The 71,846-nt window shown below is 43.5% G+C and overlaps 2 protein-coding genes and 1 pseudogene across 9 annotated transcripts in view; 2 read left to right on the top strand and 1 right to left on the bottom strand.

Annotated features, from left to right (window-relative positions):
- The window catches only part of G3BP1 (G3BP stress granule assembly factor 1), a 34,355-nt gene extending 7,325 nt beyond the window's left edge, over window positions 1–27,030 (bottom strand). The window contains exons 1-7 of one of the 7 annotated variants that reach the window (XM_058440066.1): window positions 26,772–27,030; window positions 12,204–12,346; window positions 8,219–8,300; window positions 7,570–7,743; window positions 4,346–4,436; window positions 3,029–3,125; window positions 1,193–1,394 (exon numbers count right to left, since the gene is read on the bottom strand). In XM_058440066.1, the coding sequence (XP_058296049.1) occupies window positions 1,193–1,394; window positions 3,029–3,125; window positions 4,346–4,436; window positions 7,570–7,743; window positions 8,219–8,300; window positions 12,204–12,298 (741 nt within the window). In that variant the 5' untranslated portion in view covers window positions 12,299–12,346; window positions 26,772–27,030. Of the gene's footprint in view, window positions 1–1,192; window positions 1,395–3,028; window positions 3,126–4,345; window positions 4,437–7,569; window positions 7,744–8,218; window positions 8,301–12,203; window positions 12,347–20,919; window positions 21,373–26,022; window positions 26,369–26,647; window positions 26,749–26,771 lie in introns of those variants that run through there. The other 6 variants (XM_032158429.2, XM_032158428.2, XM_032158430.2 and 3 more) reach the window with 6 other exon arrangements.
- Window positions 26,744–32,292, top strand: LOC116471742 (large ribosomal subunit protein P1-like; annotated as a pseudogene).
- Window positions 32,293–39,295: 7,003 nt separating this feature from the next.
- On the top strand, window positions 39,296–70,099 carry ATOX1 (antioxidant 1 copper chaperone). Of its 2 annotated transcripts, none has more exons than XM_032158426.2 (4): window positions 39,296–39,377; window positions 46,173–46,248; window positions 51,792–51,962; window positions 68,349–70,099. In XM_032158426.2, exons 1-3 carry the CDS (start codon window positions 39,372–39,374, stop codon window positions 51,914–51,916), a joined length of 207 nt encoding a protein of 68 aa, XP_032014317.1. In that variant the 5' UTR covers window positions 39,296–39,371; the 3' UTR covers window positions 51,917–51,962; window positions 68,349–70,099. The 2 variants fall into 2 exon arrangements, with proteins under 2 accessions (XP_032014317.1, XP_032014316.1); XM_032158425.2 differs by lacking the exon at window positions 68,349–70,099 and adding an exon at window positions 55,277–55,432.
- The last annotated feature ends 1,747 nt before the right edge of the window (window positions 70,100–71,846 follow it).

Below are 71,846 nucleotides of genomic sequence, written 5' to 3'. Positions count from 1 at the left end.
AAAATCAGCTCAGCTCTTCCTACTGTGATTCAATCCAATCCACTGTACAAACATCGACTCAATTACATCAATTGTAGAATCATCATAAACACCTTTCTCACACATTTAAAAATCGCCAGAACCTGTTATTCTACCTAATTATTTCTTTTCCATTTCCACTGCCACAACTCTAATTCAAGCCATCATTCTCTCTCACTAGGGTTACGTAATAACCAACTAAGTGATCAGCTGGTCCAGCCAACCTACTTTTCCACTTGCTTCTTATGGTTTTATTCTTGTGACAAGGTCTTACTCTATTACCCAGGCTGGAATGCAGTGGCATAATCATAGCTCACTGCAGCCTTGACTTCCTAGGCTAAGCGATCCTCCTACCTCAGCCTCCCAAGCAGCTGGGACCACACATAGGCACCACCACGCCCAGCTAATTTTTTCCACTTGCAAGCTAAAGTCATTTCAACATTGCTCTTTCCTACTCACCTATTAGCTGCCAGAGAACAAGAACCCCTATCTGTTTTGCCAATATAATACCTACACTTTGAACAATGCCTAACACACAGCAGGAATTTGAATTGTTGAACAAACAAATGACATAACCCTGAGCCTATAAATACAGCACTAAAAATTATATTCCTTCCCAGAGCACCAAATGCAAAGGTTCCAACGTAGTTCAGTTAACAATCACCCTGATGAGACTCAGGAGGACAAACTGAAAACTTCTGAAATCAGGTATGCCAATTAGAAATGAAGTTTTACTTCAGTAGTTCATTTCTACTTCCACTATAAAGTTATCTTCAATAAAATTTCATAGAAAAAGTATATCCTGCCATGTTATTTTTCTTAAAAAGATGTTTGCACTTGTAGTAACAAGTATGTAATAATTTACAGTGTAAAAGATTAAATATTAAATAGATAAGCAATCACTGATATGGTGCTACAGTGGCACCTAAAATTTCTGGTCTGACAGGCATTCAAGTTACCTAGGGGAAGGGAGTGGTTTCTTTTGATGAAATAAACTAATACACATCTTACCTCTCTCTTATCAAAGGCATGGCTCAATATCTAAGAAATTTCCCTGAAATGAACCACCAATATGAAAATGTATCTACAAGTCAACCAACCAGCAATATAAAAGAACAGAAATTAAAAAAAAAAAAAACTAGAAATAGAATAAAAATGAAGACACGTTTCATACCCTCAAGTCTTCCTGTACTGTCTGACCTATGTCTGCAGGTGATGGAGAAGAACTCTTCTGAGCATCCTCAGGGGCAGTTTCTTCTAATACTGGCTCAGGCTTTTCCTCTTGGATTTCAGATACAGGTTCTTGTTCTGGTTCTGGTTCAGGATCAGGCTCTGGTTCAGCAACAGGCTCCTCTAAATGTTCTTCCATGTCATTACTTTGACAGGAAAATTTGAGAAATATCATTCTGCCACCATTTATTTCGCAAAAAATTCCCTCATCATTTATTAATCAGAAACCAGAACACACAGTTAGCTCCTTCTATCCAAAAAAAAAAAAATCTAAGAATTGTGTATCTGAGTTTTTTAAAAGTAATTTTAAAAATGCCACTCAATAACTTAACTGGAATCCATTTGTTTGGTAAATTCTGATAAGCAAATGAATCAGGACATCAAAATGAACCAAACCACTTTATGGCTGGAATCCCACAACTATTACAATTCATTCAGCATACAACATCAGAAAAACTCTCAAAATAGGCTGGGGGAGGGGGGAAAAGAAAGTTGCCGTTCAATGGGGATAGTGTTTGTAAGGTATATAAAGTTATTTCCAATAAAATTTGTAAAGTGAAAAGTCCTAGAGATCTGTCATACAACCACATCTATACAGTTAACACTACTGTACTTTATACTTAAAAATGGTTAAGATGAAAAAAAGGTTAAGATGGCAAATTTTATGATATGTGGCTTTTAACACAAACACACAAAAACTCTTTCAAGCACATAAGGAATTTGGGGGTGAAAATATATTAGTTATGATTCACAATACAATTCTTAAAATTCCACATAAATCAACCAGGAATGCTGTTAAAACTGCAGAGGGGGCTGGGCACACACCTGTAATCCCAGCACTTTGTGAGGCCAAGGTGGGCAGATCACCTGAGGTTAGGAGTTCCAGACCAGCCTAGCCAATATGATGAAACCCCATCTCTACAAAAACAAAACTTAGCCGGGCATGGTGGCGTGCGCCTGTAGTCCCAGCTACTCAGGAGGCTGAGGCAGGGGGATTGCTTGAACCCAGGAAGCGGAGGTTGCAGTCAGCCAAGATCGCGCCACTGCACTCCAGCCTGGGTAATAGAGCGAGACTCTGTCTCAAAAGAACAAAAACAAAACTGCAGATGTTTTGCCTCCTCAAAGTCTAATTCAGTAGGTGTGCAGTGGGACCATGAATCTTCATTTTCAACCAGCAATCCAAGTAAGTAACCTGATTAGTTCATCACACCTTGAGAAACACTTGAAAACACCCTTCAGGCACTGAGTATTAACATTCAGTGTCACACGGTAACAAGTAAATACGGATTTCTATTGCTATCAAACACATTTCTGTTCCAATCACAAGGGAGAAAAAAACCCAAAGGTATAATGATGCACTTACTAAGGTAATGAAACTCTTTATTGCTACTTAACTCACATATTGATATTTATATCAACTTATGCCCGATCTCTAATAGGTCTCTGTCCACTTCATATTCTCTCAAAGCATTTAATACCTCAATATATTCAACTCTTGATAAACAATATGCAAGTTTTTTCACCAAGAAAAAACTAAACCAAAAAGAAACTGATACTATTTAAACTAAGCAATAGTAGATTGCCTTCATAGTACAATTTACTATTAACAAACAAGTTACATATTTTTGTTTAGTCAAAATTACCAGAAACAAAACCATTCTTCTGAGAAATTATTATTTTGAGGTAATTCTCAGAATATGTAAATGCCCTCCAACAAAGGGAAAGACTAGACAATGCAAGTTCTTATGCAGTCCCGGACATGTGAACAAAATCTTCTTACCTGACAACTGCCTGATCATAGAAAGTTCCAGAATCATCAGGTACCACCTCAGGTGTTTGCTGTCTTTCTTCAGGTTCCTCTACTTCTTCTTCAGACTCTAAGTGAGAAAAAGATATTTAAAGTAATTTGTACTTACTGAATTCACATATACATTCACTTTCGCAATGTTCACAAAACAACAGTGAAGAAAAACATATATAAAGTACGACAACTTGGTAAAATCATGGCATTGACTTTAAGGACAGAACTAAGGCTTTTAATAATAGACTTTTTTGTTTGTTTTTTTGAGACGGAGTCTCGCTCTGTTGCCCAGGCTAGAGAATGCAGTGGTGCGATCTCGGCTCATTGAAAGCCCCGCCTCCCGGGTTCACGCCATTCTCCTGCCTCGGTCTCCCGAATAGCTAGGAATACAGGTGCCTGCCACCACGCCTGGCTAATTTTTTGTATTTTTAGTAGAGATGGGGTTTCACTGTGTTAGCCAGGATGGTCTCAATCTCCTGACCTCGTGATCTGCCCGCCTCGGCCTCCCAAAGTGCTGGGATTACAGGCATGAGCCACCACGCCCGGCTTTAAGGATAGAGTTTAAAGCTACTGTAGTGTCTTGGTTTTTAAGAGCATGGAGCCTAATGCAGGCTCTGTCACCTTAGGCTACGTGACATTAGCCAAATTACATTAGGCAGTTATCTAATGCAGGCTCTACCACTTTACTAGGCAAATGATTGCTTATCTGTAAAACTATATTACAAAATAAATATACTCTCAGCCATATAAACAACACTCAATTCTATTATTCTGGAGAAAATTTTCCATGAGTCTCTGTGCCTACACATCTTCCATGCCTACTCTTTCTTCTAGACTGTCTTTCAAGAACATTTATATAGCAAACAGCTTTGAAAGAGTATCTCCCTCCAGCACAAAGAGTAGGCATGTTTACTGCCAGTTGTAATGGATCTGGGTTCCCTAAACTCAGTGTCCCATGCCTTTAACACAACCCACTGGGGTAGAAGTATCACCTAGCCTTCTTCATGACATCCTGTTGGTAAATGTAGCAAAAATACTACTACCGTTGCTGTGAGTTAGCCTGTCTCCTTCTGACCTAAGAGTCTTATGTCTTCTACTAACATCCATGATACAAGCTAACCTGTTAGCAGCTTCAAGTAGGGTAAAACCTCAGACTCTTCATATACCATGACAATTAGTTATTAATGAAGAACAGAGTGTAATGAAAACAGTAAAGAAACCCATAGTCTCTTAAGGGCAATCTGATGCCATTAAAAAAAAATTTAGACAAGTAATTTAAAGTATTTCACTACTTACCCTCCTGAGGCTCAGTGACAAACCCACCAAAGACCTCATCTTGGTATCTGAAGATATCATTGTGAACATAGAATTTATTTGCAACAGACCCCTGCAACGCCAACAGAAAGTTTTAATTTATTCAACAAACTTTTAGTAAGTCAAATCACTCTACATCATTGGTGATTGGGACAAGTCTGCCTCCATGAGACATCTGGCAATGTCTGGAGACATTTCAGTTTTTGTTGTTGTGGGGTTCTGAGACAGGGTCTTGCTGTCACCCAGGTGGGAATGCAGTGGGCCATCACAGCTCACTGCAGCCTTGACATCCCAGGCTCAAGCAATCCTCCTGCCTCAGCCTCCTAAGTAGCTAGGACTACAGGGGCGCACCACCATGCAAGGCTAATTTCTCTTTTCTCTTTTTTTTTTTTTTTTTGAGTAGAGACGGGATCTTGTTATATTGCCCAGATTGGTCTTAATTCCTGGGCTCAAGTGGTCCTCCTGCCTCAGCATCCCAAAGTTCTGAATTATGGGTATGAGCCAGCACGCCCTGCTGACATTTCAGTATTCGCTACATGGAATGCTAGTGATAACTTAGAAGGTTAGGGATGCTGCTAAATTCCTACAATGCACAGGACAGGCTCCCACAACAAAGAATTAGTTGATCCAAAATGTCAACAGTGCCAAGGCTGAAAATGCCCACTCTACAATAGCTAGTAAAAAGACTACACTCACATATATTTTGTTTGCTCAGAACACTTTACCTCACCACAAGATAAATATCCAAAAACTGACAAAGCTCTAAGTATGTAAGATGCCACAGCCCACACCTCAAATTGTTATAAGGCAATCATATCCCAGATGGGCACAATGGCTCATGCCTGTAATCCCAGCGCTTTGGGAGGCCGAGGCAGGCAGATCACCTAAGGTCAAGAGTTCAAGACCAGCCTGGCCAATATGGTGAAACCCCATCTCTACTAAAAATACAAAAATGAAACAGGCATAATGGCCCACGCCTGTAGTCCCAGCTGCTAGGGAAGCTGAGGCGGGAGGATCGCTTGAACCCGGGAGGTGGAGGGTGCAGTGAGCCCAGACTGCACCTCTACACTCCAGCCTGGGCAACAGAGCGAGACCTTATCTCAAAAAAAAAAAAAAAGGCAATCATATTCCTAACTTTAGCAGATATTTAAAATTCCCCGTCTGTATCCAAAAATATTGATATAAACATTCAAGGGTAGTGTAGCCTGAAAAAGATTGCTCGCACTAGGTGTAAGACATATCTGAGTGCAGATCCAATTATATAATTTCTGAGTTATTCACTTTCTAAGGCTGTTACTCCTCTGTAAAAAGAGAGGTACCAGCTAGGCATAGTGGCTCACTCCTGAAATCTCAACAGTTTGGAGGGCTGAGGTAGGAGAACTGCTTAAGCCCAGGAGTTTGAGACTAGCCTGGGCAACATAGTCAGTTTTTTGTAGAGTGAGTCTCTACAAAAGCAGAAACAAAAATCAGCCAGGAATGGTGGCCTGCACTTGCGGTCCCAGCTACTTGGGAGGCTCAGGTGGGATTATCATTTCAGCCCAGGCAGTCAAGGCTGCAGTAAGTCATGATCCTACCACTGCACTCCAGCCTAGGTAACACAGGGAGACTCTTATCTCAAAGAACAAAAAAGAAAGATACCAAAATATACCTCAATACTCTTTGTATTAAATGAGACAGTTTATATAATAGTGTATTATACTAAGAAGTTAGATACTTCCTTTAAAAGAAAAAAAGTAATTAAACCTATAATTGACAATCATACTCCATGTGATTCTTTGCATATTTAGAAGTCTACCACATCTTTACATTTTAATCTAAGCCTTCCTCTAAAAATTATGACTATAATGGCTTCATGTAATTTTACACAGACAAAAAGTTATCTCATATTCAAAGGTTAAAAGATTTTAGCCATTTTAGATTTGCTATCCTAAAAAGAAAACTTAAGATTAAAACATTAAGATTAATGCTAGAGGAAACAATGATTTAATCAACAAGTTCTTACTGTGCCATTTCTATATGCATGCTTAAGCAGACAGGATTCCTAACCTTGTTCAGTCTAGACCAATCCGGAAGAAAACACAAATGCAATCATTCAACATAAATTTGTCGTCCTTTCGTTAAGTATAACTAAAAAGAACCAGGCCTCCTTGAAGGAACAGCTGATTCAAGAATAGGGACTGGGCCAGGAACAGTGCAAGATGAACCTGGAACATCTTATGCCATAAGTGTTCAAGAAAGATAAAAAGATAGAGAATCTCCCATCCTTTATTTACAAACCAAAAAGAGAAAAAATAAGGCTGGGCATGGTGGCTCACACCTGTTAATCCCAGCACTTTTGGAGGCTGACGCAGGCAGATCACTTGAGGTCAGGAGTTAGAGACCAGCCTGACAAACATGGTGAAACCCCAACACTACTAAAAATACTAAAATCAGCCGTGTGTGGTGGCACACGCCTATAGTCCCAGCTCCTCGGGAGGCTGAGGCAGGAGAATAGCCTGAACCCGGGAGGCAGAGGTTGCAGTGGGCAGAGATGGAGCCATTGCACTCCAACCTGGATGATAGAGCGAGACTCCATCTCAAAAAAAATGAGACATAGAGAAAAGATATTTAACTTTACAGTGGCAAAACCTAACTGTATGAAGTGGAAAATTCATATCACAACTAAATGACATAATGTGCCTCTCTAATGTGAAGCACTGAATGACAGACATAAAGCAACCTACAAAAAGTGTGCTCTTCAAAAATGTCAATGCAATAAAAAAAAAAAAAAAAAAAAAGATTAAGGAACAAATGCAGATTAGAAGAGACTAGAGACATAACTAAATGCAATGTGTAATCATAGATTCCAGGTTAGACAAGGAAAAAAAATTACTGTGGGACATTATTGAGATAATTTCCAAATTTTAAATATGGATTATACATTATATTGAATCAACATTTCCTGAATTTGATAACTGTACTACAGAATGGAAGAGAATTCTTTATTCTTAGGAAATGCCCACTAAAGTATTTTAGAGAAAGAATTATACACAGGTGGGCAAGTGGTGACAGCTGCTCTAGGTAAGGAGTATATAGGAATTATTGTACTATTATTCCAAGTTTTCTGTAAGTCTGAAATTTCAAGTGTTTTTAAAGATATGCACAACCGTTCATTGTTTCTTTTTTCATGTATTGGATCACTACAAAATAATCATTCCTACACATACCTCAGGAGCAAGGACAAACGTTTGCATGAATCTCCTCAAAGCCTGGTTGTTGTTGGAGAGAAGCCCCATCACCTGGACTACCACACCATCATTTAGCGTGGCATGAGCATCAACATGGCGAATCTTGGTGTGGCAGTTGGTGAAGTTTTGTGACATCACTTTCCTGTGGATTTCCTTAAAAAAATAATAATAATAATAAACTGTGAATGCCTTAAAATTTAAATAACCTCCAACTAAAAAAAAACTTCCAACACAACACAGGTAAAGAGAATGTGCATATTTATATTACAGGATATGCAGACTGAATTTTGCTGTTTCTTTGTATACTCTATTCCCAGTGACCACACGAGTTTTTCAAATAACTGTCCTAACACACTTTTCAAAGTTTAGAAAAGATGATCCCCATGCTAAAGCCAATTATCTTCCAACACACAAAAGCTTTAGAATATATCATACAAAATTAACAAATCTGATATCACATAAGTGTTTCAACAAATATATTAATCAAATAGTAATAAAACACATCAACTTCTACTACAAAGTTGAGAAATTTGATCTTTATCAGCAAATCTATTAAGTACGATCCACTTCAATTTTATGAGTTATTTTCTACCTGCTTAACAGCCTAAATAAGGCTTGAAATGCTTACTTTCTGTCCGTAGACTGCATCTGCTGGCTTTCCATTTGAATCCAATCCCCCATGGACATAAGAAGAGTTCTTTCCATAAAATCTGTAAAATGGGAAGATTATTTGTCATCTTCAAGTATCTTAAGTTTATTTTTCACGTCTGATACTGGCAAACTTTTTTTTCTTTGCAATGGGGTCTCATTCTGTTACCCAGGCTGGAGTGCAGTGATGCAATCATAGCTCATTGCAGCTTCGATGTGCCGGGGCTATGATCTTCGATGTGCACATTTTTTTTTTTTTTTTTTTTTTGCTCTTGCTGACCAGGCTGGAGTGCAATGGTGCCTCAGCTTCCCAAAGTAGCTGGAACTACAGTCACATGCCACCATGCCTGGCTGATTATTTTTATTTAAGTAGAGATAAGGTCAACTATGTTGCCCAGGCTGGTCTCAAACTCACGAACTCAAGCAATCCTACCTGCCTTGGCCTCCCAAAGTGCTGGAATTATAGGTGTGAGGCACCGCGCCTGGCCCTGGCAGAAATGTTTTCTTTTTCATCTTTGTATGCAATCATCTATCTCTCTATCCCCTACATGCCACTTGATCAACATTTGCTGAATGGGAATGGATTTGGTTCCAGGTTTCAGTGTAGGATGATACTGTTGGGAAGGATCTTGTAGTTTCATGTCAAGATGGCCACCAATACATAAGTTCCTATTTTCACTCGGGAAGAAAATGTACGGTAGGGCTGGAACAGCTATATTCTCCATAGACTTCAAGTGTCCTTTTATTAACGTATCTGAGAATAAGCGTGAGCAGTTACCCTTAAACACCTAGCTATGCAAGCGGTTTTAGAAGTACTTTTTAACCATTTCTGCTGATGCAATTAAGAATGTCAGTCAGTTCCTCATAGTTTTCACCCATCTATGTCCTCCTTTGATCCATTTTCATTAAAACAATATTCCATCAGGAAAACAACACACCAAAATGCTCTAATCCAGGGATAACCACTATTAAGATTTGACATTTGTCTTCCAGATAAATACCCCTTTTTTTTTTTTTTTTTTTTTAAAGATAGAGTCTCGTGCTGCCACTCAGGCTGGAGTGCCATGGCGTAATCTTAGCTCACTGCGACCTCCGCCTTTTTTTGTATTTTCAGTATAGAGAGGTTATCGCCATATTGGCCAGGCTGGTCTTGAACTCCTGACCTCAAGTGATCCACCCACCTCAGCCTCTCAAAGTGCTGGGATTACAGGCATAAGCCACCATGCCTGGCCTATGCTTTTTTCTTTTTGTCATGTTTTATGTCAGTTTTATTCTATGGGGTAAAAAGAAATTAACCAAATATAAAAATACAAAAAAAGGCTGGGCACGGTGGCTCACGCCTGTAATCCCAACACTTTGGGAGGCCAAGGTGGGCACATCACCTGAAGTTGGAAGTTCGAGACCAGCCTAACCAACATAGGGAAACCGTCCCCACCAAAAACACAAAATTAGCCAGGCATGGTGGTGCATGCCTGTAATCCCAGCTACTTGGGAGGCTAAGGCAGGAAAACCGCTTGAACCTGGGAGACAGAGGTTGTGGTGAGCCGAGATAGCGCCACTGCACTCCAGCCTGGTCAACAAGAGCAAAACTCTGTCTCAAAAAAAAAAAAAAAAAGAGCCAGGCACAGTGGTGGTGTGCACCCATAGTCCCAGCTACTTGGGAGGCTGAGGCAGGAGGATCACTGGAACCCAGGAGGCAGAGGTTGCAGTGAGCTGAGATCTCACCACTGCATTCCAGGCTGGGTGACAGAGCGAGACTCCATCTACTAAAAATAAATAAATAAATAATAAATACATACACACACACACACACACACACACACTTAGCTGGGCATGGTAGTGCATGCCTATAGTCCTAGCTATGTAGGAAGCTGAGGCAGAAGGATCACTTGAGCCCAGGAGGTCAAGGCTGCAGTAAGCTATGATCTCACCACTGCACTCCAGCCTGGTCAACAAAGTAAGACTGTCTCAAAAAAAAAAGAAGAAAGAAACGGTAAAAACAGCTTAGAGACTTTTCTATCACTTAATAGTCATGTGCATTGTACCAGCAAATTTTTAACCCCTCTGAGTGTATCTGCAAAATGAAGTTAACTCTCTTACAATGCCTTACCTTTCACTAAAGATTTTTGTAATGATCAGGAGGAAATGAGAAAAAATGTTCTGGAAATTTTAAAGCCTTAAAAAAAAACCCAATTACACCTGTAATCTCAGTATTTTGGAAGGCTGAAGCAGGCAAATTGCTTGAGCCCAGGAGTTTGAGATCAGCCTGGGCAATATGTAAAACTGTGTCTACAAAAAATTAGCTGTGCATGGTGGACTGCACCTCAGTCCCAGCTACTCAGGAGGCTGAGGTGGGAGGATCGTCTGAGCCCAAGAGTTCAAGGCTGCAGTCAGCTGTGACCTTGCCACTGCACTCCAGCCCGGGAGACAGCTGAGACTGACTCTTTCTCTGTCTGTCTGTCTCTCTCTCTCTACATACACACACACACACACACACACACACACACACACACACGCACACACACACGAGATATATTCCATTGTCAGAGCAATGTCAAAACCAGTATTGAAAACATTCATGGCCGGGTGCGGTGGCTCACGCTTGTAATCCCAGCACTTTGGGAGGCCGAGGCGGGCAGATCACGAGGTCAGGAGATTGAGACCACGGTGAAACCCCGTCTCTACTAAAAATACAAAAAATTAGCCAGGCGTGGTGGCGGGCGCCTGTAGTCCCAGCTACTCGGAGAGGCTGAGGCAGGAGAATGGCGTGAACCCGGGAGGCGGAGCTTGCAGTGAGCCGAGATTGCGCCACTGCACTCCAGCCTGGGCGACAGAGCGAGACTCCGTCTCAAAAAAAAAAAAAAAAAGTAAACATTCATAAATTTTATTTTACACCTGATAATCATGTGGTATCCAATATGTAAGCTGGTCAAGGTATAAGGGAAAAAATAGTTCTGGTCCAGCAAATACACATTTTGAAACTTCTATGAAATTATTCTAACAAGTCCACGTAAATAGTTTTGTATAAAGCGACATTGTAAGAGAAAATAATAGAAGCAATCTATAGATCCATCATTAGGAGATTAAAGTACACTACATCTCTATACAAAACTGTGTAGCCACTAAAATTAATGGGTTACAAGTATTACCCTGAAAGATGACTCCAGATTATCAAGTAAGAAAGTTAAGACAGTATATTAAAACATGTTTCTATATATACAGAAAAATTGTTTTGCAGTTTTACTACTTTCATAATTTATGTGTTTTAATTTTCAATAAGCATGCATCATTTCTACTAAAGACACTCTAATTTTTTAAAGCACATCAACACAGAAGTATGGTATTACAGAAACAGTCATGGATTGTTTTCAATACATTCTTATTTTTTAACATCCACCTCAGCTCCAGCAATCTTTAATACATTCTTAGTAAATAATGCATGACTATACTTTTACATTTCAATTGTTATTTTCCAATAATGTACAAGTTTGGATAACAGTTTAACTTTCAAAAATTATTTTTTGGGGCTAGGCGCAGTGGCTCATGCCTGTAATCCCAGGACTTTGGGAGGCCAAGGCGGCTCAATCACCTGAGGTTAGGAGTTCAAGACCAGCCTGGCCAACATGGTTAAACCCCATCTCTACTAAAAAAAAAAAAAAAAATACAAAAATTAGCCAGGCGTAGTTGTGGGCACCTGTGGTCCCAGCTACTCAGGAGGCTGGGGCCGAAGAATCACTTAAACTGGGGAGGTGAAGGTTGCAGTCAGTCGAGGTCGCACCACTGCTCTCCAGTCTGGACAACAGAGCGAGACTCTGTCTCAAAAAAAAAATTGGGGGATATTTATATGTAAATAAGTATTATGCAACAACCCTACAAAAGCATAAGATGATGAGTGGGAGAATCTCAAAGATAAGTACCACATACTAATAGACAGCATTAGATGATGCAGGAGAAAAATGTCTTACCTATGCAGCATGTCCGGGGCCTGGTTCAGCAGTGTGTAATACTGTCTCACAAATTCCCGCCCGACCAGCAGGGGACTAGGCTTCTCCATCACCATTGCTTTGGTAAATTCAACCTGGGGGAAAAGAGTCAAATATGTCCAAACCTGAAGGATCAAACACAGAGGAAAAGACTGAATCATTTAGCTGAAACCAACTCAGACACAAGATCATTTCAGCAAGTCGTTTAAAACATGAACAAACATCATAAAAACAAACAGAGCCCATACAGACCAGTTGAGATTTTACACAAATGCATTGCAATCATATGAATACAAAAGGGGGAAATCATTATGAAGAATTCATCATTATCCCCAATATTCAAGACATAAGAACCTCAAAGTTATGTATTTCCAACATACCTCCCACCATAATTTTCTTGTTTTGTTTTTGAGACAGAGTCTCACTCTGTTGCCCAGGCTAGAGTGCAGTGGCGCGATCTCGGCTCACCACAACCTCCACCTCCCAGGTTCAAGCGATTCTCCTGACTCAGGCTCCCTAATAGCTGGGAATACAGGCACGCGCCACCATGCCCGGCTAATTTTTGTATTTTTAGTAGAGACAGGATTTCACTATGTTAGCCAGGCTGGTCTCAAACTCCTGACCTCATGATCTGCCCGCCTCAGCCTCCCAAAGTACTGGGATTACAGGCGTGAGCCACAGCATCTGGCAATTTTCTTAAGTTATTAAACCCAATTAAGAGTGTTCCAGTTGTAAAGTTACAAGCACATTCTTATTTGAGGCAATATTAGATTCAAAGGCAATAATCTTAAACAACATAGCTTTGACATCCAGGGACGAACTATCACATTTTCTGGCCCATCTAAATCAGATAAACTTTTAGTATAGCATCTTTTAAAAAGAAACTATAACACTAAAAATTCTAAATATGCTTACTACTTCATTCTATAATGTAATAAAAAAATTTTCAAAATAAAATGGGGAAAGTTAACAAACAAGACGTTTATACTCAAAATAATTCCTACCGTATCAAAATTGTGATAATGTAAAATTAACACCTTTGACTGCCAAGAAAGGCACCTGTCCCATAAGAAGTCCAATTACTGTCAGCTATTACCAAAAAACACTTTCTGAATAAAAAACCTGCAATGAGCTCATCCCAGCATTTCATTCACGGGGGAAGAGATAAAATTATCCCAAACTTAAACATACAGGCAAACAGAGAATATGTACAGATTTAATTACTACAGAAAAGAAAGAAAAATTTTAGCCGTTTTTTTTTAAACAGGGGTAGACAAAATAGATTGATTTTGGTTGATCCATTTCTAAACAAGCAATTTGTGAAGATATATTTAGTCTCATCTAGTTCCATCTTTGCATTATTCTTGAATATCTACCCCAATTAGTATTTATTTCACCAATGCCTGTTATTGTCCCCAAAACTACAGCCACTAAGATCAGTATGAAGAAGCTTCCCAGTCATACTAGGAGTATTTTGCCTTCAGGCATGTGTATTGAGGGTATCAGTAACAATCTAGATCCTAAGTCTGAGACTAATGTACTTTAAAAGTTGGCTGGTCACGGTGGCTCACGCCTGTAATCCCAGCACCTTGGGAGGCTGAGGCAGGTGGATCATTTCGTCATTAGTTTAACATTTTAAGAGTTTACATCATTTTGCAAATTAGGGTCTCAATTAGCATTTAATTTTCCAAACAGATTCTACTTTGAGTAGAGACTGTCAACTTCAGAAACATGCAACAGCTGTTAGTCAAACCACATGACTAAATATGTATTTCCTTTTAGCAAAAAAAATGAAAGTATATTGCTTCACTACTTAATAAAAATCTAAGTCCTAAATTAAAATAATCAAAGGCTTCACAAATTCAACATTAGTCGTGGTCAGATAAAACATATTGAATAAAGAATACAAGCTTTTTCCGAAATATTAAGTTTTTTAAGAGCAGAGACCATTTCTTACCCAACTTTTTGGTCCCAAAACTTAATGTCTGACACATAACAGACACAATTTTATTCAACCTTCTCACACAAAGGGAAGAGGTTACAATTTTATACTAGTAGAGTTGATTTCTGACCATCTAACTATCAAAACTGACTTAGCAGGTTTTCCAGCATTTAGATTAAGATAGCAGGCATAACACTGTTTAATTATTAAAAAATGTTTGAGATTAGTCTGGGCAATAACAAAGCAAGACCCTATTTCTGAAAAAATGAAGAAAAAAAAATTAGCTAAGTGTAGTGGCACATTCCTGAAAGTCTCAGCTACTCAGGTGGCTGGGGCAGGAGGAATGCTAGGGCCCAGAAGTTTGAGGCCGCAGTGAGCTATCATCATGCCACTGCACTTCGGCCTGGGTGCCAGAGCAAGACCCCATCTCAAAAAAAAAAAAAAGTATAAGAATAAATATAAATAAATAAAAGAATGTTGGCTGGCTGCGGTGGCTCACGCCTGTAATTCCGGCACTTTCGGAGGCCGAGGTGAGCGGATCACGGAATCAAGAGATCAAGACCATCCTGGCCAACATGTGAAGCCCCATTTCTACTAAATATACAAAAATTAGCTGGCCGTGGTGGCACGCGCCTGTAATCCCAGCTATTTGGGAGGCTGAGGCAGGAGAACTGCTTGAACCCGAGAGGCGGAGGGTGCAGTGAGCTGAGATCGCACTACTGCACTCCAGCCTGTGCGACAGAGCGTGACTCCATCTCCAAAAAAAAAGAATGCTTAGAAACTGATCAAAGACCACACACTGAAAGTTTAGTGAATAATTTTGTTATTCTCAGTTAAAAAAAAAAAATCTGGGCTGGCGCCTGTAATCCCAGCACTTTGGGAGGCCAACAGGGACAGATCACTTGAGGCCAGGAGTTTGAGATGAGCCTGGCCAACATGGTGAAACCCTGTCTCCCCTAAAAATACAAAAAATTAGCCAGGCATGGTGGCAAACTCAGGAGGCTGAAGCACGAGAATCACTTAACCTGGGAGGCAGAGGTTGCAGTGAGCCAAGATTACACCACTGCACTCCACCCTGGGTGACAGAGCAAGACTCTGCCTTACAAAAAAAAAAAAAAAAACTGTTTATTTGATCATTCACAGCAAAAAAAAAAAAAAAAAGAAAACGTAAATTTTGGCAATTTGAATCTATATAGTGTAATAAAGCCTAAAAAATTGTCATCTCTCTGAAATCTTCGTCTTTTCTGGCCCAAAAATAAAACACAAGCTATGAGAAATGTGAACACAATACCTCTTGAGAAAGAATTCTCTCTCACTCTTGTTCATCAACTCTCAATTCTATCAAATCTAAAAATAATTAAAGTAAGCAAATTTAAACAGATTAGTCACAGAAAGGCTGGGTGCGGTGGCTCACGCTTGTAACCCCAGCACTTTGGGAGGCCAAAGCAGGCAGGCAGATCACGAGGTGTCAGGAGTTTGACACCAGCCTGACTAACATGGCAAAACCCCGCCTCTAATAAAAATACAAAAAATTAGCCAAGCATGGTGGCGTGCGCCTGTAATCCCAGCTACTCAGGAGGCTGAGGCAGAAGAATCACTTGAACCTAGCAGACGGAGGTTGCAGTGAGCCGAGATCATGCCACTGCACTCCAGCCTGGGCAACAGAGAGAGACGCCATCTCAAAAAAAAAAAAAAAAAAAAGATTAGTCACAGAAAAGATAGTGTTTTGCCAGTTACTAATCCACTGTGAGAGATATTTTATGAAATCTGTGAATTACCTCTGGGGGGGGGAATAATTTTTTAAAAAAATGTATGCATTATCAATGAAAACACATGCTAATATCAGAGGGGAAAAAAAAGAAAATATATGCTAAAAATTTCCAAGATTCTCCCTCATTTATAAACACTCTCAGCACACTAAGTCCTTTTCTAAAGAGGTTTTGAAAATTTCTACAACTATGGACTTTGGCTATTCCTAATATAACAGCATACACCAATGGATGTTGAAACATAAATATTCTTAAGAATGATATACACTGATACCAGTAAGATCTAGAAAGATCATATTATTAAACATGACCTTGAGTTTACCAGTTCTAACTGAACCATCCGATTTTAAGACAAAGTTTAAGAGCTGTCAAAGGCTACCTTTAACATGAGTAAAATATGACAAATGAACTTTGAAACTGAGTGTTATCTTTAAATAGTGAATAAACATTTCAAAGACAACAAAAAGAAACCCCCAAAATTTATTTAACCAATTCTCACTAGGGAAAATTCTCCAACACCATTCACTTGCTGTGACCTTGAGCTAGTAACTTAATCTCTCTCACCTCAATTCTTCCATCTGTAAAATTAAAATCAGAATTATAATAATTAAGTGCCTAACAGTAAGCAGGAAATAAATGTTGGCTATTATTACTATCAGTATCAAAATTATTAACTATAATGAAGAAAACCATTTCTACATCCCACTCTCTTCTGTCACCTGGATGGATATTTTCCTTATTTTCCTAGAGATTAAAATGGAGAATTTCCTAAAGGAGTTTAAAAAAAAAATCCCAAGCATTTAACATAAAACTGTATCTACCTTTTGGGTGAACTACAGTTGATCCTTCAACAAGGTGAGAATTAGGGGCATGGATAGCCCAGAGTTGAAAATCTGTGTATAACTTGACTCCTCAAAATTTTAACTACTAATAGCACACTGGTGACCAGAAGCTTTACCAATAATATAACCAATCATTTAACTATTTGTAGGTTATATTATATACTGTATTCTTACAATAAAGCTAAAGAAAATAAGAAAATCATTTGCAAAATACATTTACAGTACTGTATATGTTTATGCTGTCTGTTTAAAAGACAAATCGTCTCTGAAATGACAGGTAACCACAGCTGCAGACCTCAACCTATGGTACAGATCAAGCAATTTAATATTTCCTTGTAATGTCATAACTTTTCTGTTTCTTGGGAGTGCTTTCAGCATCATTAGTGATACTTCGTATGGATCCCATGGTGTTATTCAAGGCTTTCAGTATTGTACTAAACATGATGAAAAATACTCAATGAAGAGAAATCACTTTTTACTGCATTCAGATTTACTGGAGAGAAGAACTGCTCACATAAAGATGATTAGCATCACACAGTGTTGTAAGCAGGTACTTGCAGCACAAGCACACTGCAATATTTACAGGAGGTGGCTAGGAAAAAAATTATAGTACAGTATATACTAAGGTTAATTTTATGCAGTTATAACTTAATACTGTATCTTTACATTTGTTTACATTTCTCTTGACTGTAAATGGTGCCCTGAATGGTCTCCAAGTGTTTGTGTGGGTTCATTTTGATAAATTTTAACTCTGTAATAGATCTGTAATAGACTTGTGTATATTTTACAGTAGTAAATAACAGTATCCACATATATTTTATGCATTCATGACATACCTTTTTCTTAATTTTTTTATTATTTCTAGGCTATTCAGTTTGTGAGCTTTTTCAAATTGTTACAAATCTCCAAAAAATATTTTTCCAATATATTCATCGAAAAAAATCTGCTCAAGTGGACCTGAGCAGTTCATACCCATGTTTGTTCATGGTTCAACTGTACTACATTAACTTTCAAATTTTCCACTTGATCCCAAGCTTCCAGATGGCAAAGCAACTTCAAAGAAACTCCCCATCAATAATTGTGCTGAAGTTAATAGAAAAATGTTAAGGGTCTAAAGAACTATGAGCATTATCAGCCGGGCGCAGTGGCTCACACCTGTAATCCCAGCACTTTAGGAGGCCAAGGCGGGCGATCATGAGGCCATCCTGGCTAACATGGTGAAACCCCGTCTCTACCAAAAATACAAAAAAAACTGGCCAGGCATGGTGGCGGCCATCCTGTAGTCCCAGCAACTCAGGAGGCTGAGGCAGGAGAACAGAGTGAACCCAGGAGGCGGAGCTCTTGCAATGCGCCAAGATCCCACCACTGCACTCCAGCCTAGGCGAATGAGAAAGACTCTATCTGCTGGCGGCGGAGGGGGAAAGAACTATGAGCATTACCTTCCAATTTTTAACAGACAGATGAGCAGGGAAACATGAAGGCAGACCATACTCCACCTGCGTTTTTAATGGCAAAGCTCACTCTAACAAAATAAAAAGTAGCCAAATGCCTTCATAGCCCATTTTCAGTGCCAGTTTTATAATAAGAAAATATAATATCATATAATAAAAGATTAGTATAACTGCATACAAATCACTAAAAGAGTAACCCAAGAGAAAAACAGGCAAATGAAATGGAGCAGCCAACTCTCAGGGAAGTACTAAATGGACAGCAAACAAAACAGAGTAAGTAACCAGGAAAATGCAATTAATAAAATCTCTCACTTCTCACGGGAGATAACCTTACAAGAGATGCACCAAAGTATTAAAACCTCAGTCAACACCAAACATTGGCAACCAAGTAAAAAAAGAGCCTACAGCACTGCTGAAGTTCTGAAGTCTCAACTGGTACAAGTACAGTGGAGAACAATTTTGCAGTTATCTAATAAAATCAAAAACACTCTGATGAAAATCTAGCAGTTCTCTTCTAGGTACATATACAAAAGAAACTCACCCAAGACAAAACAAACTCACACAAGACAAAACAAATAACTGCCACCTTATTTCTAAAGTACAACATTGGTAACAATCTACATGTCCATCAAATAAGGAATGGATATTAAGTTGTGGTTTATTCGCATTAGGGAAACCTCTATACCTAAAACAACCGTATGAGAGCACTTTTAAGATTGAAAACAATTACTATTAATTGTGTCAGGTTAACTGAAGTGAATCAGGACTGTCCCTGGCAAACCAAGACGTATGTCACCCTATTTATGCCTGCAAGAAAGTGAGCACATAACTCAAAAACATTATTAAAAAGAAAAATCAGTTGCCAAATATGTACTGTGTGATAACATTACATATATTTAAAAGTGTTTTTAGTATACACAAATACCAGATATCATACATACACACACAGGCTGGACATAAAGAGACAAATGGATCCACGAAACAGAATGGAGTTCACTAACATATCCACACGGACAACTATATTTCCAAGAAAAGTGCAAAGACAATTCTGTGGAAAAAGTATACTCTTTTCAACAACTGGTACTGAAACAATTAGATATCATACGGAAAAAACAAAAACAAAAACCAGAACCTCAATTCATGTCTCATACCACATACAAAATTTAACTCAAAATGCTTCAGTGTAATCAAAGTGTAAAACCCAAAACTAAACTTCTAAGGAAAACTTGCATGACACTAAGCAAAGATTTTAGACACACCAAAAGCAAATGAAAAAGAAAGCAAATTGATCAATCACTGCCCCAAAATTAAAGCCATCTGCTCTGCAAAGACACCATCAAAAGAATGAAAAGGCAAGCAGGCAAGCCGCAGATTAGGAGTAAATATTTGCAAAGCATTTATCTGATTGATTGATTGATTGATTTTTTTTTTTTTTTTTTAGAGGGAATCTTCCACTGTCGCCCAGGCTGGAGTGCAGTGGCGCTCACAGCAACCTCCACCTCCCAGGTTCAAGCAATTCTCATGCCTCAGTTTCTCAAGCTGCTGGGATTACAAGCACGCACCGCCACGCCCGACTAATTTTTGTATTTTTAGTAGAGATGAGGTTTCACCATGTTGCCCAGGCTGGTCTCGAACCCCTGGCCTCAAGTAATCGACCTGACTCGGCCTCCCAAAGTGCTGGGATTACAGGTGTGAGCCGCCACGCCCAACCCATATCTCTAATTTTTAAAATACCTCTATCCAGAATATATAAAGTACTCTCATGCCTGTAATCCCAGCACTTTGGGAGGCCGAGGAGGGCAGATCACCTGAAGTCAGTAGTTCAAGACTAGCCTGGTGTGTGGTGGTGTATGCCTGTAATCCCAGCTACTCAGGAGGCTGAGACAGGAGAATCCCTTGAACCTAGGAGGCAGAGGTTGCAGTGAGCAGAGATGGCGCCATTGCACTCCAGCCCGGGCAACAAGAGCGAAACTCTGTCTCAAAAAAAAAATTAATAATAATTAACCAATCCCATAAAATATGAGCAAAAGACTTAAAGATATCTCGCCAAAGAAATTATATGAATGCCAAATGAAAAATGCTGATCACTAGCAATTACAGAAATGCAAATTAAAACCTGTGAGGTACCACTAAACACCTGTCACTATGACTAAAATTAAAAGGACTGACCATACACACTGTTAGCCAACATACTGGCAGAACTGGAACCCTCCAAACATCGCTGGTGGCAATGTAAAATGGTACAACCACTTTGGAAAACAGGAAGTTTCTTTAAAAGTTAGGCATACATCTACTACATGATCTGAACATTCCCCTATTAAGCATTTACCCAAGAGAAATAAAGGCATATGCCCATACAAAGACTTGTACACAAAGTTCAGAAGCTTTATTTGTAACAGTCAAAAAGCTGGAAACATACAGCTTTTGTGCTTCAATGCCCACCAACAGGTAAACCAATAAATTGTGATATGCCTACACAACAGACTAGCACTGAGCAATTAAAAAAAGAACATAATGTATTTACAAAAAAATTCTAAAAAATGCAAAGTAATCTACAGTGATAAAAAGATCAAGGATTTCCTGCAGGGAGAAGGGTGGGAGGAACAAGCAAGAGGGAAAAGCGACATGAGAAAACTTTTGGGGGTAATGGATATGTTCACAATCTTGATTGTGGTGATGGTTTCGTGGGTATACCTTTTTTTAAGAGTCTCCTGTGTCACCCAGGCTGGAGTGCAGTAGCATGACCACAGGTCATTGCAGACTCAAACATCTGGGCTCAAGTAATCCTCTCTGCTGCCTCAGTCTTTTGAGAAGCTGGGATTACAAAAGGTGTCTGAAATTATCAGGCAATACATTTTAAAAACATGCAGTTTATTGTCAATTATACCTCAATAAAGCTATTTTTAAAAATTCCCCATCAATAAAACAGCCTGGAAAGATGTGAAAAAGATCCCTGGAAGGAAGGGAATGGAAACCCGTATAGAAAAAAAGGAGTCTTAAAGGGCAATGCAAAATGTCAAATGTTAATTCTGAGTACAATAGTATTTAAGTGGTCTTTTTACTTTAATAAAGTTGTCAAAAACACCAAGGAAAAACAGCAAGTGTTTGTGTGTACTAACTTGAGCATATATTAAATTTTTGTAAATTTTGTTTCAGGATTATGCTATGTATTCAAACATTTGATATCTGGTTCTCTAAATTGTAGGAATCTAGAAACAAAATCTTTTCCCAAAACTGGAGTAACTTGAATACAGAAGCCAATGTCTGTGCTTAGAGCAAGAGAAGTATCAACATCACTGGGCTTACTGTCAATCTATTTTTCCAAACTCTTCGCATTTACCACCTGTCACCTCCCTTCAAAATTCTTCCTGACGGCTCCTTGGAGAAATGGTTGATTCTGGACCTGAGACAGGCAAAATACAATATGAGCCTGAAATACCTGGTAAATCATTAAAGAAAAAACATGCTTTTAAAAAACAGAAAAGACAGGGAAGTGTCAAAAGGACAAAGGAGCCAAAAAAAAAAAAAAAAAAAAAAAAAAAAAGGCTGGAGCAACATGAACAACAAAATAATCTGTGGCCAGCACAGTGGCTCACACCTGTAATCCCAGCACTTTGAGAGGCCAAGACAAGAGGATTGCTTGAGCCCAGGAGTGTGAGACAGCCTGGATGATATTTTAGAAAAACATAAAATAAATAATAAAAATAAGTAAACATCAGCAAGAATAATTGTGGATTACAACCCAAAGAATAAAATTAATATCCATGGTCTATAGTGATATAAATGAAAAAAAAGAAAAAAAATTAAGAATACACAAATCTTCCTCACAGAAAATTTATACTGTAGAAGGAATGAGGGAAATAAAAAAAAAATCACCATTAGAACCCCACAGTAATAACAGCTGCAGACAAGATCCATTAAAATGCTAAAATTAAGGAGGGGAACTTTATTTGCATGGCATGGAAGCAACTCCCCCAAAATAATAACAGTAGCTTTAATATACATCCACAAATTCACATTCTCCTCCCTCTAGAAAGTAGAGCCTTAATTCCCCTCTCTCCTTGAGTGTGAGCTGGACTTGGTGACTAGCATCTAAGGAATAGTATGTAAAGGGGAAAAAATACTAACCTGACAGATACCACCTTAACCAAATCATCAGGTTAAATTCAACCAGTTATATATTATGGATCCCCAATATGATGTGATAAGGGTAATTTCTGTGGTATTCTTCCCCCAAAAATCCGTAACTTCAGTCTAATCATTAACATCAAATCCAAATGAGATCAAGTGTCATGGTCACGAAAGACAAAAGGAAAGACAGAAACTGACACAGACCAGGAGACTACATACAATGTGGCACCTTGGACTGGATCCTAGAACAGAAAAAGGACATTAGTAGAAAAACTAACGAAATCCAAATAAAGTCGTTCATTAACAGTATTTTATCGATATTAATTTCTCAGTTCTGTTAAATGTACTTTGATCACATAAAATGTTAACACCGGATAATGGGTATACAAGACCTCTCTATTGCAACTCTTCCACAAATCTTATTTTATCTCAAAAACACTGCTTTCCTGAAAGAAAAAAAACTTCAGGAATCAGAATACTTAACAACTATCTTTTATCTTAGTGTATCCCTTCCCCACTCCAAAGTTAAAACCTACTCAGGTTCATAATTAAAGAAAAATCTTCGTTCTTTCTCATCAAGTGAAAAGATATGTTACAGTTAATACTAATGCTCATCCGCAAAATTCTTAAACAGATATTAAGACAGGTGGATACACTCCAGGGAAATCTAGGCAACCTCAGTGCAGAAACAAGGGTGTAGTTAAGGCACAGCCTATGGCTTTGCATAAACAGCATATGGGAGAAGCCTGCAAGGGCAGGTAGGTGTCACATTCATACATTCCAGATTCAAAATCCCTCTAAGATTTTTTAATTAAGGAAATAAGCTGGCTATAGTACCCTATTAGGTACCACATGCTTTTCAAAATAGTTTTGACGATTCGGTTTCAGAGCTCCAATTCACTTTTTAGTAAAAGTATGGTAATACCAAACATGTGTGAAAGCACTTTCTAAATATGCAAAGGGTTACACAAATACATAATGATGCTTTATATAGCCAGTGAAGTTAATAGCCACCAAAGATTACATCCCTACAAAGTGGATGTGTATACCATCCAGGAAGCCAAATTTCTGTCAATCATCTTTAATCTTTACTTTTGATTAAATACCTAAGATACAACACACATACCAAAAACTTACTACATGACTGGCCACCTGACAGAAGAGGGACTCTATCACAATGTCGCCTAAAGACCTTATTTACTAAGCTACAGGCTGTGAGGGCAATTTTTTTGAAATTGCTTTCCACCTTGTAAGACAGAATATTAAGACACTATTCGTGTGTGTGAATTATTCCTACTCTTAACCCTATCACCTGGCTTGCAGTGTGGCCTTCCCAACTAAAGACAGACGGGATGTCCAAGAATACTTTAAAAAAAAAAAAAAAGTAAATAGCTGATTTCTGAGATATAAAATTATAAACCTAGTGTGCCACCACATTGTGATAACCAACTACATGTAAGATAACAGTTGCTGAATCTAAATTTAACTCCAGGGCTTGTACTGGAGTACTGGAAGGGCAGTACTGCACTACCAGAGATTTTTCCCACTTGCTTTTGACAAATCACTGGGGGGTGGGCGAGGCTTTCCTTTTTTTTTTTTTTTTTTTTTTTGACCCTACCTACTTCCACAATTATCCATTCTTCTTTGTAAAGTCAGTAATAGTTTCGTCCAAGGTAGCCAAAGCACAATATAATTAACAAACATACAATGCCTATTTAAATTCTGAAAGTAAAAAAAAAAAAAATCAATTTGCAAAATGTTAAAAGATCAAGTGGGCAGTTTTATCAGACGGACAAAAATAAAGAAAAAAATATAAAATTGGCTTTAGTCACAAATGTAAGCTTTATGAAATATAAAATTGGCTTTAGTCACAAATGTAAGCTTTATGTTAAATTTTATCTTTTTTTAACACTAGCCCCATCAGTCCTAAGGACGATATAAAATTCACAAACTTTTACAAAAACTTAAAACTGCCTTCTGCCGTTCACTTTCTATGCAAAATACTAGAACGAGTGGGAAAAATAGAAAAACCATTAAGTTACAAAAGAAAAACTGCTCTAAGTAGGTCACAAACAAACATTACCAAAATCTCCTAATGTTCCCCTGGTGGACTGTCAGCTCAGGAACAGCAAACTGAGTTAAACAAAGAACTGTCTACTTTTCTACCTGTAAGAGGTACAAAAGCTTAGACTTTTCTACCGGTAAGCAGCTCCAACAAAACTGACCTATGACTTGGTAGGGATGTAGGGCGGCCTTGCCAAGCCTTACATTACCACAATTTGCTTCAATTCACTTGTTTCTGATAAAGGAATGCACAAGTAATCAGAGAACCAGTTTGTGAAATAATCACGTAATTTTCATATTCCTGCCCAAGTGATAACCATTTGCCTGAGGCCAAGAACTGTATTTTTTTAATATTTTAAGTAGAAACAAAATTTTCCCTCAATGCGTAAGGTAATTTCATTCTATTTTGCCTCAAGCAGTAACAAAATTAGCTGGACTCAAGCTTAAACAGTTTAAATGTAGGTCATTCTAGTGTTTTTCCATTTGACAACTTAAATTGCTCATCTTTAACTCTTAAGTTAAAATGCTAATTCCAGTTAACCAGTCTGTAACGGCAGGTAACCGGAATTGCCACACCAGTAAAGTTCCAAGTGAATGTTACTTGGAACATTGTTTTATTATAATGCTGTTACAGAAACATGTTTATAGAAAATGCTTCTAGAACATGTTTATAGAAATGTTTATGTTTATAGAAGTGTTTCTATAACATAGGAAGATTTATTTCACTAAGCCAAGGAGTATGTTGGCTTTTAAAAAATCTAAAAGATGGTAACTCTACTAGAAAAATATAAGCTCTAGTCCCTGAAGAAAAGCATCTTGTTACTGCATATACACAGGAACCCAGCAGAGTAAATGCTAAATAAACGGAGTGTACACAAACTTTCATCCACAGATCTCGATTGTCACAGTTGTTTTTTCCAACACATCTCCAACACCAGTAATTCATCCAGCGTGACATGCTCCACAGAGGTCAAATGTATACTGTAACTGGGCGCCATCCTTTCTATTCCAATTCCGTATTTTAACCCACAGATGCTAGTGAGATCTTAAACTCGTCGCTTTGCACCTCATTTCCTTCAACCATAAAGTGAATCTTCTCAAGGTCTTTCTCCAAAAGTCTCCTCCAATTAAAAAAAAGTAGAGAAAAAAAAAATTCAACGTCTAAAACCGGAGCCTAACTTCCCGCTGGCGGGAATTTCCCATCAGCAATCTTGAGTTTCAAATCCGATGAGGAACACAGTCCATGTTCATTTGCACTTACTCATCGTTTTCCCTACTTTTTTCCAGAAGCTACGGTGGCGGCACATCTACCCAGGGCCTGTACAAATACACGTAGAAAGAAAGCCCAAACCCTTTTCCTTTGTCACAGTCCCACTTCCAACCCTTGTCTCTCTGGAAGCCCAGAACCAGCCCAAGTACAAATGCCGCTGCAGCCTTCTCGGCAGGTGGCCTTTTGAGGCTGACGCTGCCCCGAGGGAAGCGGGGGTCTCGGAGTCAGAAGGCCCGGCGTCAGCAAATCCCCGCCCTTCCCGTGCGTGCCTGTGACCCCGCTCTCCAGACCCGTGCCTTGGGCCGCTACGGAAGGAGAATGGCCGTACCCACCTCGCCAGCTCACTGCAAAAATCAAATGAAAGGCAGAAAAGTGGCTCCGCACAGTGCCGGGCACACAGCGAGGGCGTGGAAAGAACATTGCTTGTTACTACCACTCCGTGCACTCGCTGCTCCCTTTACTCCCAGCAAAACCGAAGGGACTTCTGCGACGCGCGGACCGCAAGACTCCAATCAGACTTTAGTGCTGCCCCCACCCCTAAACGAAAGCCTCCCTCTGGTCCGAACCGACTGGATCCCTTGGCCAGGGGAGGAAAAGATGCCGTGGGCGCGTGGCGGAGAGAGTGGCGGGCGGGAAACGCTGGGTGCGGGGCCCCTCGCCCCCGAGACCGCCCTGGGGCCCGGGCGGCGGCCGCGGCTCACTCCCGCCCCGCGAGGCCGTTGGACTCTGCACGCGCACGCGGCGGACACGGCCACGCGCCCCAGCCGGGAGGGGAGGGGGAGCGGGGAGCCGACGCGCGCCCGTCCGTCCGCCGCGCGCGCCTGCGGCCGTTGGGGTGGGGGTGGGGGACGCGCCTGGCGCGGCCTCCGCGAGCGCCACTCAGACTTCTCTCTCTCACAACTGCTGCGGCTCGGCTTAGTCCTCTGGCCTCCCTGCCCCGCCCACACCCCGGCGTACCTACGCGACTGAGCTGGAGAGGAACTAGCTCTGCTCCACAGTACCGAGGATGGCAGAAACCCCTCACGCAACTGCGTCCGCACACACGCGTGCTCCGCCGCCGGTCTATATAACTGCCACTCACCCTAACTTGTTGCGGCCAGGTCGGGCGACGGGATGGCCAATCCCGACCGCGTCCTCCGGGCTCTTCGAGCAGCAATTGGGCACTGACTCGGGGATGAAGGCGTGGCTCTTGATTGGCTTTGACTCTTGCCTATGAGACTGTGAGAATCTCGCTTCCCTAGTAACAGATCGGCACTAAGAGAGGCCAATAACCGAAAAGTACAATAGAAAGGCGGGCGAGCAGTTCTTTGACTGATACTCAAAGTAGCCAATAAATGTGTGGGGCTGCTCTTATTCGTTAACACGTCTTCCCCTGGGCGGAGATCCGTTTTCCATGCAGGAGCGGTTGCGCCACAAGGTGGGGCCCGTGTACTTTGGGGAAGTAAACCCCTAGCAACTAGGAGGCGGGCGCCCGAGAGGCCAAGACAGCCTGTGGCCAATCGCAACGCCGGAAGGAGCTGATAGACACGGAGGTTGCTCTGCTCGGAAGAGAGAGCCCCAGGGCCGCCGTGCCCTCTGGGCGGTTGTGAGGCTGTGCAGGCTGCGACTTCTGCCCTCTTTCTTTCCCTGATTTGTGGGATCCGGCCTCCGAGGCCCGTACCCCGCCTTTTCCGCAGATTGGTACCTGGCGAACCAAGTAGTAAAGTTTCCCGGGTTGTTTTCTTTTTATTACAACTTTTTTCTTACGTGCGGCGGCCAAGGGCCTTGCTGCTCTCACCATTACTCAGCACTGCTGCGGGGCAGGGGAAGGAGAGTCGTTCCTGCGCCGCCCGCGGGTTCCCGCCGGAAGGTCGCCGGTGGAAGCGCCTGAGAGTGCGCCCTTCCGCCAGGCGCTTCTGGGCGGGCGCTGCGAGGCGGCCGCGGGAGTGTGGCGAGGGTCCCTTTGTGGCGGCTGAGGCACGGTGGTCCGCGCGTGCTCCAGTGGAGTGTGGGCCCTCGCACCACGTCCCGAGCCGCGCCACTATTGTTCAGCCTCGAATTGCCGCGGGTGGGGGCTTATAATCGTCGCTACGCGTTTAAAAGGCAACTCGTCCCCTCCTCCTGGCGTTTCAGGCACTGGCGGGGCTACAATTCACGGCTGGCCGGCCCTATTTCTATGGAAATAGCTTTGGTTCCCAGCCGTCAGGCACAGACACGCCCCGGTTTGTTCTCGTTCCAGGCATGTGACCAGGCGGGAGGGTCTCCCGCGGAGTTTTGCTGAGAATTTTGGAAATGAAGCACGTGGAGCGCCTATGTCGGGGGAGAGAGGCTGAGCTGAAAGAGCACGGGCGCCTGCCTCAGCCTCTGGGGAGCCGGGCCTGCTTGCCTCCCTGCGCGGGGCTAGTCCGAGCCTGGAACTCGGGAGGCCCAGGAGCGAAGTGAAAGCCCCTTCTGGTCCCCCAGGACTCCACTCCCGCAGCAGCCCGGCTCCGTCGGCGTCAGTGGAGCCCCAGGCCTGGGTCCTAGATGAGCGAGACGCTGCCCCGGCTCGCGGTTGCCCGAGCGCTCCCAAAACCAGGGAACAGGCCCAGGAGAGAAGCCCCTGGAAGTTTCCTGGAGCAGGGCATCTCCAGGATCCTGTTAGCTCTGCAAAGGAATCTGGACTTTATTCTGAGGGCCTTGGAGAACCCCTGCAAAGTTTTTTAAACGGTGGACTAAGAGATTGGCATTTCACAACATGACTTTCCGAATTGAAACACTTTAATAAGAGAAGATTGACGAAACTTAACATTTACAAATTAGTAATTTCACCCAGGTGACCCGCGATGAGGGATATGGCTACCCTTCACTTTTGTGGGGAGTTTTAAGTGATACAGATCTTTTTGCCAAGCAATTTCTTTTTTTTTTGAGGCGGAGCCTCGCTCTGTTGCCCTGGCTGGAGTGCAATGACCTGATATCGGTGGGTGGATGACCTGAGGTCAGGAGTTTGCGCGACCAGCCTGAGCAACATGCGAAACCCCGTCTCTACAAAAAAAAATTCAAAAACTAGCCGGACGTGGTGGCACACGCCTGTAATCCCAGCACTTTGGGAGGCTGAGGTGGGAAAATCACTTGAACTCAGAAGGCAGAGGTTGCGGCGAGTGGAGATCTGCACTCCAGCTTGGGCACCAAAGTAAGACTCTCTCAAAAAAAAAAAAAAAAAAAAAAAGTCTTAAAAAAAAAAAAACACCTGCAAACAAAGAGTTACTAATAGTGATTGCAGAATTGTTTGTAGTAGAAAGAGGCAGAAAACAACCGAAATATCTGGCTGTATGATACTGGTTAGAGTACTACAAAACAGTATACTTACAGTAGACTATCATGCAGCCATACAGAAAATGGGATAGATCTACTTGTATAGTTATAGAGCAGTCGCCAAGAGGTATCAGTAAATGAAGGAAGCAAAGTGCAGAATAATGGGAAAAGTATTCCTGGGTTTGTGTAATAAAGGAAGAGGGATAGCATGGGGTGATTATGTCCATTAAGACATACGTATTGCTTTAGTTATCTGCACTACACATTTGTTCCCATATGTTTTTGCTGTTATACATGCGCAGGTTATGTCTGGAAGGAGTCACAAGAAAATGTTAATGAATATTAATGATTGCTAAGGGAGACGAACTTTGTCTAGGGCAGCAGAGTCTTAGTTTTCACTGTGTACCCTATAGTACTTTGTGGTTTGTTTTTTTTTTTTTTGAGACAAGGTCTCACTCTGTCACCCAGCAGGAGTTCAGTGGCACAATCATAGCTCACTGTGACCCCGAACTGCTGGGCTCAAGCAATTCTCTTGCTTCAGCCTCCCCAGTAGCTACAGGCATGCATCATTGTACATAGCTAAATTTTTTTTGTAGAGACAGGGTCTCAGTTTGTTGCCCAAGTTGATGTCAAACTCCTGGCCTCAAGTAGTGCTCCTTCCTCAGTCTCCCAAAGTGCTGGGATTACAGGTGTGAGCCACCATGCCTGGCTGTGTGATTTAAAAAAAAAAAAAAAAAGCCTGTATTATTATTTTAATTAGTGTTAGGTATAGATTTTAATAGTGATATGAGGGACTATAATATAGAAACTTTGATCTTTAAAACAAAAGGGATGTAATACATTAGCCCTTGTAGATAGGTATATGAGATGGGTGTTTTGCGGGGGGTTTTCTTGTTTTTGAGACAAGGTCTCACTCTGTCACCCAGGCTGAAGTGCACTAGCAAGATCACAGCTTACTTCAGTCTCAACCTCCTGGGTTCAAGTGATCCTCCTACCTCAGCTTCTCAAGTACCTGGGACCATAGGTATGTATCACCAAGCCCAGCTAATTTTTTTTTAATTTTTGTAGCTATAAGGTATCACTGTGTTGACCAGACTGGTCTTGAACTCCTGGGCTCAAGCAGTCCTCCCACCCCAGCCTCCCAAAGTGCTGGGATTACAGGCATGAGCCACTTCACCCAGCCTTACAAGAGGTTTTGAAAATGAGGCATCCATGTTTTAATTCACCTCCCCGAAAACTGCTAACCTCTTTGCCTTTTGCTTCTTACCATGCAAAGATCATACAAAGATCCAGGCCAAGTGTGGTGGCTCACGCCTGTAATCCCAACACTTTGCGAGGCTGACGCGGATGGATCACTTGAGGCCAGGAGTTCGAGACCAGCCTGCCCAACATGGTGAAACCCCACCTCTAGTAAGAATACAAAAATTAGCCAGGTGCCTGTAATCAGTTGCAGCTACTCGGGAGGCTGAGGCAGGAGAATCGCTAGAACCCAGGAGGCAGAGGTTACAGTGAGCCAAGATCACACCACTGCACTCCAGCCTGGGCAACAGAGCAAGACTCCACCTCAAAAAAATAAAATAAATAAAATAAAATAAAATAAAATAAAAATCATGCAAAGATCCAAAGAGGCCCTTTACTGGCTTAGAAAGACATGCCTAATTGCATTCCTCCATTCTTTGGCATTGTCTCTTGGCAAATACGTCACCTCCTCAGACTCTTGTGAAGCACTGACCATGCACCAGGTACCTTGCAAATATTCTTTCCAAGAACAATCTCATTTAATATTCACAACATTCCTATTTCCTATTTCTCAAGTACAAAAACAGGCTCAGAGAGGTAAACAATTTGCCCTTGGTCACATAGCTAGGGCTAGAAGCTAGGACTCTCCGACTTCAAGTCCATGTTCTTTTACCCACTCTCGATACTGCCCACAGAACGAAGATACAGTTATGAATACAGAAAAGGGGCATAGTCTTCTCAGAAACCCCGGAACGGCTGGGGCTTCTTCAATATCTCAGGCTTGACACCAGATAATGCTGCATAGACAAACTTCCAAGTGATTTGAGAGTTCTGAAGTCCATGGCAAATCTGGATCATCTGCAGCCAAAGCTCTTTGCAAAAGGTTCTTTGATGCACACTCTGGTACCACGTACTAGAAGTCCTCACTTCCTGTGGCTTAGAAGAGGAATAAATAACAGCATATATATCAAGCACCTATTATGTGACAGTTACAGTTTTTCAAGTCATCCTTACAAAAACTCTATGAAGTATTAACTCTTTTACAGATCTAGAAACTATGGCTCAGAAAGGCTAAATGACTGGCCCATAGCTGGAAAGGGGCAGAGCTCAGAATCAGACTCAGGTTTATAGCACTTGAAATTCAAAGGCCAATAAGGAAAAAAGAAACAAGAATAAAATATACGTTAGACCTCATCTAAGGCCAGGCCCAGTGGCTCAGGCCTGTAATCCCAGCACTTCGGGAGGCTGAGTTGGACAGATCACTTGAGGCCAGGAGTTCGACACCAGCCTGGCCAACATGGTAAAACCCCATCTGTACTAAAAATACAAAAAATAGCCGGGAGTGGTGATGCATGCCTGTAATCCCAGCTACTCAGGAGGCTGGGGCAGGAGAATCGCTTTAACCCAGGGGGTGAAGGTGGCAGTGAGCTGAGATTGTGCCACTGCGCTCCAGCCCTGGGTGACAGAGTGAATGAGACTCTGTCTAAAAAATAAAAAAAATAAAAAAAAACTACAAACAGCTCATTTCAACAGATAGGGAAACCAAAGCAAAAAGAAGTTAAATAATTGTTCAATCGTGACGTTGTGAAAAATGATACTTTGCCCTTTCCTCAGCTGCCATCAAGGTGCTTGGTCCTTCCGAGGAAGCTAAGCCTGCGTTGGGGTGAGGCTGTCACTTCATCCAGCGACTAGCACCCCCTCTGGCAATGCCAGCCCCACACTCGCCTGCGCCATGGCCTCCATCTCCGAGCTTGCCTGCGTCTACTTGGCCCTCATTCTGCACGATGATGAGGTGACCGTCATGGAGGTTAAGATCAATACCCTCATTAAAGCAGCCAGTGTAAATGTTGAACATTTTGGCCTGGCTTGTTTGCAAAGGCCCTGGCCAACGTCAACATTGGAAGCCTCATCTGCAATGTAGGGGCTGGTGGACCTGCTCTAGCAGCTGGTGCTGCACCAGCAGGAGGTCCTCCCCCTCCACTGCTGCTGCTTCGGCTGAGGAGAAGATAATGGAAGCAAAGAAAGAAGAATCTGAGGAGTCTGATGATGACATGGGCTTTGGTCTTTTTGACTAAACCTCTTTTATAATGTGTTCAATAAAAAGCTGAACTTTACTGCTGTTGATCTTGCCCATAGTTTGGGAATGTGCTCTGCAAAAATGGTCTCAGTTTTGTGATGTTGGCTTTTAACCTATTCTGCCATGTCACAGGCTGGATTTTGCCTGCCACCATTGCTTGATGTGCGATCTTAGACAATCCTGATGCTAACAAGAAGGCACCTCTGGTACAGTGTTGAAAGCTGCACTGGGGTGGCAGGAGGAAGGATCAGAGCAGATGCTTTGTCCAGGTTATAATATTTATATCAAGTTTATGATAAGTGATAAACTACATTCTTTATACTGATAGACTACACTGGGGGGGGGTGGAGGGTAATACAGACTTCAGCTTTAGAAGCCTCCTGGGTAATTAACCTATACAATCCTGCCTAAGAATTTTGACCTATGCTGAATGTTGACTGCTACATCCCAAGGTTGTAAAGCAACAAGACATAGCTGTGTAATGTCTCAACAAATGCTTGGGAGTTTTACAATAACACTGAAGGAGTGCAGAAACTAAACCATTAAGGTCCCCAGTTGCACAAAGTGGATAAAACAAGATTCAAACCTGTGTTCCAAAAACTAAGAGCTTTTATGTTTGCCAATTAATAATAGCATGAATGGAAATTTTGACTTTTCAGGCTTGGATTTATATAATAAACTGTGGGTATTGTGTGTTCAGAGTAGCTATTACGTGCCAGGCACTTGGCATATGAATGAGTCTTATCCTTACCTCCATCAGCATTTAATAGATAGACATTCAGTGATGAAAAAAAAAAAGTTGGCAAGGATGTGAGAAATAATTACTCTCATATACTGCTAGCACAAAATATAAATTAGCATAGGCTTTCTGAGGGCAGTTTGCTATCATCTAGTAAAATTTAAAATCCACACACCCTATGATGCAGAAATTCTACTTTTTGGTATCTACTTTGAAGAAACACTCCCACGTGTATACAGAGAGCACAAATGTTATTATAGCACTGTTTATAATATGGCAAAATAGTCTTTTTTATGGAATAGCTAAATTTAATATATCCATACTAGAAAAATTTTTGTAGCAATTTAAAAGATTGAGCTAGTTCATATATGTGCGTGTTTACATTCAAATATTTTAAAAATATTTATATAAAAAACACAAATTTCCAAAGCAGATTGATAATTTTAAAAAGTGTCTTGCAAATTATGTGGAGTATATCATATATGCTTTAAAAATACCAACAACTAGCCAGGTGCAGTGGCTCATGCCTGTAATCCCAGCACTTTGGGAGGCTGAGGCGGGTGGATCACAAGGTCAGGAGTTCAAGACCAGCCTGGCCAACATGGTGAAGCCCCATTTCTACTAAAAATACAAAAATTAGCTGGCCGTGGTGGTACATGCCTGTAATCCCAGCTACTCAGGAGGCTGAGGCAGGAGAATTGCTTGAACCCGGGAGGCAGAGGTTGCAGTGAGCCAAGATCACACCACTGCACTCCAGCTTGGGCAACAGAGCAAAACTCCATCTCAAAAAAAAAAAAATATATATATATATATATATATACACACCCCAACTATACATTCATGTATGTTTATTAATGTTTGTGAATGCATTAAAAAAGTCAGGATGGATATACAGCAATCTGATAGCAGTTGCTACTTCTGCAGAAGAGAATGATACAAGGGTTTTAAAGAGATTTTCATTTTATGTGTATTGTTTTGAAAGTTTTTTACATTAAGAAATTTCCCCCAGATGTGGTAGCTCACACCTGTAATCCCAGCACTTTGGGAGGCCAAAGTGGGTGGATCATTTGAGGTCAGGAGTTTGAGACCAGCCTGACCACCATGGTGAAACCCCATCTCTACTAAAAATACAAAAAAAAAATTAGCTGGGCCTGGTGATGCATGCCTGTAATCTCAGCTTCTCAGGACGCTGAGGCAGGAGAATAACTTGAACTCAGGAGATGGTGGTTGTAGTGAGCCAAGATCATGCCACTACACTCCAGCCTGGGTAACAGAGCAAAACTCCATCTCAAAAAAAAAAAAAAAAAAAGAAAGAAAGTTTTCATATGTTATTTTAAAAACTAACTTGTCATAACCCTAAGAATAGATTCTGGGTGCTTACTGTGCACTAGCCACCGAGCTGAATATTTTGAGTGTTGTCTTATTGCTCACCACAGCACGATGAGCTACGTCTAATTATTATCTTTATTTTACAAGAGAAGAGACAGGGTCAGAGAGATTAAATGCCTGAAACAGTGAGGAACTAAACGCAGGTTTGTCTGGGTTGTCTCATTAAACACATCTTTAGAAACCTAAAGCCCCAGGGGTACAGAGAACAAAGGAGGAAGAGGACAGCATGGCAAATGTTCCCCGACCATTGACTGCTATGTTGGGAGTCCACTAAAGAGTGCTGTGGACTATGATGGCTTCTAAGATGATCACTGTCCCCTCACATAGCAGAAGGGCAAAAAGGGCTTACGGTACTCCCTTCAACATCTTTTATAAATTCTCTAATCCCATCCATGAGGGTTCTTCCGTCATTACTTAATCACTTCCCAAAGGCCCCACTTCCTAATACTATCACACTGGCAATTAGGTTTCAACATATGAATTTTGGCAGGGCACTTTCAGATCAGTGCCATTCTATATGGTGACTCTCCCTCAAACCAGGTCCTTGAGCAAAAGCGATTTGCGCAGAGCCACTCCTTCAACTTCAACCTATTCAGCCAGTTACGGGCATATCACATGAGAAATAAATCTTTGTTGTTTTAAGCCATTGAGGCTTTGGGATTGTTTGTTACTACAATATTACTTGGCCTATCCTGTTAGTTATAGACATGTTTCCAGATCTTTCAGTTTTTCAGGAGATATTAAAACTCTAGGTTATGTGACTCAGTGTTCTTTTTTTTAAAACATTTACTAATAGTACAAAAACTTTTTGGTCTCATCTAAAAAATACAATGGAAATATTCTGAGGACTTTAGCTGAATAGGTTTCACCCTTTATTATTATTATTATTATTATTATTATTATTATTATTATTGAGACAGAGTCTCGCTCTGTCGCCCAGGCTTGAGTGCAGTGGCGCGATCTCGGCTCACTGCAACTTCCACCTCTGGGGTTCAAGCGATTCTCCTGCCTCAGCCTCCCGAGTAGCTGGGATTACAGGTGCCCACCGCAATGCCCAGCTACCTTTTGTACTTTTAGTAGAGACGGGGTTTTGCCATGTTGGCCAGGCTGGTCTTGAACTCCTGACCTCAAGTGATCCACCTGCCTCTGCCTCCCAAAGTACTGGGATTACAGGCGTGAGCCACCACACCTGGCCATCACCCTTTTTAAAAACGTCTTTAGGCCAGGTGTGATGGCTCACGCCTGTAATCCCAGCATTTTGAGAGGCTGAGGCAGGAGGATTGCTTATGAGAGCAACCTGGTCAACATGCCAAGACGCCATCTCTACAAAAATACAAAAAAAATTAGCTGGGTGTGCTGGCATGCACCTGTGGTCCCAGCTACTCAGGAGGCTGAGGTCGGGGGATCCCTTGAGCCCAGGAGGTCACAGCTGCAGTGTGTCATGTTCACGCTACTACACTCCAGCCTAGGTGACACAGCAAGACCCTGTCTCAAAAAATAAAAGTTAAAAACTATTTAGAATTTTTATATTTAAAAATGCTTTTCCTAGTCTTGTAATAAGAAAGCAACTAATTTTACATATCAGTCTAGAAATAAATAAATTTATTTATTTTTATTTTGAGACAGGTTCTTGCTCTGTCGCACAGACTGGAGTGTGGTGGCATGATCATGGCTCAGTGCAGCCTTGACCTCCTGGGCTCAAGTGATCTTCCCACCTCCGCCTCCCAAGTAGATGGGACTACAGGCGCACAACACCATGTCCAGCTAATTTTTAAATTTTTTGTAGAGACGAAGTCTCGCTGTGTTGCTGGGCTGGACTTGAAGCAATTCTCCTGCCTGGGACTCCCAAAGTGTTGGGATTACAGGCGTGAGCCACCATGCCCTATTTTTAATTGTAAAACATACAGAACGTAAAATTCCTCTTTCTAACCATTTTTAAGTGTATAATTCAGTGGCATTAAGTATATTCACAATGTTGTACAAGCATACTCAGAGTTCTTAACTGTTGTCAACTAATCAAAAAATATTTTGAATACTTTAGGAACTGAATAAAATGTGTCTGTAGACCCAGTTCTGCCAGCATGAGGCTCTGCAGGACACCATGCTGCCTCTCCCAAGCCTGCAGTCCATGGTCCCTCAGCTTCCACTTCATAGCCCTTCTCTTCTCATGCATGCCTTGGCTGCTCTGAGGGCCCTTTCAGCTCAGAATCTTTGGTCCCAGATAAAGGGTCCCTTGGTGGATGAAGCAGTGAGGCAAATAGTGTATACCTGTGTTATGATACAAAAAATAGACACTTGGTTTCCTGCGGTGGGGATAGCGGGGAGCAGGCAGCAGCTACAAAACCTTTCTTCACAAAGAATTAAACTCCCCAGCATCTGTCAAAGAAAGGGTCATCCCAGGAGGCTGGGTCTAGAGGTAGATTATGCCAGGAAGAACCTACCATCTATACATGCCTACAGTGTGTACATTCCTATCCTTGCAACAACACTGTCACCCAGAAAGCAGGGATTCTATATGCCCATTTCCCAAGCTCACTGGCTTAGTGATGGCTCATTGCCGGTGATCCCAGCACTTTGGGAGGCCAAAGTGGGCGGATCACAAGGCCAGGAGTTCGAGACCAGCCTGGCCAACATGGTGAAACCCTGTCTCTACTAAAAATACCAAAAATACAAAAATTAGCCAGGCGTGGTGGTGGGCGCCTATAATCCCGGCTACCCAGGAGGTGGACATTGCAGTGAGCCAAGATTGCGTCACTGCACTCCTGCCTGGGTGACAGAGCAAGACTCCATCTCAGAAAAAAAAAAAAAAAAAAAAAAAAAAGCAAAGAAAGAAAAGGATTGATAGGTACTATTATGGAATAATAATCTTTTTTTTTTTTTTTAAATACAGGGTCACATTCTGTCACCCAGGCTGGAGTGCAGTGGTGTACTTATGGCTCAATGCAGCCTTGACTTCCCGAGCTCAAGTGATGCTCCCACCTCAGTCTCCTGAGTAGCTGGGACCACAGGCATATGCCACCACACCCGGCTAATTTTTGTATTTTTTGTAGAGCCGGGGTTTCACCATGTTACTTAGTCTGGTCTCAAACTCCTGGCTCAAGTGATCTTCCCACTTAGGCCTCTCAAAGTAATGGGATTACAGGTATAAGCCACTGCATCTGGCCCAGGAATAATCTCTAAGATATTTTATAACGTGAGAAAAGCAGGATGCAAAACTATGTATAGTATGCCTTTTGTTTAAGAAGGAGAGGTCAGGGTAGGAGGGAGACCTACTTTTCACTGTATGCTACTTTGTTATTTGAAAATTAAACAGTAGGCACATTGGGATTCCACCAGCAAATCCTACACTTATCCAAGATAACTTCTAGTAACACTGGCTGTGGTTCATTTCATGCTTATTTTAATGTAAATACATGGAATGTATGTATATATTTATGCAGGAACTACAGTCTGGCATATTTTCTTCTCCTCTTTAATAGGTCTTTATTTGTGATCTTTAACAGATCTTTATAAAGCTGTCTTCTCTTTAAATTGCTGTCTCTAGGCTTAGTCATCCCCCCAACCCATACCCCTAATTCTCTAAAACATGCCGTGGGTGGTTCACCCTGTGCACTGTTGCCTTTGGGAAGGATTTCCTTCCCTCATGTCCACTCTCTGCCTTCCCTCATGGCAATCTAGCTATCCCTAGCCCCAGGGCACAGTTGCACCCAGGACTACCAAGATGCTAAGCCTTGCCCATACGGGACCTAATGTGCCAGTACCCTCTTTCCCTCTCCTCCTCGCCCCCTTCCCTTCCATCTTTAGGGAATTCCTGGCAGGTTGGGTAGGGGATGAATGGTTAAGGGGTATTTTGTGAGCAGCGGAAGACCCAGTGCCAGGGAGGCCAACAGAGGGCCTAGCAGTTAGAGAATACTTATATATTTTTGGTGCCTACCATGTGCCAAGCAATGTGCTAAGAAGTTTGCATACATTACATGTATTCCAACAATACTGCAAAGTAGGTTTCTTGGAGGGAACCATGTGTCCTTGTTTGCCTGAAACAGTCATGGCGTTTACCTGTTGTCCTGGCAAAATTATTAATAGCATCTCCTTTCTCTAGCAAAATGTTTAGATAAAAAATTGTATAGTGACCTTAACTGTCCCCATCTTATACGTGAGGATATTGAGGCTTAGAGAGGTAAGTTCATCTGCCCAGGGTCACACGGCTGGTAAATGATAGGGCTGAGATTAAAACTCTAGTCAGTATGGCTCTCTAGGGACTGAACTCTGACATGGACATGAATTGTGTCCCCCCAAATTCCTATGTTGACACCCTAACCCCCAATGCGACTGCATTTGGAGACAGAGCCTGTGATAGGGCGATAAAGGCTAACTGAGGTCCAGATTATTGCCTCCTCCCCAGGCTGCCTCTCTTCCACAACCGCCCCCACCCCACTCCAGTCAGGGCCCTTCCTCCTCTGCCACGACAGCTCTGCTAACCCTGCGCTGTCACTGCCTGCGTCCTTCGCAGGCTCCTGCTACATCTTTTCCACCGCTGCGTCCTCGTTGGCTGGCGCTCAATAAATATTGACTCGGTGAATAAATGAGTGAAACTGTCCTTTTAGGGATGGATGGATCTGTCCTGTTCAAGGCGGTGCCCTTCTCTGGTATTCCCTAACACAAGCTTGACCCGAAGTAGGCGTTCTGAAAAAGGCCGACAGTCGATGGAGGGCAACGCAGCGCCCCTCTCACCTCCTCTCTCCGTCCAGGCCGGGTGACCACGGGCCCTGCCCGCGGAAAGGAGGCGGCGCGGCCGGCAGAGACCAGGCCCGGAGGGGCGGGGCCTCCCTCGCGGCCCGGCCCGGAGTGGGAGGGGCCTCCGGGACGGGGCCTCTAGCGCGCACTCTCGGAAGTGCAGTCGAACCCGCCCTCCGAGCCCAGAGAGGCGCTGCTGCCACCGCCGCCACACCGCCGCTGCCTCAGTCATGCCGGTGAGTGGTTGCGCCGTCCCCGCCACGCAGACTTGCGGTCCCGGGTTGCTTCTCGGCTGCACAGCCGCTTGACCGGATGCCGATCTTGAAGGGCTCAGGCGGCGGCCGGAGCCGCTGTTGTCCCCCAGCTTACCCCACCCAGCCCCCAGCTTTTGCGACCCTTCGGAAAATGGGATCCGAAGGGAGTTTAATCTGGGAGCCAGGCTTCAAAACGTCGGAGCTGGAAGGCCTCCAGGGGCGACAAGCCCACACCTTCCCTGCGTACACGGAGAAACAGAACCAGAGAGGTGGCAGGGGGTGGGGGAGTTGGTGGCCAGCGGAAACTGAGACGCCTAGTCCCTGAGCCTTCCTCCTGGCTGCCCTGCCCGCGGAGGTGGCCTGAAGGAGGGCAGTGGGGAGGCTCTGGACAAGGGGGTGGACCCGGTTATGCCCTCACGGACCGGGCAGGTTTTCAGAGGTTCATGCTTTTCTTCATTTCCCTGCCCACTCTGGCCTGCTGTTCAGGTCAACTCTGGGCGACACTGAATGGAGACACTTTCTCAGCCTGAACCCATAAGCCCCAGAGAGGTTCAGGAACCCCCCGCAAAGTCACCAGTTGCTCAGTGGCAGAGTCTGGGAAGTTAGTCTTAGCCTGCCTTTGCAGATCACTCAGTCTTATCACATATATTGTTGCTCGTGGCCTCGTTTTTTATATAAAGAATTGAGGCCTTTGGCAGATAAAAATATAAAAAGCCCAGTAACTTATTCCAGGTCGTGTTGAAGTTGGCAGAGCCAGGAGTCAGCTCCTTATCCCTAGGCTCCCCGTCTCTCCAGGCCTGACCACATGGGAGGTGCCAGGCAAAAGCAGTCACACCGGCTTGGGAGGATGCTCTGATCTCAGTTGCATCTTGGTTAGGGTAATGTGGTGTTTAGCATTTTTTTCAGGGTGCCTAATTCATGGCTCTGGGCCAGGTGGATACCCAGAGGTATCCCACAGATGCCATGTCTTTGCATCCTGTCTTTAGGGAGCTGGCAGGTGAGCCTGAGGCCCCCTGGACAGAGCCACTAACATCTCAGGTGTCATTTCCCGTGGGTCTTGCCAGGTGCCTTAAGACAAATCCTCCAGCAACGAAGTATGGATAAGGAATCTGATACAATCAGCCCTACCAGTTGAGCAAGTCAGCCTGTGCAATGGTAGAAGACAGTATTAATCGCCCTGGGGCTTGGAGAGTGAAGGCCACCAGGATTTTTTGTGGGGGGTGTCAATGAGGAAAAGGCCAGCTTGATCATCACTGTATTCTGTATCTTCTTTCTGGGGATTTTGACAAAAGACCCTCTGGAGCAGATGATAGGAATGAGGAGGGCACTTGGCACCATGTACCACAAGATGAACAGCTGAAGGAAGGAGGGTGTTAGTCAAAGGACTTCCTCAAAACTGGAAAGGGAAGAAAAAATACATATATATATACACATACTGGAAGGGGAAGAGTGTGTTACCTGAGAGTTTTCTCAGACAAATGCCCGAGAGCACAGGGTTTGGAATCCCAGAAACCTCTGAAAATCTGTGCCCCAGCTTGCCAACTGGGTGACCTCAGGCAAGTTACTTTATCTCACCGCCTTGGTTTCCTCATCCGTAAGATAGGGACAAAAACTTTGATCTCACAGGACGGTTGTTAGTATTAATTGGAAGAATGCCAGTAAAATATGTCCCCTAGCCACTGTTACATCTAGTCCCCAAGAAATGGTAGCTCATGTGTAGACATAGGACAAGTGGGCTAGAGCTATAGGCAGGTGAGGCCGGGCATGGTGGCTCACGCCTGTAATCCCAGCACTTTGGGAGGCCCAGGCGGGCAGATCACTTTAATGCAGGAGCTTGAGACCAACTTTGGCAACATGATGAAACCCTGGCTCTACAAAAAAATTAGCGAGATGTGGTGGCCCATGCCTATAGTCCCAGCTCCTTGGGATGCTGAGGTGGGAGGATTGCTGGAGCCTGGGAGGTTGAGGTTGCAGTGAGCCATGATCGTGCCACTGCATTCCAGCCTGGGTGACAGAGTGAAAGTGAAACCCTGTCTCAAAAGAAAAAAAAAAAAAGGGAAGGAAGGAAGGAGAGAGAAAGAAAAGAAAGAAGAGAAGAGAAAACTATAGGCAGGCAGCTTTCAGTCCCATTTTAACAAGATCTCAGTGGTTAAGCATTGAGGTTTTAGAGACTGACTATGTTCAGTTCAGGCCCTACTCAGCCGAATCACCGTGAGTGTGTGAACCAACCCCTAAATCTCAGTTTCCTCATTTGTCAAGAAGGGATAATAATAGGCCGGGCACGGTGGCTAATGCCTGTAATCCCAGCACTTTGGGAGGCTGAGGCAGGCAGATCACGAAGTCAGGACTTCGAGACCAGCCTGGCCAACATGTTGAAACCCTGTCTCTACTAAAAATACAAAAAAATTAGCCGGGCATGGTGGCGGATGCCTGTAGTCCCAGCTACTCTGGAGGCTGAGGCAGGAGAATCACTTGAACCCAGGAGGCGGAGGTTGCAGTGAGTCGAGATCATGCCACTGCACTCCAGCCTGGGCGACACTGCGAGACTCAGTCTCAAAAAAAAAAGAATCCGGCAAGATTTCCCTGGAGCAAAGAAAGCCTAGGTTCATATTCCATACTCAGTAGTTATTTGCCACATGACTGCAGGCTACCTAGTGAACTCTTGGGAACTTCACTTTCCTCCTGAGTGAAATAAGATAAATAGCTCTCTTTCCAGGCTCAGTGAGGACTAACTAGATACTGTATAAAGATAATTTGACATATAATAGACAGTCAGTAGATTTAGCTCTTATGTTGATCTTGCAAACCCTTCAAATCTTTGGCTCAGTATGTAAGTACAAACCATTAATGAATTGATTTTCTGCTGGTTATCCTAGAGCAAGACTCAGCAAATTTTTACAAGGCCCAGATAGTAAACATTTTAGTCTTCACAAACCATAGGGTCTCTGGTACAACTACTCAACTCTGCCATTATAGTGCAGAAGTAAACAAATGAGTTTGGCTATGGTTTTTTGTTTTTGTTTCTTTTTCTTTTTTTTTTTGAGACGGACTCTCGCTCTCTCACCAGGCTGGAGTGCAATGGCATGGTCTTGGCTCACTGCAACCTCCGCCTACCGGGTCAAGCGATTCTCCTGCCTCAGCCTCCTGAGTAGCTGGGACTACAGGCGCACGCCACCACTACACCACAGCTAATTTTTGTATTTTTAGTAGAGATGGGGTTTCACCATGTTGGCCAGAATGGTCTCGATCTCTTGACCTCGTGATCCTCCCCCCTCGGCCTCCCAAAGTGCTGGGATTACAGGCATGAGCCACCACACCTGGCCCAATTTTGGCTATGTTTTAACAAAACTCTTTGTAAAACAGGTAGCTTGTAGTGTGCCAATCCATGTTCCAGAGCATCATCATTTTTTTTTCCAAAACAATTGTTTTCTTTTAAATTAAATGGAGCCATGATCTCACTGTATTGCCCAGGCTAGTCTCAAACTCCTGGGTTCAAGTGATCCTCCCATTTCGGCTTCCCAAAGTGTTGGGATTACAGGTGCGAGCCACTGCACCCAGCCTTTTAAAATTTTATTTATTTATTTATTTATTTATTTATTTATTTATTTATTTATTTTTGAAACAGTCCTGCTCTGTTGCCCAGGCTGGAGTGCAGTGGCACGATCTCGGCTCACTGCAACCTCCGCCTTCTGGGTTCAAGCGATTTTCCTGCCTCAGCCTCCCAAGTAGCTGGGATTACAGGCACCTGCCACCATGCCTGGCTAATTTTTTTTCTATTTTTAGTAGAGAAACAGGTTTTGCCATGTTGGCCAGACTGATCTCGAACTCCTGACCTCAGGTGATCCGCCTGTCTCAGCCTCCCAAAGTGTTGAGATTATAGGCATGAGCCACATTGCCCAGCCTAAAAAATTTTTTTAATAGAGGAGAGCATCATCTCAGACTGTAATGTGGGCAGGAATGACTTGGGTGTCTTGTTAAAATGAGGATTCTGATTCTGGACTTCTGGGAAGGGACTTGAGATTCTGCATTTCTGACAGGCTCTCAGGTGATGCTCATATTGTTGGGCTGAGGACCACATTTTAAAGACAAGATTTTGTAATACCTACTACAAATCCTTCTTTCCAGAATTTGTTATTGTTGCTGTCTTTGAATAGTTATGAAACAAGATGAAAAAATCAGAGATGTTTAGAAGAAAGGAAAGACTGACTATTTTCTTTAAGGCAGATTTTGCAGATTTGGCCTTAATAAAAGGAGTGGTACTAGGCACAAAGGTCAAGCAGTCTACACTGGAAAATCAAGCTGCTTAACTCTTGGTCTTGGTTTCCTCTGTAGAGCACAGTGACAATCCAGACTCAGTGGTGGTTAGAGATTTGGAAAGCGTTTGAGAAGCCACTTAGCCACTTTATTTTCAGGTTTGTAGTTTTGCCTCCCAGTCTCTCCCCAGTAGGTTAAAAATGGGGAGTGGCAGGGCCCGCTCCACATCCACAGAGTCAGTTGAGGCAGATGTCTGGGAGCTGCACTTTCCACAAGGTCCCCAGATTCTTCCTATGCACACTGAAGTTGAAAAAAATTGAGTTAGCTAATACCCTTTTGGTATAGATTAGGTAACTGGAGCCCTTCTGGAGCAGAGATTTTGCCTGTGGTTTTTTGTTTTGTTTTGTTTTGTTTTGTTTTTTTTTTGAGACAGAGTCTCGCTCTGTCACCCACGCTGGAGTGCAGTGGCGCGATCTCGGCTCACTGCAAGCTCCACCTCCCGGGTTCACGCCATTCTCCTGCCTCGGCCTCCCGAGTAGCTGGGACTACAGGCGCCCGCCACCACGCCCGGCTAATTTTTTGTATTTTTAGTAGAGACGGGGTTTCACCATGTTGGCCAGGATGGTCTCGATCTTCTGACCTCGTGATCCGCCCGCCTCGGCCTCCCAAAGTGCTGGGATTACAGGCGTGAGCCACCGCGCCCGGCCTTGCCTGTGGTTTTCTAGCAAGATATATCACTACGCCCAGGATTCCAATTGAGGTAATAGACTTGAAATATTTTGAAGTGCTCCATGAAAAATGTAGCCATTGATTTTTGAAGGGAAACAGGAGAGACAAATGGAAGAAATTAATAATCCAATAGCTAACCTTTTACCCAATGGAACCTAGTACTAGGCTCTAACTTCCTTAATGTATTAGTTATCTATTGCTCCTTAGTAATTATCCCAAAACTTTGTAGTATAAAACAACAAATATATTTATAGTAACTCACACAGTTTCTGAGTCAGGAATTTGGGAACAGCTTGGCCTAGTGGCTCCAGCTCAGAGGCTCTCATAAAGTTGCAGTGAGATGTTGGCTGGAGCTGCATTCATCTGAAGGCTTTACTGGAGCTGGAGAATCCACTTCCAAGATGGCTCACTCACATGCTTGTTAGCTGGAGGGTTCAGTCTCTCACTTTGTGGACCTCTCTTTATGGTTGCTTGAATATCTTTGTAATTTAGTAGCTGACTTCCTCTAGTGCAAGTGACCCCAGAAATGGAGCAAGACAGAAGTCACAGTGTCTTTTATGACATTGTGATAGCTTCAGAAGCCACATAACCTCACTTCAAGCCATATTCTATAAGACACACAGACCAACCTGAGATATTTGGAATGGGATTACTCAAGGGCATAAATACCAGAGGCAGAGATCATTGAGGCCATCTTGGATGCTGGCTGCCGCACTTAAAATCCTGTGTTCATCCCATTCACAAATCTAGAGAGGGACTCTTACCCTCAATTTTCAGATGTGTAAACTAAGGCATAGAGAAGTAACTTATTGATGATCATGCAACTAGTAGTGCCAGAGCTGGTATCTGAAGCCATATTTATCTGATTTCAGATGGTCTCATTTCCAGAGATTTTAAAATAAAGTATTGGTATAAGTAATCCTTGTGTGAAAGCAAAGCAAAAGACCCAGAAGTTCAAACCAGCCATGCCAATTATCCATTGACTCAAAAATATTTTTATTTTAAGCACCTACTCTGTCCAGGCATTGTTCCAAGTATTAGGAATCCAGTAGTGAACTGAACAAAACTTCTGTCTTCTGGGAGCTTACCTTCAGACCCTTGATCTGTTAGATATCCTAGAGACTGTAGAATGTAGAGCTTACATGAAGACTAGGAGCCGGGGATCCCTTCCTGCCTGGCCTCCAACCCACTGGGGAACCCAGGCAATCCTTTCTCTTCCCTGGACCCAGATGCTGCCTCCGAGAATGCGGCCCTTGGATGAAAGCAGAATCACCTGGGATAATGAGTGGACATAACAGATTCCCCAGCCCAGACCTGCTTACCAGAACCTGTAGTTTTTGCAAGCTGCAGGTGACTCTAATGCAGAAAAGAATTTTCTGGTTCATAAGTGGGCCCACCAGATCAGCATTGCTTACAGTATGGGGGCCCATCCCTGTCAGAGTTATTGGTGGCCCTGAGACAAAGCTCATAGCTCAAGAATCAGTGTGTTGAAGGTAGGACTGAGAAAAAGCATTTTAAACTAGATCTCCAGGTGATTCTATTCACTATATGCCAGACACTGCTAAAGGATTTATAGGGATGATTCCATTGAATACAACCTGTGAGGCAGAAACTCTTAGCTACTCTATAGTTGAAGAGACAGGCTCAGAAACAGGCTCCTGATGAGTCTGATGCCAACCAGGTCCTGCCCAGTCTCTCTGCCTTCTGTCTTAACCCTGAGTGGGCCTGTCTGCTGGCACTGTGTGGGGGTCACTCTACAGGGCTCGGGTCATGGTCCCCCTTTGTTTGTTTCAGAAGCACGAGTTCTCCGTGGACATGACCTGTGGAGGCTGTGCTGAAGCTGTCTCTCGGGTCCTCAATAAGCTTGGAGGTGAGTGAGTGGCCCTGAGTTGGGTGCACTTATGCCATGCTCAGATGCATGCAGATGTTGCAGGAGGGACTTAGGGTTAAGCTGATCATAACAGTAAAACTAAAATATATTGAGTACTTAGCATGTGCCAACTACTCTTGTTATTTTCTTAGTGGCTTATGTGGATCACATCCTTTAATCCTCACCACGGCCATTTCAGATAGTTTTTTTGACTAGCTCCATGTTAAACAGGAGACAGCTGAAGTTCAGAGACATTAAGTAACTTATCTGGGATCACATGGTCAGTAAATGGCAGAGCTGGGATTTAGCCAAATTAACTAGTACTGCCAGGAGTAGCTCTGGAGCCATGGCAGTACTAGTTAATATGTTGGTCATCTCCAGTGTGTACTGCATGACACATCTGAGTGTCATTTTCTGTTGAATTTTTTTTTTTTTTTGAGACAGAGTTTTGCTTTTCTTGCTCAGCTTGGAGTGCAATGGTGCAATCTCGGCTCATCGCAACCTCCGCCTCCCAGGTTCAAGCAATTCTCTTGCCTGAGCCTCCCAAGTAGCTGGGATTACAGGCATGCACCACCACGCCTGGCTTATTTTGTATTTTAGTACAGACGGAGTTTCTCCATGTCGGTCAGGCTGGTCTCGAACCCTTGACCTCAGGTGATCTGCCCACCTTGGCCTCCCAAAGTGCTGGGATTACAGGTGCGAGCCACTCTACCCAGCCTCTATTAAGATTTTTTAAATGGGGCTGGGCAGGGTGGCTCACACCTGTGATCCCAGCATTTTGGAAGGCTGAGGCGGGTGGATTGCCTGAGCTCAGGAGTTCCCGAGACCAGCCTGGGTAACATGGTAAAACCCCATCTCTACAAAAAATACCAAAAAAATTAGCCAGGCATGGTGTTACATGCCTGTACTCCCAGCTAATTTGGGGGGCTGAGGTGGGAAGATCGCTTGAGCCTGGGAGGTTGTGGCTGCAGTGAGCCTAGATCGTGCCACTGCACTGCAGTGGGGCAACAGAGCAAGACCCTGTCTCCAAAAAAAAAAAAAAAAAAAGAAAAAGAAAACAAGGAAAGATTTTAAAAAAAGGTAACAATTTTTAAAATTTTGTCTTTTTCTGTTTCTTTACTTCAAAAACATTTTTTTAAATTAATTTCGAATCACTCACATGCAGGTTTTTTTTTTTTTGAGATGAAGTCTCACTCTGTTTGTTGCCCAGGCTGGAGTGCAGTGGCATGATCTCAGCTTGTTGCAGCCTCTGCCTCCTGGGTTCAGGTGATTTCTGGTGAATTTTTGTACTTTTCATAGAGATGGGGTTTCACCATGTTGGCCAGGCTGGTCTTGAACTCTTGACCTCAAGTAATCCGCCTGCTTTGGCCTCCCAAAGTGCTAGGGTTACAGGCATGAGCCACCGCACCTGGCCACATGCAGATATTCTTAAAGCACCTCTTTTGAACAGTCTCATCCAGCCTTGTCATTTCACAGCTGGGGAAACTGAGGCCCAGAGAGGACTGGGCTCTGGTCCTGGGACTGAGTGAGGTAATAACTGAGTTGTGATCAGAGTTTTGGCAATGCCAGTGCTCAGTCAGCCTTCTAAGATTTTTTCTTTTTCTTCCACGTGAACTATCACACAATCTTCTAAAATTTTCTTTTTTAAAACCAAAATAATAATGACATTAAGTTTTCAAATGGCTTCCACATGGACGTGATCTCATTAGCAGTCCTCTGAGCTGTACTTTCCACCTTTGGAATGGGGATGTTGATGCCAGTGTCCAGGAGGTTAAGTGACTTGCCCAAAGTCCCGCAGAAAGTCAGTGGCTGGCCTCTAGCCCTGTAAGCTGGGATCTTAATCTGAAAGAAACTGAAACAGTGGAAAGAACCTAGCTGCTGACTTGTCATGTGACTGTGGGCCCTTCTTTCTTGGGCCTGGGTTTCCCCAGCTGTGGTATGGGAATGTATATCTTGTATGTCTGTATCAGCTTTTGCTGTTGATACTTTTTTTTTTTTGGAGATGGAGTTTTGCTCTTTCGCCCAGGCTGGAGTGGAGTAAAGTGGCATGATCTCTGCTCACTGCAACCTGCTGCACTCCGCCCCGGGTTCAAGCGATTCTCCTGCCTCAGCCTCCCGAGTAGCTGGGAATATAGGTGCCCGCCACCACGCCTGGCTAGTTTTTTTTTGTTTGTTTTTGTTTTTTTCTGAGACAGAGTTTCGCTCTTGTTGCCCAGGCTAGAGTGCAATGGCGTGATCTCAGTCCACCGCAACCTCCACCTCCCGGGTTCAAGTGATTCTCTTGCCTCGGCCTCCTGAGTAGCTGGGATTACAGGTGCCGGCCACCATGCCCGGCTAATTTTGTATTTTTAGTAGAGACGGGGTTTCTCCATCTTGCCAGGCTGGTCTCAAACTCCTGACCTTAGGTGACCCGCCCACCTTGGTCCCCCAAAGTGCTGGGATTACAGGCATGAGCCACCGCGCCCAGCCTGTTGATGCTTTAAAAATGAAACTGCACAGGAGCTCCTCAAATCAAAGCAGCAGGCTCTGGATGAAGTGGGGACGGGCCTAATTTCGTTTGACAGCTCAAGGACACCTACCCATCCCAGGAACTTCATCCAGGCTGGAGTGCAGTGGCGCGGTCTTGGCTCACTGCAGCCTCAACTTCCCACACTCAAGCCATCTTCCCACCTCAGCCTCCTGAGTAGCTGGGACTACAGGACCACACCCAGCTATTTTGTTTTTGTTTTCATTTTTGTTTTTTGTAGAGACAGGGTCTCGCTTTGTTACGCAGGCTGGGAAACCATATGTTTTGTTTTGTTTTGTTTGTTTGTTTGTTTGTTTTGAGAGGGAGTCTTACTCTGTCTCCCAGGCTGGAGTGCAGTGGTGTGATCTTGGCTCACTGCAACCTCTGCCTCCCAGGTTCAAGTGATTCTCCTGCCCCAGCCTCCCGAGAAGCTGGGATTACAGGCACATGCCACCACACTGAGCTAATTTTTGTATTTTTAGTAGAGATGGGGTTTCGCCATGTTAGCCAGGCTGGTCTTGAACTCCTGACCTCAAGTGATCCACTCACCTCACCCTCCCAAAGTGCTGGGATTACAGGCATGAGCCACCATGCCTGGCCAACCATATGATTTTTAAGGCCCCTTGCTGGAAGAATCTGCCTTTGAGCTTCGGCAGGTTTCTCCCCATCTTTTCCTACTGTCCCTACTTGGGTGGCCTCTTGAGAAGGGTCAGGAGGGTTTTTTGAGTTGCTTATGGCCCTAAAAGAACAGTGGTAGGGCTGAGGCATCACAGACTAATGGCATCCTTGAGCTGGAAAGGCCACAGGAGCTGGCCAGCCCTGACTCCTTCATGTACAGATGAGGTAGCTGAGGCCTGTGAGAAGCAGGACCCTCCTCCCACCGACTCCCCGCCCATGGTCACCCAGCAAGTCAATGGTGAGGCCGGGCCTAGAACCTATCAAGAGTTTTCCTTTCTTTTTGCGCTCTTTTGTCAGAATAAAACTCTGGGTCCTCCCATGTGCTGCTGGGGAGCTGTAAATTGGCATAGCCATTTAGAAGGGCGATTTTGCAATGTCTATTAAACATTCAAAATGTGCCAAATATCTGTTGCCCCACAATTTCCATTCTGTGAATTCATGGTATAACAATATTTTTATGGTGTTTTTAAGACAAGTTCAAATATGTTTATTATAACATTGTGATAGTGGTGAAAAATTAGAAGCATCCTCTGTAACCTTTAACAGTGGATTAATTAAGTGGATGTGTGGTATGTCCACACTGTGGAAGATTGTAGCTTTTAAAAAACGAATAGTTCCGGGCACTGTGGCTCACGCCTGTAGTCCCAACACTTTGGGAGGCCGAGGCAGGTGGATCACCTGAGGTCAGGAATTCGAGACCAACCTGGCCAACATGGCGAAACCCCATCTCTACTAAAAATACAAAAATTAGCTCAGTGCGGTGGCTCATGCCTGTAATCCCAGCTACTCAGGAGGCTGAGGCAGAAGAATCGCTTGAACCCAGGAGGCAGAGGCTACAGTGAGCTGAGATTGTGCCACTGCACTCCAGCCTGGGCGACAGAGCGAGACTGTGTCAAAAAAAAAAAAAAAAAAGAATGGGCCAGGTGCAGTGGCTCACACCTGTAGTCCCAGCACTTTGGGAAGCCAAGGCAGGCGGATCGCTTGAGCCCAGAAGTTCAAGACCAGCCTGGGCAATATGCGAAACCCTGTCTCTACATAAAATACAAAACTTAACCAGGCATAGTGGCATGTGCCTGTAGTCACAACAACATGGGAGGCTGAGACGGGAGGATCACCTGAGCCCGGGTATTCAAGGATATAGTGATTTGTGATTGTGCCACTGCACTCCAGCCTGTATAACACACGTGAGACCCTGTCTCTAAATAAATAAATAAATAGGCCGGGCGCGGTGGCTCACGCTTGTAATCCCAGCACTTTGGGAGGCTGAGGCGGGCGGATCACGAGGTCAGGAGATCGAGACCACGGTGAAACCCCGTCTCTACTAAAAATACAAAAAATTAACCGGGCGTGGTGGCGGACGCCTGTAGTCCCAGCTACTCGGAGAGGCTGAAGCAGGAGAATGGCGTGAACCCGGGAGGCTGAGCTTGCAGTGAGCCGAGATCGCGCCACTGCACTCCAGCCTGGGCGACAGAGCGAGACTCCATCTCAAAAAAAAAAAAAAAAGAAAACAAATGAACAATAAATAAATAAATAAATAAATAAAAATGAATAAATAAAGAGAAAAGTAAAATATTAGCAAGACCTGTTTATATAGTGTGATGCGATTTGGAGGAATTTTTTTTCATTTGTCTATCTGGGACAAAGTCTAGATAGAAGCCAGACTGTTCACAGTGATCTCTAGGGGTAGGACCAGTAGGGGGCCTTACTGCTTCTACTTTTATTTAGAAATGTTTGCTTTTTTGAAAAAAAAGTCTATATTACTTTTGCAATTAAAAAAAAAGGTGGCTAGGCACAGTGGCTCATGCCTATAATCCCAGCACTTTGGGAGGCCAAGGCGGGCAGATCACTTGAGATTAGGAGTTTGAGACCAGCCTGGGCAACATGACAAAACCCTGTCTCTACTAAAAATACAAAAATTAACCAGGTGTGGTGGCGTACACCTGTAATCCCAGCTGCTCCAGAAGCTGAGGCATGAGAATCACTTGAACCCAGGAGGTGGAGGTTGCAGCGAGCTGAGATCATGCCACTGCACTCCAGCCTGGGCAACAGAGTGAGTCTCTGTCTCAGAAAGCCCTAGTATAGAACAGAGATCAGCACATGGGCCAAATCCTGCTCACAGCTTGTTTTTGTATGTTCAGGAATAGAGTTATAAAAAAATACACAGAATATACAACAGAGTCTATATGTGGCCCACAATGCCTAAAACATTTACTTTCTGGCCCGTTACAGAAGAAGTTTGCCAATCCTTGCTCTAGAGGAAAGGGTAAGGGTGGTTGTGAATAGTAATTTAGAGCCTGAAGTCTTTCTTGCTGTAACTGGGAGGGTCTGTGCTTCCTCTCCCCTCTTCCTCTTCCTGCAGGAGTTAAGTATGACATTGACCTGCCCAACAAGAAGGTCTGCATTGAATCTGAGCACAGCGTGGACACTCTGCTTGCAACCCTGAAGAAAACAGGAAAGACCGTTTCCTACCTTGGCCTCGAGTAGCAGGGGCCTGGTCCCCACAGCCCACAGGATGGACCAAAGTGGGCAGGTGAGTAAGGCCCCAGCACTTGCTGAACAAACCTACAGCTCACACCTCTCATCAGAGTGAACACCTTGGCCTTTGAGAGCTTGAGTGGAGCGGGAGAGCCCTCTGGGTTCTTTTCAATCCATTGTCCACCTTCTTTGGAGTGGTTACAAATATTTTATTATTGTCTAATGCAAATCACAAGTTCAGGGAATTCTTACAGCCCCTGTGAGTGGACAGAGCACTGTGTAATGTCTCCCAGAGTCCTCTTTCGGACTTGAGGGTTGCAGTTCATGGTTAGCAGGGTTTAAGTTTACAGTATATGACCCTAAGCAGCGCACCTTTGACTTCTTTATTTGTTCATTTGTTTGAGACAGTGCTTCACTATGTGGCCCAGGCTGGAGGGTAGTAACTCTTCATAGGTGTGATCATAGTGCACTATAGCCTTTAACTCCTGGGCTCAAGTGATCCTCCTGCCTCAGCCTTCTAAGTAACTGGAACTATAGGCACATATCACCACACATGGCTCTGGCTTTGATAAACTGACTGTCTCATCAGAGTTGACACTTATGCCTTGGGCCTTGTTCTCCTGTGCCCAGACCAAGTGAGTTAATTCAGACTGTGCTGCTCTCTCCACTTGAAACTGTTGTCAGCTTCCTGAGCGTGCCCTCTGTCCAGACTGGTACAAAAACAATAGCATGTTTGAGCTAGATGTTCCCTTCACTTGTATGTAATCCAGTGATGCAGTAAGGGGCACTGTGCCAGCACTCGTCGCGCTGGAACCAGGCAGACCTTACTCATTGATCCAGCCACAGTCTCAGCAGGGCACTGCTGGCTGCCACTGCCCATGTAGTACATTTGACTGGTGAATTACAGTGATCGCCATTCCCTTAATGTGGTTTGGTGCCCTGACTGTGACTGAGAAAAATGAGGCCAAGAGAGGGGAAGTGATCCAACCAAAGTCCCACCCTGGTGAGTAGCAGAGGCAGGAAGAAAGTCAGATATCCTGAATCGGAGTTCTGTAACTGTTACTGGTGGCATTGTCCCTGTGAATGGGCCCACAGAGACCCCGCCGACAGAGGCTAGCCACAACTGACTGGTAGGTCCTCTTTGAGGATAGCCTCCTTCCCACAGGCATACATTTGGAACCTGAGCCATAGCGGTGTTCTATGTATGTGGTAACATCACATGCAAGTCACAAGATGTCAGATGCATCTGTTTTCGTCATGCACTTTCCATCCATAGATAGAACCCATATTCAGGAATGAACCCAGGATGAATAATGAGGAATCTAGGATTCTAATTCCAAATCTCATTTCACACTGACTTTGGGGACTTTTTACAATACAGAGATTTGGTCTTCCCATCGGTAAAATGGGGCTAAAACCTCCAACCTCCTTTCCTGCCTTGTGGGGACTGCTGTGCAATCTCTCCACATATGAAGGCTTATCCTCTAGGGAAGTAAAACATCAGCGGTTTCCAGCATGTTGAAGAACAGTGTTTCTTACATCATTCCTCCACCCCTAGGGTTTTGTAGGGAGGGTGAGTGGATGGGGCTTTGGACCCTCCATAGCTCCCAAACAGTCCTGTGTCATATTGGGCTTCCTGTAAGATTGTATTTTATAAAAATGCTCTGTAACAAGAAGGAATGGAGGCAGAGAAGGAAAAAAAAACTAGCTATATACATGGGGGACCCCTAATGTACACATCTTGGATTAGAAACTCCAGGCCTGGGCATATGAATTTTTTTAACTGAAAAAGTAATATCTGTTGGATGTAAACCATGTGTAGCTTAATGTGTTTTTCTCATAGAAAACATGTTTTCTTCATGTTATTTTATTGAGATGAAATTCACAAGACATAATAACTATTTCAACCCATTTATGCTGAATATTGCAAAGTTTTTTATGTGAAAAATCAAACCTTGGTGATGACCTTGAACAGTAGGATATAAATAACTCCTGCAAGCTTAGCGTTCCAATAATGGAACACTAGGCATAAATGGGTTAAAGTCTATCGTTTAGTGGCATTTGGTGCATTCACAATGTTGTATGACCACCATCTCTCTCTAGTTTCAAAATTTTTTTCATCATCTCAGAAACACACCCTACATCCATTAAGAAGTCACTCCCCACTACCCATCTCTCCATCCCCTGGCAGCCACTAATTTGCTTTCTGCTACTCTGCATTTGCCTACCCTGGACATGTCATATAAAAAGAATTACATTATATGTGACCTTTTTGTGTCTGCCTTTTTCCATGCAGCATAATGTTTTCAAGATTCATTCAAGTCATAGCATGTGTTGCAAATCATTCCTTCCTATGGCTTAATACTTTTCATGGTACTTTTAATCTGTTTCAGGTTTTTTATAATAGGAAGTTTCAAACATATGTAAGTAGAATAATAGAATGAATCACCAAGTACCCGTCACTCAGATCCAACAATTAGTATTTATTTCACCAAGGCCTGTTATCTTTTGATAAAAGTGCTCTGTGACAAGAAGGAACGAAGGAAGAGAAGGAAAAAAACTCTTCCGGAGCTATCTGTATCCATGTAGGGGAGCCCTAATGCACACATCTTGGATTAGAAACTCCACTGTCCTCATTGTTTCATCTGGGTGACAAAACACCCAGATTATTTTGAAGCAAATTCTAGACATCATGCCCACTCCCTCCTGCCCAGATTATTTTGAAGCAAATTCTAGGCATCATGCAATCCTATCTGTACATATTTCAGTAACCATGTATTGTTTGGAAAGGCTTCTGGAAATTCAGATGCACAGTACTCAGTAAGAATCACCCAATAAGCCAGCTTTAGTCCACATGCTCAGGCAGCATGTCTTTGAAGTCTGTTTTAAGAGGCTCCTCAGTGACCGATTTGAAGCCAGGCTTGGGAGCCTCAAAGATAGAGTGTTTATTGGTTTTGAAGTCACCTTGATCATCTGACTCTTGGCAGATTTATTTGCCATGATTTTGTTCATTGCCTTTCCAACATAAACTGTAACAGGATAGAGAGTGCTGTTGACTGGGTATCCTGGCAGCCCTGGAAATTCCCAAGAAGAGGGCTTTGGCAGTGATTGGCTTAGCAAGGTTAATGCGTTCCAGCCAACCTGAGTGTAAGAGACTTCATGGGAGCAGTGTGCAGGGCTGGACATTGGGGCTCTAGTCCTGCTCCTGCATCTGCACCCTGCGTTTTCCACCTCACCCTTGCCTTTTAGTGCAAGACTCTTAGTGCACCCGTGCGTCACCCGTCTCTTAGTGCATTTATTGCCTTTGCAATATCTCTATGTCCACACCAGATGGCGCCTTCGTTCCACCTAACTTTCCGTCTTTCCTAGGCTGCTGATCCTCCCCCTGGCTTCCAGACAGACCTGGGACTTGGCAGTCATGCTAGGCGATGGTGTTCCTGCGGAGACCCTCAGTTGTCCTATTCCTTCCTAGCTTCCCTGCAATAAAATCAAGCTGCTTTCGTTGGAGACGTTGTCTTGCCTGGTCTTGGTGTTGCTTGCTCACATGTATGTGGTTATGCTTACTTGGGTTGGAGTTTTGAGAGTTCCCACCTGGGAGTCAGACACTCTGTAGATTCTGATTCTTTGCTGTGTGATCTTTAGCAAATCACTTCCCCTCTCTGGGCCTCATTTTTTCCTCACCTATAAAGTGGAGGCATTGACTCAGAACAGTGATCCCCTTTCTTTTCACCAGTTTCGTAGACTCCATATTTTGAAAAACTTTTGTCTATCAAGTGAATTGCACAAAAGATTATCAAATGTTAAGGCAAGTGGAATAGTGGGAAGAGGCTGTGGAGACAAACTGCCTGGGATAGAGTTCAAGCTCCAGTACCTCCCATCTGGGCCACTTAACCTCTCAGTGTCCACAGACAAAATGTGATGATAGCATCTACTGCAAATGGTGGTTATGGGGATTAAATGAAATGAAACATGTAAATTAATTAGAGCAGTGATTGCTGGTTAAAAATCACTCAGAAAATATTAGTGATTCATTTTTGGCTTTTCGTTTGTTTGTTTTGAGATGGGGTTTCACTCTGTCACCCAGGCTGGAGTGCAGTGGCACAATCAGGGCTCACTGCAGCTTTGACCTCCCGGGCTCAAGCGATACTCCCACCTTAGCCTCCCAAGTAGCTGGCACTACAGGCACATGTCATCATGCCCAGTTAACTTTTTTTTTTTTTTTTTTTTTTTTTTCAGTTTTTTTCTAGAAATGGGGTTTTGCTATGTTGCCCAGGTTGGTCTTGAACTCCTGAGCTCAAGCAATCCTCCTGCCTTAGCCTCCCAAAGTGGCCTTGAACTCCTGCCCTCAGGTGATCCACCCGCCTCAGCCTCCCAAAGTGCTGGGATTACAGGCATGAGCCACTGCACCTGGCTGCCACTCCTTTTTAAAATATTTCATTAGTCAAAAATCTGTCAAAATGGCCATTTGAATTCTAGTCAGGCTGAGTCAGGCTGAGACTAGTCAGGTTGGAGTGCAGTGGCATGATCATAGCTCACTATAACCTCTAACTTCCGGGATCAAGTAATCCTCCTGCTTCAGCCTCCTGAGTAGATCTTATATACTCTTAAAAATTATTGAGGATCTCGGCCGGGTGCAGTGGCTCACTGTAATCCTAGCACTTTGGGAGGCTGAGGCGGGTAGATTACCTGAAGTCAAGAGTTTGGGACCAGCCTGGCCAACATGGTGAACCCCGTCTCTACTAAAAATACAAAAATTAGTCGGGCGTGTGGCACATGCCTGTAATCCCATGTACTCAGGAGGCTGAGGCAGGAGAATCGTTTGAACCCAGGGGGTGGAGGTTGCAGTGAGCCAAGATTGCACCACTTCACCGCAGCCTGGGCGAAAGAGTGAAACTCCGTCTCAAAAAAAAATTAAAAAAATTATTATCAAACAGTTTTGGTTATGTGGGTTATACTACATTAGAAATTAAAACAGGAATTTTTAAAACAAAAATACCCAGGCACACATCCCATTAGTCATTAGGACTAGATGAAGTCACTGCATTCATTTAGACTCTAGAAAACTTTACCGTACAATTGTTAAGGAGGAAAAGGCATCTTACAGAAGGTTTTAAATTTAACCTCGTGTGCCTTCTGAAAGGCTCTTGGGGGTCACATGTTGAGAATCATCACTTTAGCCATTTGTTGGGCACTTACTGGGGACCCAGGGCTGCGGGAGACTGGAATAAGACCTGGCTCTGCACTTGACCAACTCAGACATGGAAGCAGCCGCCTCATCTATCTGATGGGCAATTTCCTCATCTGCGCAATGCATGATGCCTGCACCTCGGGAACTGTGTAGCCAGAAATAACACTTTATTTCAACTCTAAACTGGTTGCAAGCATAATTTCCATCCCTTTCCATCCCTTTCCATCCCATTATGAAAGTACTAAACAAATCTCAGGGCCATTTCTGCCTTCATGGCCCCTCGGGGGTACAGGGACTCCTTCCCAGCCCACCAGGTAAATGTGTTTCTTGACCACCAGATGGCAGTGTCTCCTGGACTTGACCATCCACAGAGACGTTTAAGACAGTTTCTTTTTAAAAAAAGTTTCTCTGGGCTCTGAGAGAACAAACTTGAGGATTTTTTCCATTTTCAATTGCCCTAGGAGGTCTGGCTGGCCCACTGGGAACGCCCAAGAGTTGAGACACTGGTGTCTCTTAGAGTGCTTCTCAGAGGGGTTCATTTCCTTTGAGTTCTCTCTACACCACCACCCCTAGCTGAAATCCAAGTTTCCAGCTGAGGCACTTGCCTCTGTTCTTCCAAGGCCACAGAGGCATTAGGGAAGCTCCCACACCTGCCATCAGCCCAGCTGGCTGTCCACGGAGTGAATGAATCACACAGCGGAGCTCAGGCTTCTGCAGGAGTTGGGGTGGGGAGCAGATGTGACCACACATTTCTCTGGGGCTTCCCCGTGCACTTGGCCCCAGACCACCCTTGCAGGCTTTCTCACTCCTCGCTGCAGCCAGCCAGCCCGCTCCTCAGGTGCCTTGCTTTTGTTCATGCTGCCCCCTGTAAGTGGAATGATCTCCTCCACCAGCCTCCCTTGTCTCCATATACGAATTCCTTCCCCTCCCTTACATGCCACAGCCTCCATGAAACCTCTCCACAGCTGGAAGTAATTTATTTATCCTCTTGGCCCTCAAAGCATTTATCTCGCAAACTTCAGTGTTGTGGCAAAGCTTTCTGTCCACGTATCTTTCCTGGCCTCGAGGATCAGCCCAAGTATCTGTTCCCTCTGCACACAGAGCAAGCACTCAGGGGATATTTGATAGATGAGTAATGGCTACCATTTGGGGGATGCCTATTTAGTGTGACATGCCTTTGCATTTATCTCATTCCATCCTTACCTAGATTCCATAAGATAGTGAGCTAGGACAGACCCTCACACATGGTAGATGCTCAGTAGGTGTTGGCCCAGATAATTTGACAAAGGAAGAGATTGTCTCTTCTAATCTTTCTAGCAGGTTTATATTTTTGTCAAAGATTCCTGGCTGTGAGTACAACCTCCCCTAGGGTGTTCCCAGTAACCAGCCCTTGTTTCTGGGCTTGATGGGGTGAAGCTCCCACCAACTTTGCCTTAGTGACCTAGCCATTTGCCTGGTGGCCAGAGCCTGGGCTTGTCCAGTACCCACATTACCATGACTGGAGAGAAACCACCCTGGCCCTCAGTGCAGGGTGAAGCCTGCGGGCTGTATTTGGGGGAGGCTCCCTTCCTCACAGTGGTGTGAGCCACAGGGGGAGCTCTGGCCTGGCCTGGCTCCCCATCAGCGTGCTGACTGAGCTTAAGCAAATCTTTTGAATGTTGAAGGGGTGTGTGTGTGTGTTGTTGTTGTTGTTGTTTTTCTGAGACAGGATATCTGTTACTCAGGCTGGAGTGCAGTGGCACAATCTCCATTCACTGCAACCTCCACCTCCCGGGCTCAAGCAATCCTCCCACCTTAGCCTCCCAAGTAGCTGGGACCACAGGCACACACCACCATGCCCAACTAATTTATATATATATGTTTTTTAGAGACGAGGTTTCACCATGTTGCCCAGGCTGGTCTCGAACTCCTGGGCTCAAGCGATCTGCCCACCTCAGCCTCCCAGAGTGTTGGGATTACAGGCATGAGCCACCACACCCAGCCGAAGTTTTTTTTTAACTGCTTTTTTGAGGTATAATTTCATTCAATAAACTGCACATATTTAAAGTGTAAACTTTTTTTTTGCTATCTCCTACCTAAAGAATAAAGTGTATAATTAAGATACATATATATCTAACACACACACACACACACACACACACTCATGAAACCATCACCACAATCAAGACAGTGACGGTATTAATTACCTAAAAAGTTTCCTGGCACCTCTTGGTAATCCCTCCCACCCTCTGCTTGCCCCCAAGTAACCACTGATCTGTTTACTGTCACTATTGATTAGTTTGCATTTTCTGGAGTTTTATATAAATGCAATCACACAGTGTGCTCTCATTTTTGTCTAGCTTTTTCATTCAGCACAATTATTTTGAAATGTTATCTTTTCATCACTGAGTAGTAAGTATTCCGTTGAATGAATATACTAGAAGGTGTGATTCATTCCTCTGTTGAAGGACACTTGTTTCCAGTTTTTTAAACTGCTCTGGTGCTATCAAGCTTTCCAAGGGCCCTACAGGGCACAAGGGGAAGTCTCAGTGAGCTGGCCTCTTCCAAACCAACACACCCAAACCCAAACCAAGGCCGCTTAACTCAATTTTATTTGCATCTTTTATTTATTTATTTATTTTTATTTATTTATTTTTTTTGAGACGGAGTCTCGCTCTGTCGCCCAGGCTGGTGTGCAGTGGTGCCATTCTCCTGCCTCAGCCTCCGGAGTAGCTGGAACTACAGGCGCCCGCCACCACGCCCAGCTAATTTTTTGTATTTTTAGTAGACACGGAGATTCTCCGTGTTAGCCAGGATGGTCTCGATCTCCTGACCTCGTGATCCGCCTGCCTCGGCCTCCTGAAGTGCTGGGATTACAGGCATGAGCCACCGCGCCCGGCCCTTATTTGTATCTTTTAATTTATTTTTATTTTTCAGAGATGGGGCCTTGCTCTGTGGCCCAGGCTGGAATGCAGTGGTGCAATTATAGCTCACTGCAGCCTTGAACTCCTGGGTTCAAGTGATCATCCCGCCTTGGCCTCCCAAAGAGCTGGGATTACAGACGTGACCACTGTGCCTGGCCCAACTCACAATTTTATCTACTGGGCTTCCTCCTATAGCCCCAGTGGTACTAAGCCACGTTCTGGACTTCAGCAGATCCAGATTTAAATTCCTTCACCACTTAAAAACTGTGTGACCTTGGGAAAGTTCCTGATTCTTTTGTGCAACCCAGTTTCCTTATCTGGAAAATGGAGGTCATAACAATACTCTAACCATTGTGAGAATTAAAGATCTTCATGTGCCTCATTCTTGATAATGACATTCCACAAATAAAACTTTCTGTTTGGCCAAAAAGTTTCACAATTACACGACTTGAAGTTTGGAAACTGAAGTCTGAAAAATTTCAGATCTAGATTCTTTCAACCCTGGCAGATTAAGAAAAGTAAAATGGAACCTCAAGATTGTGACGTGTGGGAGGTGAATGGTTGTTCAGGTCACCGCCCTCTCCATGACGTTCGCCTTTAATTAGTGCCAGTCTCTAAAAGACCCAAGTCTGTAATTTCTTGGGAGTGCCCATCAGAGCTTCTTTTAGATTTCTATGTCTTTAAGGGCTGTGGCCACTTAGTTTAAGAAGACAAGTTTTCTAATCTGCTTCTTCGGAGAAGGAAAGTCTTCATGTGTCCCTAGGTAAATCTCATGACTACTGACTAGGGCCTTGCAATAAAATCAAAGCCTCTAAAAATAAGGATGTCACCTCCCATTGGTCTGTTTATCGTGGGCTCCAAGGATCTTAATCCTTTTAGAATCATAAATCCCCGGATGCCTAGAAGCAGGCTGTATGTTGGATAAGAATGCTGGCTCTGCAGATAAACAGACTGTTTACCAGATGTGTGAGCTTGAACAAGTAGCTTAACTGTCCAGGACAAATTAGCTGGGCATGGTGGTAGGTGCCTATAGTCTCAGCTGCTAGGGAGGCTGAGGCAGGAGGATCACTTGAGCACAGGAGGTCACGGCTGCAGTGAAGTATGATCACACCACTGCACTCCAGCCTGTGTGACAGAGCAAGACACCATCTCTGAAAAATAAATAAATAGAACTGTCCAGGACCTCGGTTTTCACACCTGTAAGGTGAGAGTAATACCTTCTTAGGGTGAAGTGAGATGACGCATGCACATAGAAGGAGCTCAGTTTCGCTATTGTTATTATCATTATTATCATTGTAGGATCTTAGGAACAGATGTCCCAATGCCCTCCTTCTGATGGGTGGTCTGTGAGCCTTCCTTCACCTGCACAGCAGCCCTGCCCCTGAAAGGGGGCACTGTGAGCTGCTGGCTCTACAGCTCTGCCAGGGGAAGTTCTGATGTTGAACCCACCCTTATTTATCTCCCTGGCAGTTCTCTGGACTGGGGCTGGGTTTGTCTTGATATGTGGGGCATCAGCCTATCCCTTCCCTATGGTGGTTCCTCAGAGGCAGGTCTTTCCCTTTGTCCTCCCTACTACTCCCTTTCTGCTCTACCTCCCAAGGCAGATCCCAAATTCTCTCCCTCAGCCATTCCTTGGAGACAGACTTTTGAATGAGCATGACCACCTGGTCACCAGTCCCTTTGTTGATGCCTTTTTGAGAGTGGAAGCTGAGAAAACATGGAAAAGCCAAACCATTCTGGGCCTCCGCTGATCCTATGCCAGCTCACAGGGTTCCTGACTCAGTGAGGAGAGAGCTTGCTGAGGGAAGTTACTGAAGGATGGCTGGAGGTGAAAGGTTAAGGCTGGGAGCACAGCCTGGAATCACACAGAGGGAACCCAGGTGGGCTACTCCCTCTGTTCTTATCTGGAGAATGTGGCTCTGGATGGTACCTACATTGGAAGTAACACAAATAAAGCACCCAGCATGGTAGGAGCTCAACAAAGCCTGTCTTCTCTGTTGTGTTTTTGTTTTGAGACAGGGTCCCACTCTGTCACCCAGGCTGCAGTGCAGTGGTGTGATCATGGCTCACTCATTACATCCTTTACCTCCTGGGCTCAAGTGATCTTCCTATCTCAACCTCCCAAATAGCTGGGACCATAGGTGCATGCCATCACACCTGGCTAATTTTAAATTTTTTTTATGGAGATGGGGTCTTACTTATGTTATCCGGGCTGGTCTCAAACTCCTGGGCTCAAGCAATCCTCCCACCTCAGCTTCTCAAAGTGCTAGGATTACAGGCGTCAGTCACCGCACCTGGCCTGGCTTCTCCATTTTACACCTTTGAGAACGTGTCCCTGGATCTTACAACTTTGTAAAAGGACTGAGCCTGCTAGGACAGGCTACTTCCAACATCAAGCCTGGCCCCTACGCTTTCCTCAGTCACTGCCCCTTCCAGAGTCCAATTTGGTGACAACCCTCACTGAAGCACTGGTTTGTGGGTATATGACTTCTCTTTTACCAAAACAGAAGCTGTGCCTCTCCCTATGTTCCTACTAATTAGAGAGGCCACTAAAGCCATTGAGATGGCAAGGAGGGCTGGAGGTGGAAGGTTAAGGCTAGAAGAACAGCCCAGAGTCTCCAAAAGCTCAAATTCACCACGCCCTACCACCCACTACCCTGACAGCTGAGAAACCCTCCTACTGCCACCTCAAGCCTCTGCCTCTGCCTCAGACCAAACCTCCAGAGATGTCAGGGGCCTTGGGAATTCCAGAGTGTTAGAACTGGACAGTCCTTTTGAAATCAAAAGTCCTACTGCCTCATTTTTTTGTTGTTATTAATGCAAATACCTAATTTACTATGATATTACAGGATAACTGTAAAAAATTAAAATAATTTTACTTGTGTGACACCCTCCCCCATAGTCTCCATATGACAAAGAAAATTCTCTCTTACAGTTTGGAGTATGTCCTTTGTAGGCTTCTGTAAATATATACAATATAAGTAAAGCTAAATGGTGATATATGGTTGTGTTTCATATAACTCAGTTTCCAGAGTTAGACTAGCTCCATATTTTATTAACAAGTTATGTAACCCATCTAGCCCATTGTTTCCTTAACAGTAAATTGAGGATAATAGCATTTACATCATAGGGTATTTCTCAGAATTAAATGAGATAATCCAGGGAAATCATTTTGCACGGAGGGTAGCATACTGTAAGCACTCAATAAGTGCTAACTAGCCGTTTTATTAGTATTGGTGTTTTATTACCCGCTTCTTTCACTAAGTGAATAGTTAATGGACACATTTTCATATTAAATTTTATTTCATTTCAGAGCAACATTGATCCCCTTTTTTTAAAAAATAACTTTTAATAATTTTTTTTTTTTTTTTTTTGTAGAGATGAGGGATCTCACCATGTTACCCAGGCCAGTCTTGAACTCCTGGGCTCAGGCAATTCTCCCACCGTGTCCTCCCAAAGTGCTGGGATTACAGGTGTGAGCCACTGCACTCAGCAAATTTTATTTTGGAATAATAATAGATTTACAGAAAACTTGGAAAGATAGTACAGAGTTTCCATAGATCCTTCACTTAGCTTCCTCTGATGTTAGTGTGTTGTATAACTATGCCATATTTGTCAAACCTAAGATCTAATTGGTACATTGGTACCAAAGCTCCTTGGCACATTATTTTTTGTTTTGTTTGAGATGGAGTCTCACTCTGTTGCCCAGGCTGGAATGCAGTAGAGTGATCTTGGCTCAACTGCAACCTCTGCCTCCCAGGTACAAGCAATTCTCCTGCCTCAGCCTGCCTGGCTAATTTTTTTTTTTTTAAGACGGAGTCTTGCTCTGTCACCAGGCTGCAGTGCAGTGGCACTATCTCGGCTCACTGCAACTTCTGCCTCCCTGGTTCAGGCTATTCTCCTGCCTTAGCCTCCCGAGTAGATGAGATTATAGGCACGCACCACCACGCTCAGCTAATTTTTGTATTTTTAGTAGAGACAGGGTTTCACCATATTGGCCAGGATGGTCTTGATCTCCTGACCTTGTGATCCGCCCACCTCGGCCTCCCAAAGTGCTGGGATTACAGGCATGAGCCACCGCACCCGACCTAATTTTTGTATTTTTAGTAGAGATGAGGCTTTGCCATGTTGGCCAGGCTGGAATCGAACTCCTGACCTCAGGTGATCCGCCCATCTCGGCCTCCTAAAGTGCTGGGATGACAGGCGTGAGCCACTGCTTGGCCGGTACAGTGTTAACTGGACTCCAGATGTTATTTGGATTTTACCAGCTTTCTCATAAGTGCTCTCTTTCTGGACACAGATCCAATCCAGGGTACCACATTGCCTTTAGTCATCAGGTCTCCTTCATCTCCTCTGATCTTTGAGAGTTTAGCAATCATTTCTTGTTTTTCATGACTTTAATAGTTATGAAGACTATTGGCCAAGTATTATATAGCCTGTCCCTCTAATTTGGTTTGTCTGGCATGTTGCTTATGATTAAACTGGAGTTGGGGGAGGAATATACACAGAGGTAAATTCTCCATCTTATTTCATTGTCTCAGGGGGCGCATAGATACCGACATGATCTATTGCTGATGATGTTAGGGTTCCTGGCAAACTCCTGGCCATGAGGTTCCTGGAAAACTCTCAAAGATCAGAGAAGATTAAGAAGACCTGATGACTAAACCCAATGTGGTACACTGGATTGGATCTGTGTCCAGAAACTTACCATTTTTCCCTTTTCACTCTCTATTCTCAGGAAGCAAGTCACTAAGTCCAGCCATATTCAAGGGTGTGTATGGAAATAAACACCACTCCCTGGAGGGAGAAATATGTTGTCTGGAATTCTAAGAAGATTTGTCCCTTCTTGTCCATTTAAGTGACTGGAAAGTATTTATTAGCTAAAAAAGTACCGATTTTAGTGGCTGGAAAGCATTCCACTGTGCAAATGCACCTTAATTTGTTTAGCTAATTTATACAGAGTGGTGCATGCATATAGTTCACCGGCACTACACGTCAATTCCAACCTCTTTCCTGTGTGCTTTCCCACATGTGAGGCTGGAAGGCCAAGCCCCACGTGAACCTAATTTCCTGGTAGTTAAGTTTCTCATTAAAAATTAGGTTTCACTGGCCGGGCGCAGTGGTTCACGCCTGTAATCCTAGCACTTTGGGAGGCCAAGGCAGGTGGATTGCCTGAGTTCAGGAGTTTGAGACTAGCCCGGGCAACACGGTGAAATCCTGTCTTTACTAAAATACAAAAAATTAGCTGGGCATGGGGGCATAAGCCTGTAATCCCAGCTACTCGGGAGGCTGAGACAGGAGAATCGCTTGAACCCAGGAGACAGAGATTGCAGTGAGCCGAGATCGCACCACTGCATTCCAGCCTGGGTGACAGAGTGGAACTCCATCTCAAAAAAAAAAAATAAATAAATAAATTAGGTTTCGTTGATTAGGTTCACTCCTGCTAGATTTGGAAGTGGAAATCAGGAAGAGCCATTGTCCCGCAGATTTTGGCTGTTCCAGCCCAGCATGGAGACATTGGTTATTTGGCAGCAGTGTTCCCGTGTCTAGTCACTAGTTTCGTAGGTGTTGAGAGGTGCTGGTGGCTGTGGCTTCCTGACTGCTTGGATCACAGCCATGGCAGTGCCTACTTGAACTTCATAGTCCAGCAGCCACCCTCTGCTTCCCTGCCCTCCTGATGGGGCAATGTGGCTGCCCCTCTGGTAGCCAGTTCACCTGCACTGCTCTGAGAGTCATAATGCTGGAAGCTCAGCCTCAGCCCCTTCCTCCAGCCCTTCCAGTCCTTTTGTAAGCACCTGAGGAAGTCCCTTTCTGAGCTCAGGTGGTGCCTGTGCCCCACAACTGAACTCAGCTTCCTCTGATGTTAATGTGTTGTATAACTATGCCATATTTGTCAAAACTAAGATCTAATTGGTACATTGGTACCAAAGCTCCTTGGCACATTGTTTTTTGTTTTGTTTGAGATGGAGTCTCACTCTGTATAGAATGATCTATTAATAGATGGATAGAATGATCTATTAATAGGTTGTTTCCAGAATTTATTAAAGTGTATATGGTCTGGTATCAGGTAACTCAGTATTTCCTAGGAATAAAATCCTACAAGTGGAACTGTTAGAGCCCTTTCACTGTGCATATGGCTAAAGTGAAGTAACAGAGAAGTGCAGGTACTTGTCTGAGTTCACACAGGGAAATGGGAGCAGCTTGGGGTGCTCTTTCCATTAATTGATGCTGCTTTGTCATGGTCATTAAACACCACAGGTCTGGAGTTTTTCAGGTGAAAAGGACCAACTCACACTTATTCAAATAACTTGTGACAGAGACTGCTAATTTTCTATTCAAAAGTCTTTTGGCCGGGCATGGTGGCTTATGCCTGTAATCCCAGCACTTTGGGAGGCCGAGGTGGGCGGATCACCTGAGGTCAGGAGTTCGAGACCAGCCTGACCAACATGGAGAAACCCCGTCTCTACTAAAAATACAAAATTAGCTGGGTGTGGTGGTGCATGCCTATAATCCCTGCTACTTGGGAGGTGAGGCAGGAGAATCGCTTGAACCTGGGAGGTGGAGGTTGTGGTGAGCCGAGATCGCGCCATTGCACTCCAGCCTGGGCAATAAGAGCGAGACTCCATCTCAAAAAAGAAGAAAGAAAGAAAGAAGAAGGAAGGAAGGAAAGAAAGAAAGAAAGAAAGAAAGAAAGAAAGAAAGAAAGAAAGAAAGAAAGAAAGAGGAAGGAAGGAAGGAAAGGAAGGAAGGAAGGAAGGAAGGAAGGAAGGAAGGAAGGAAAGAAAGAGGAAGGAAGGAAAGAAAGAAAGGAAGGAAGGAAGGAGGGAAGGAAGGAAGGAAGGGAGAGAGAGAGAGAGAGAGAGAAAGAAAGAAAGAAAGAAAGTAAGAAAGAAAGAGAAAGAAAGCCTTTCATCCCCCTTTCCTTAGTAATTTATGGCTGGGCACATTGCAACCTAAAATAAAGATGACATTCCCTAGGTTCCTTTGCTCCTAAGTGTGACGTATAACTAAGTTCTGGCTAATGAGATGCAAAGAAATTCCAGAAAGACTCCTTAAAATGAGCTGATGCAATTAGAAGGCCCTCACCATTCTTTATTCTTCCTCCTGCCTGAAAGAAGGATGTAATCTAGTAGCCATATCGGACCATGATGTCACCTTCCTTAGCACTTGTAGCCATGGGCTAAGGATAGTACCTGGGTCTCCAAAGATTATTATTATTATTATTAATTTATTATTTTTTAGAGATGGGGGTCTCACTCTGCTGCCCAGGCCAAAGTGCAGTGCTGAGGGCATAGCTCACTGCAACCTCAAACTCTTGGGCTCAAGCGATCCTCTTGCCTCAGCCTTTAGAGTAGCTGAGACTACAGGTACGCACCATGGCGCTTAGCTAGAAGATGATGGATTATATACATGAGTCTCAAACTATTTCCAGATTTTGTTTCTATGTGAGAATGAAATAATCTTCATTTTTGTTACAGCTACTGTTATTTTGAGCTTACTGGTATATACATACAGCTGAACCTAACACTAACTGATACATAAGCTTGTGCTTCCCTGATTTCTTCCACCCACCTGCCATATGCTTGCTTTCATTTGCCCGTAATACCAAGATACGCAGGCCTAAAGTCAAGACTTGGATCTGCAGCAGCTGTTTTCACAAGGTCCTGTTTTTTTGGGGGGTGTGTGTGTGTGTATGTGTGTGTGTGTGTTTATGTGTGTGTTTGTGTGTGTGATCTTGAGCCACTTTAACCCCCTGGGTCTCAGTTTCCACAACTTTAAAAGGAAGGGGCTAGGCTGGACATGATGGCTGATGCCTGTAATCCCAACACTTTAGGAGGCCAAGGCAGAAGGATTGCTTGAGGCCAGGAGTTCAAGACCAGCCTGGGCAGCATAGTGAGACCCCAACTCTAAAAAAATTTTAAAAATTAGCCAGGTGGTGGCACCTGCCTGTAGTCCTAGCTACTCAGGAGGCTGAGGTGAGAGGATTGCTTGAACACAGGAGACTGAGGCTGCAGGAAGCTATGATCACACCACTGCACTCAGCCTGGGTGACAGAGTGAGACCTTGTCTCAATAATAATAATAATAATAATAAAACGAATAAAAGGAAGGGGTTGGTCTAGGTCAAAGATTGGCACACGACAACCTGCAGGCCAAATCAAGCCACCATCTGTTTTTGTAAATAAAGTTTTATTGAAACATAGTCATATTCATTTATGTATTATCTATGGCTGCTTCCACACTATAACAGCTGAGTTGGAGAATGGCAATGAAGACCATATGGCCCACATAGCCTAGAATGTTTACTATTTTGCCCTTTTCAGAAGAAAATTGTCTATCCATTGTTGCAGGAAGTCACGGACCCCGAATGGAGAGACCAGCTGAAGCTGCAGCAGAACATAAATTGTGAAGATTTTTTTTTTTTTTTTTTTTTGAGACGGAGTCTCGCTCTGTCGCCCAGGCTGGAGTGCAGTGGCGCAATCTCGGCTCACTGCAAGCTCCGCCTCCCGGGTTCACGCCATTCTCCTGCCTCAGCCTCTCCGAGTAGCTGGTACTACAGGCGCCCGCCACCACACCCGGCTAATTTTTTGTATTTTTAGTAAAGACGGAGTTTCATCGTGGTCTCGATCTCCTGACCTCGTGATCCACCCGCCTCGGCCTCCCAAAGTGCTGGGATTACAAGCGTGAGCCACCGCGCCCAGCCGATTGTGAAGATTTAATGGACATTTATCAGTTCCCAAATTAATACTTTTATAATTTCTTATGCCTGTCTTTACTGCAGGCTCTGAACATAAATTGTGAAGATTTCATGGACATTTATCACTTCCCCAATCAATACTCTTATAATTTCTTATGCCTGTCTTTACTTTAATCTCGTAATCCCATCATCTCTGTAAGCTGAGGGTGTATGTCACGTCCAGACCCTGTGATGATTGCGTTAACTGTGTAAATTGTTAGTAAAATGTGTGTTTGAACAATATGAAATCAGTGCACCCTGAAAAAGAACAGAATAACAGCGATTTTCAGGGAACAAGGGAGATAACCATAAGGTCTGACTGCCTGCGGGGTCGAGCAGAGTAAAGCCATATTTTTCTTCTCGCAGAAAGCCTATAGATGGATGTGCAAGTAGGAGAAATATCGCTGAATTCCTTTCTCAGCAAGGAATGTTAATAATTGATAGCCCTGGGGAGGGAATGCATTCCTGGGGGTAGGTCTATGAACGGCCGCTCTGGGAATGTCTATCTTATGTGGTTGAGATAGGACTGAAGTATGCCCTGGTCTCCTGCAGTGCCCTCAGGCTTGCTAGGATTGGGAAATTCCAGCCTGGTGAATTCTAGTCAGACCAGTTGTCTGCTCTCGAACCCTGTTTCCTGTTAAGATGTTTATCAAGACAATGCGTGCACAGTGGGACATGGACTCTCATCAGTAATTAATTCTAATTTTGCCCTTGTCTTGTGATCTTTTATTGCCCTTTGAAGCATGTGATCCTTGTGACCTACTCCCTGTTCGTACATCCCCTCCCCTTCTAAAATCCCTAATAAAAACTTGCTGGTTTTGCGGCTTGGGGTCGCCATCACAGTCCTACCGATATGTGATGACACCCCCCCGGAGGCCCAGCTGTAAAATTTCTTTGTACTCTTTCTCTTTATTTCTCAGACCAGCTGACACTTAGGGAAAATATAAAGAACATACATTGAAATATTGGGGGCTGGTTCCCCCGATAATCCATGGTCTAGATCAGTGATTTCAAACTGTTCTCCAGAGACCTAAGGCTCTGTGAAGTTACCTCAGGGAAAAGGGAGGAACTGAGAGTGGGGCTCCAACCCCTGGCATTTTCCTACCAAGACTACACTTCTTATTTGTTGAAATCAACTAGTTGAGGCCAGGCACAGTGGCTCATGCCTATAATCCCAGCACTTTGGGAGGCCGAGGCGGCGGATCACCTGAGGTCAAGAATTTGAGACCAGCCTGGCCAACATGGTGAAACCCCATCTCTACTAAAAATACAAAAATTAGCTGGGCATGGTGGTGTGCACCTATAATCCCAGCTACTCCAGAGGCTGAGACAGGAGAATAGCTTGAATCCGGGAGACAGAGGATGCAGTGAGCCAAGATCACACCACTGCACTCCAGCCTGGGCAACAAAGAGTGAAACTCTGTCTCAAAAAAAAAAAAAAAAAAAGAAATTAACTAGCTGGATTTTATTTAAACATTTTATTATGGAAGTTTCCAAAAATATTTGAAAGTAAAGTGAATAATATCATGAACCCCATACACTCATCTCCCAGCTTCAAGAATTACCAAGTCCTAGCCGGTTTTGGTGCATCTTCCACTGCCTGCCCCCACCCCGCACAGGGTTATTCTGAAACAAACACCAGCATTATTTCATTTTATTATTGTATTTCTTGTTTCTTTTCTTTTTTTTTTTTTTTTTTTTTTTATGGAGTCTTGCTCTGTTGCTCAGGCTGGAGTGCAGTGGCGCAATCTTGGCTGACTGCAACCTCTGCCTTCCAGGTTCAAGCAATTCTCCTGCCTCAACCTCCTGAGTAGCTGAGGCTACCAGCGTGCACCACCACACCCGGCTAATTTTTTGTATGATTGTATTTCTTTTAAGGGATAGGATTAAAAAAAAAAACCTATCCATCGTGACACCTAAAAGTTAATACAAATTTTTTAATATCATAAAATATCCAGTGTTCAAATTTCCTCTATTGTTATTTATTTATTCTTTTCTTAAGCCCTTGGTTTGTTCAAATCAGAATGCAAACAAAGTCCATACATTGCATTTGGTTGATGTTTCTTAAGTCTTTTAGTCTGCAGCAACCCTACTCCTGCCCTGTTTTGTTTTTCTCCTTGCAAATTATCTGTTGAGGAAGTTGGGTCTTCTGTGCAGGAGGGTCTTCTGTAATTCCAGATTTTACGAGTGCACCCCATAGTGCAATGTGTTCCTTAGTCCTCTCAAGTTCCTGTAAAATGGTGGTTAGGTTTATACTTCATCAGAACCACCTTTGATTTTTTGCTGACAATCTTTCATAGATGGTGCTGTGAAATCCTCTTATATCATATCAGGCAGCACATAATATCTGCTTGTCTTTCTGTGTGTAATATCAAGATGGATGGATGGATTCAGATGTTGTCAGCCTAGTTCATCCATTATAAACTCCCCATCAGCTCTTCAACTCATGGTTTTAGCAGACATTGATGATTATTGTTGCACCCACTATTTTTTTAATCACAAAAGTCATACATGTAGGCCGAGCATGCTGGCTCACGCCTGTAATCACAGCACTTTGGGAGGCTGAGACGGGTGGATCACTTGAGGCCAGAAGTTTGAGACCAGCCTGGTCAACATGGTGAAAACCTATCTCTACTAAAACTACAAAAATTAGCTGGGTGTGGTGGCACACGCCTTGTAATCCCAGCTACTCGAGAGGCTAAGGCACAAGCATCTCTTGAACCTGGGGGGCAGAGGCTGCAGTGAGCCAAGACTGTACCATTGCACTCCAGCCTGGGTGACACAGTAAGCTTCTGTCTCAAAACAAAAAAAGGAAAAAGAAAAAGTCATACATAGAAAATTGTAAAAAAAAAAAAAACCCAAATATCCATCCAAAGGAGACTGAAAAGATAAAAGCAGTAATTATATCACACTATATTTATACATCAGGCAATACAGCAGTCAGAATTTAAAATCTAAATATATCATTCGGGGGAGGCATATATGTGTGTTAAAAGTACAAAAATATGTATAGGAATGATAAACTCCAAATGTATTGTTTACTTCTTTTTGTATGGGAGAATGAGGAATAGGACTGTGTTTCAATTATACATATGATTCAATTTTTTATATA

This window comes from Hylobates moloch, unplaced genomic scaffold, assembly GCF_009828535.3.
Source record: "Hylobates moloch isolate HMO894 unplaced genomic scaffold, HMol_V3 SCAFFOLD_6, whole genome shotgun sequence".
Taxonomy (NCBI): Eukaryota; Metazoa; Chordata; class Mammalia; order Primates; family Hylobatidae; genus Hylobates; species Hylobates moloch.
Note: the sequence above shows the minus strand (reverse complement) of the source record. Positions and strands in the feature narration are given on the sequence as shown.

Coding starts and splice junctions, on each gene's coding strand:
- ATOX1 (XM_032158426.2), top strand. Junction 46,249..51,791: donor GGTCCTCAATAAGCTTGGAG/GTGAGTGAGTGG, acceptor CTCTTCCTGCAG/GAGTTAAGTATGACATTGAC.